This window comes from Oryctolagus cuniculus, chromosome 1, assembly GCF_964237555.1.
Source record: "Oryctolagus cuniculus chromosome 1, mOryCun1.1, whole genome shotgun sequence".
Lineage (NCBI taxonomy): Eukaryota > Metazoa > Chordata > Mammalia > Lagomorpha > Leporidae > Oryctolagus > Oryctolagus cuniculus.
In genome coordinates, this window is record NC_091432.1 from 133375057 (window position 1) to 133447145 (window position 72089).

General features: G+C 44.5%; 1 protein-coding gene, 1 long non-coding RNA gene and 2 pseudogenes across 2 annotated transcripts; 2 read left to right on the top strand and 2 right to left on the bottom strand.

The window, feature by feature from the left end:
• Window positions 1-19776: 19776 nt before the first annotated feature.
• LOC138846651 (uncharacterized) lies at window positions 19777-31279 on the top strand. The gene is made up of 2 exons (XR_011384183.1): window positions 19777-19952; window positions 30903-31279. It is a non-coding gene; the product is annotated as an uncharacterized lncRNA (long non-coding RNA).
• Window positions 31280-38959: 7680 nt separating this feature from the next.
• On the top strand, window positions 38960-52884 carry LOC100344880 (steryl-sulfatase-like; annotated as a pseudogene).
• A 2970-nt stretch (window positions 52885-55854) lies between these two features.
• LOC138842988 (anosmin-1-like) lies at window positions 55855-60965 on the bottom strand. The gene is made up of 8 exons (XM_070065684.1): window positions 60787-60965; window positions 59387-59434; window positions 58677-58739; window positions 58335-58557; window positions 57811-57995; window positions 57564-57693; window positions 57045-57232; window positions 55855-56833 (listed from the first exon to the last, which is right to left on the bottom strand). Exons 1-8 carry the CDS (start codon window positions 60928-60930, stop codon window positions 56693-56695), a joined length of 1122 nt encoding a protein of 373 aa, XP_069921785.1. The 5' UTR covers window positions 60931-60965; the 3' UTR covers window positions 55855-56692.
• A 6122-nt stretch (window positions 60966-67087) lies between these two features.
• On the bottom strand, window positions 67088-69868 carry LOC127487600 (SRSF protein kinase 2 pseudogene; annotated as a pseudogene).
• Between the last annotated feature and the right edge of the window lie 2221 nt (window positions 69869-72089).

Sequence of the window (72089 nt, forward strand, 5' to 3'; positions counted from 1 at the left end):
AGTTAGTTCTAATTTTTCAGCTTCCGCTGTCTCACTGTGTGGAGCAGAGGTTGGGGGTATATAAATGTCAATTAACTTGCTTGCTTTTATTTGCCAGTATGGCAGCTTTTTGTTTGATAAATAGAGGTAGGCCTGCTTGTTCAAACAGTCACTTCTTATGAACTGCTGGTCACACATGGGAAGGCAAATTTCTTCTCCCCTGTGTGGGTTTGCCAGTGTCTGGACAGTTCATCAGAACACACAAAACATCTTTCACAATCTTTCCACCTACATCAAAAAGGCTTTTCTTCTTTATGTGTTCTCATGGGAACCATCATATGAGAATTTATGTAGAGCTTGCTACATCCTGGGAGGCTACATATGGGGCTTCTTTTATGGATGAGTGAATCTGAGTAGTGACTTTGACTACTTAAGGGGAAACACAGGAACAGGGACAGTGGAGGAGATCTTGGTATCATTTGTGCTCGTCATTGGCAGCTTTGGGCTCTGCACAATGCCCTGGGCTACAACAACCACGACAACCTCTTTGAGCACCTGAGAGCTGCATGTAGAGATAGAAATATGGACTTGTTGTGGGGACATGGACTGACTGATGTCGCTCCCTTGCCTGCAAAGGAACGACACTGCTCCCAGCTGATCGGTCTTCAGTGCTTTTATTTAAACAGGATAGAAAAAAGAAACCCTTGAGCAAGGGGAGCTCCAAAAGAAAGGGGAAGCTCCCGTACCATATCACAAACAGCTTATATAGTATAACATTGCAGAAGCATGTAAGCAAGCTTAGTCCATGCTACAATCCATGTGGCGGCGCTCCAATTGAGTGCCTGATCACGCACAGTCCATGTGTTCCTTGTCCAACCATAAAGGTGATCACGCGCCTTCATCCAATCAAGCTCCTGGTCACGTAGCAGGCGACTCGGGTGCTAACAACAAGCTTCCACCTGGTGTTTTCTCAGCCTTGGTCAGTGGGAAAAGTACGGGAAGCCCCAAGGCCATAGTTGTTTTGACTCTAGCCTGGGGTTATGAAACGGTCCCGATATCACAGCTCAACAAAAACCATAAACATCCACACAGCAGTAACTATTGCAAATGGTCAGCAAGCCGAGCCTTAGCATGTGGGCCCATGGCCAGCCATGGGTCCCCACAACTGAGACCTACAGACACCTGTCTCTGAGGTGAGCATAGAAATCTTGTGAAGGGCAGCACCCACTTTCTCATCTACATATGCCATGTTTTGCTCACACCTCAGTCTGTTTGATGACTCAGCTGCAGTCTCAGTATTCAGGTGGACTCTTTGAAAGAGGTTAGCTTGGTGTTGGAGATGCTAGCTTCTTTTTCTGGGGAGGATCTGTGGTTCAAAAGTGGACATCAGCTGTACAATGCAGCACACATGGCTTGAACATTGCAGAATTTGGAGTGAGACACTGGGCCCTTTTCTTCCTCTGAATGGTGCAAAAGTGAGAAGCTTGACCACATCTTGGAATTATTTGTAGTATTTAGTGGATGGCTTGGGTGTGATTAACTTTACATTTCAGAGGGTTCAAAGTCAGAGGGGCTGTAACATGGAGGCAGCAAAGCGTGGGGATGAAAATCAGCTGGGAAGCAGGTTCTCTTCCTCTGATGTATAAAATACTTATATAGGGAACTGTTTTCAAGGTATTTCTTAAAATAGGACTCTCAGTTGCAAGTCATTAAGTGCTCTAAAAGCACTTTCTCTGCAGTTTCATTCCAGCAATACAAACTCTCTTCTGACTTTTCAGAAATTCTTTCCTCCATTGCTTGTTGGAGAGAAGCATCAAAGTTGAACATGGTTGGCTGCCTGGTAACTTCTGGTAAGCTGACTTCCTGTTAGGCTGTGGGCTGCCTAGTTTCATAGGAGCTTCCTGAGTTATTTCTTGCCATCCCCCCTACAGCTACACTGAGTGACATCTTTTCTCTCATTCTGGTAGCTGCTTCACCATCGCTGTGGGTGAAGGCAAAGCCTGTGGCCAGCCAACCAGTGACAAAGGTATGCGAAGCTGGTGGGGCCATGCATGGTCTTCAGCTTCTTGGCAATGGAAATCTGTTATCAGTGGAGCATGTACATAGACTCAAGAGCCACATATCTGGGCTGGCACTGTGGCATAGCAGTTAAAGCCGCTGCCTGTAGTGCCAGCATCACATATGGGTGCTGGTTCGAGACCTGGTTGCTCCACTTCCTACCCAGCTCTTGGCTATGGACTGGGAAAGCAGTGAAAGATGGCCCAAATCCTTGGGTCCATGCACCCACATGGGAGACCTGGAAGAAGCTCCAGGCTCCTGGCATCAGATTGGCCCAGCTCTCGATGTTGTGGCCACTTGGGGAGTGAACCAACGAATGAAAGATCTCTCTCTCTCTCTCTCTCTCTCTCTCTCTCTCTCTGCCTCTGCTTCTCTGTAACTGCCTTTCAAATAAATAAATAAGTCTTAAAAAATAAAGTAGCCACATGTTCCATCAGCCTTGCCCAGGGGAACTTCCACAGTCACCTGATCCAACAATACCCTGGCCCTTGCCCACCGTTCTCCACTTGTCCCCCATCCTGGGCTAGGGAACTGTGGTGTGGGCAGGCCTCTAACAAGGAGGCCCGGCATCAGTGATGACCCGGGGTCTTGCAGACGATCAGCCCCATATGTGGGAGGAACATAGCTAGATCCTATACTTCCACTCACAGTTTAGCTTACAAGATGTATGTAGATATGATTTGCTTTCTAATTAAGATAATGTGAAACAGGCATTTTCGCCTAGTAGTTGAGATCAGTTGTCCATTCCAAAGGGGCCTGCTGTTGGGAGCAAGTTCATGCTTTTGACCATCTCTGCCCAGTGTATATGGTGGCAAGAGTTGTCAGCTTATATTACCTTAACAAATCCCCTACCACTGTAGATACACACCTAGGGCTCACCTCAGCTCTGGTGGAAAACTATCATGAGGTCAGTACCACACCATGCAGGTGCTGGTCTACCACAGATATCATTCAAAAAGATAGTTTGGAGGCAAGAGGCCAGCCTAGGGGAGGCTAATCTGGTGGCCTTGATGGTGTTTGGGTCTCTCACTGCTACCCTGGTCTCAGCCACCATGTTGTTCAGGATTGAGTTGACTGTATGGAAGCAGATGATCATTGGCTGATCAGGGGTTAACACCCTACAGGAAATGCTGGGCTCCTTTATCCCCAGTCCTGCAGAGAGCACAGATCTGTCCTCATAGGCCCTCCACGGTTCTGTGCTGGAGGAGGCATTGCAAAGTTGCCTCCCACAGTGATGAGGTGTATAATTCCTGAGGTGTTCAAAACACTTCAAGGATTTAGGGAGAATCATTAGGAATTTGATAATTTGTGATTGATATAGTTACTGAACTATCATGGTAATCAGTTTAGCATAAAATTTCTGATTTCATCCAGTGCCAGCATCCTTTTTCATTACATTTTATTTTATTTCCAAAAAGATGCAAACATGACATTTTGATATGATGTTTTTCAGCATTAATCCATTCATTCATAAAATTTTTAATTAAAATGTATCAAATTGAGGCATTTAAGAATAAATATTCAGGGCTGGCACTATGGCACAGTAGGTTAATCCTCTCCCTGTGGTGCCAGCATCCCAAATGGGCTCCAGTTCTAGTCCTGGCTGCTCCTCTTCCAATCCAGCTCTCTGCTGTGGCCTGGGAAAGCAGTAGAAGATGGCCCAAGTGCTTGGGCCCCTGAACATGTGAGAGACCAGGAAGAAGCTCCTATCTCCTTGCTTTGGATCAGCAAAGTTTCGGCCATTGCAGCCATGTGGGGAGTTAACCAATGGAAGGAAGACCTTTCTCTCTCTCTTTCACTGTCTGTAACTCTATGTGTCAAATAAATAAAATAAAATCTTTTAAAAAAAAGAATAAACATCCAAAGCTCTATGATTCCAGGAGAAAAAATCAGCATCTGAAATAATTTCGGCCTATCTGTGAATTTTCTTGCATAATATCTCAATAAATTAGATGTTAACATCAAGGAAGCTGGCACTGTGGCATAGCAGGAAAAGCCGCCACCTGCAGGGCTGGCATCCCATATTGGCACTGGTTGGGGACCCAGCTGCTCTACTTCTGATCCAGCTCTCTGCTATGGCCTAGGAAAGCAGTACAAGATGGCCCAAGTCCATAGGCCACTGCACCTGAGTGAGAGACCCGGAAGAATCTCCTGGCCCCTGGCTTTGGATCAGTGCAGCTCTGACCATTGTAGCCATCTGGGGAGTAAACCAACAGATGGAAGATCTCTCTCTCTCTGTCTCTGCCTCTCTGTAACTCTGCCTTTCAAATAATAAATAAATAAACATTTTTATAAAATGAAGAAACTTCTTGCAAAACTGTTCCTTTGCCAGGATGTGTAATTAATTCATTTTATAATTTTAAAAATAAAACATAAATTATATTGCTTAGTAGAAAATGATTTTTCAAGTTATCCATCTTGTAAATAAAGAATTTAATGTGAAAGTCGATGTTATTGGATGAGTGCAGGGCATCCGTCACCTGACTCTTTCTATATCTCAAGTGAGAGACACCAGTTATTGCAAAAGCAAAGAATTACTTATACAGCCAAAATAATCCACTGCACCGTACAATGCCAGCCCTTCACCTAGACAACTTAAATTACAACATTGGTCAGAGGGGTCAGGTCAGAATATTTCCAGGGCTTCCAAGGTGAAATATAACATGTAGCTAGGGGTGAGACCTCCTGTCCTGGTCCTCTGTCTCATGCTGTTTTCTACCTCCATATTCAGTTAGCATAGTATTGCAATAACAAGAACAATCTTGAAATAACTAGAACTAGCACTCAGCAGTCTCAGTCAAAGGCCCAAAATGTTGGGTTTTTTGTTGTTGTTGACTCTTTATTTGCTAGTGTTCTGCTATGTTTGTCCTGCCTCCTGTCCTTTCCCCCTCTAGCCTCTTTACAGCTCCTCAAAGTCTGAGTATTTGCAAAACCACTAAAATCACATTAATGTAAGTTAACATATGATTGCACTACTTGAAAATTATACAAATATACTGGCATAAATTAAATTTCCCTCAGTAAGTTTATGGAAAACATGCATTTTTCCAATAAGTTCCTGAAGACTCATATCCTAAAAAATATTACCTATACTATTAATATTACCAAAGTGTGATTCCTTGTTTCAGTCAAATACAATAAATCTTTATTTCTTTGTTTCATATATGAAATTAAAAATTTTCACAATAACAAAATTGAGCTTTTGGTACCACATTTCTTATTAAGTTATTTTAAATAAATATCTGTATTTCATTTAAAAATTATTTCCTTTGAGGCTGGCCACATGGCACAGTTGTTAAAGCTGCCGTCTGCGCTCTGGCATCCCATATGGGTGCTGGTTTGAGATCCAGCTGATCCACATCTGATCCAGCTTCTTGTTAATGTGCCTAGGAAAGCAAGGAAGGATGGCCCAAGTACTTGGGAGACCTGGAAGGAGCTCCTGGCTCCTGGCTTCAGTCTGGCCCAGCCCTGGTTATTGGGGTCATTTGGGGAGTGATCCAGCAGATGGAAGATCGATCTCTCTCTCTCTCCCTCAATCTGCCCTTCAAATAAATAAAAAGAATCTTTAAAAAATAAAAAAAAATTCCTCTAATTGAGAGGCAGAATAACAGAAAGAAAGTTATGTTTTGAAACTCTAATGACTGGGATAGGTAAAAACTAGGAGCCTGGAATTCCATCTGGGTTTTGGACATGGATGGCAGGGGCCTAGGCATATGAGCCAATATCTGCTGCCTCTTAAGCTGCATCATGAGAAAGCTGGATCAGAAAAAGAGCAGCTGAAACTCAAGACAGCACAACAATGTGGGATTCGGCATTCCCAAGTGGTGGCTTTACCTGCTATTACATGTTTTACCCCTTTATATTCTTTTAGAATCAAAAACATATCTCCCTTCCTTTTAGACTCCATTAAATTTCCTGCTAGTGATAAGTCATGCATGGATGTACAGGTAAATAAATTGATATTGTTCAGAAAGTTAGAAATTATATTGCTTGCTACATAGATTTCATTTGAAAGATATAAATAATATAGTGTGAACTTATTTTGCCTCACAATTTTATTTATGGTAGAAACTAAGGCCTACAAAGGTATCAAAGATGATATTAATGCTAACCAAAATGTGTTATTTCTATCTTAGAATCTAATTATTCCATTCTCCATTTTTTTTTTGGACAGGCAGAGAGAGAGAGAGAGAGAGAGAAAGGTCTTCCTTCTGTTTGTTCACCCCTCAAATGGCCACTACAGCCGGTGCACTGCGCCGATCCGAAGCCAGGAGCCAGGTGCTTCCTCCTGGTCTCCTATGCAGGTGCAGGGCCAAAGGACTTGGGTCATCCTCCACTGCCTTCCCAGGCCACAGCAGAGAGCTGGATTGGAAGAGGAGCAATCGGGACTAGAACCCAGGGTGCTGGTGCTGCAGGTGGAGGATTAGCCTAGTGAGCTGTGGTGCCGTCCCCATTCTCCATTTTTCTGACAAGTCACCATTCATGAATGTAGTGAGTCTCAGCTGGGGCAAGTGTTGCAATACCTCAGGGATACTAAAAATCTGAGGAACACTGATGGCACTAGATTCTCATTATCAGGCAGTGTTTCAGGACATTGCTGCTGTCACCAGTTATGCAAACTGAGTACCTTGAAGCAACACATTGATTTTCTTACAGTTCTGTAGGAGTCCAATAGAGGGATCATGTGTTTAACATCCAGATGTGAGCATGATTACTTTCTTAGAGTTTCTGAGAGTGTCTAGGGAGAGTATCTATTCCCTTGCTTTTCCCAGCTCCCAGAAGATTCCTACAGCATCTTGTTAGAGAGCATTTAAACTATTTTTTAAAGATATTATTTGTTTACTTAAAAGTCAGATTTACAGAGAGGCAGAGGCATAGAGAGGGGGGCCTGCCACCTGCTGGTTCATTCCCCAATTGGCTACAATGGCCAAGTTACACTGATCCAAAGCAAGGAGCCAGGAGCTTCTTCCAGGCTTACCACACAAGTGCAGGGGCCCAAGCATTTGGGACATTTTCTACTGCTTTCCCAGGCCATAACAGAGAGCTGGATTGGAAGTAGAGCAGCCAGGACTCGAACTGGTGCCCATATGGAATGTTGGTACTGCAGGTAGCAGCTTTACCCACTACAGCCCCACCATTTTTGAAGGTAGAAAAATTATAACTTTCACACAGAAGGGAAAGCCATTCCCATAATTGGAATTGGTCCACCTACTTTATCCAGGCTAACCTCCTTACTCCAAGGACTTAATGCAATCACATTTGCACTCTTTTTTTAAATATTTATTTATTTACTTGAAAGTCAGAGTTACACAGAGAGAGGAGAGGCAAAGAGAAAGAGAGAGAGAGAGCAAGAGAGAGAACAAGAGAGGTCTCCTATCCGATGGTTCACTCCCCAGATGACCGCAATGGCCGGAGCTGTGCTGATCCAAAGCCAGGAGCCAGGAGCTTCTTTCAGGTCTCCCATGTGGGTTCAGGGGCCCAAGGGCTTGGGCCATCTTGTACTGCTTTCCCAGGCCATAGCAGAGAGGTGGATCAGAAGTGGAGCAGCCAGGTCTTGAACCGGCACTGATATGGGATGCTGGTGCTGCAGGCCAGAGTGTTAACTCACTGCACCACAGCGCCAGGCCCTGCACTCTGTTTTGCCATATACATTAACAGGTTTGGGGGATTTGGACATCTTTAGTGGGTGAGGACTGTCTGTTACACGTGCCAGGAAGAATTCCACTTATTCAATAGCTCCTCCATTGAGGAACACTGCATTGGAGGCAGAATGTAGTGCCTCCAAACCAAACTGATAATCATCAAGTTCTTTTTTTTTAAATCTGCACTCAATGTCATTTACATAACACTCAGGATTTCTTCACTATCTTTATTCACCTATTTTGTAGTTTCTGCCTGGAGGAAGCTAAAATAGCAACATTAAAAGATGAATCATCATGACATTGGAGATGCTAGGATGTAGATCTAGTGTTCTGAGCATGCACATGATGTTTTCCATTTTCAATCCCTGAAGAGGTCTGCTACTGCTGTAGTCTATCATCCATGATGCCCACTTGAGGTCATATTTATGGGTGCCTCCTACTGATTTTTGTCTTTCCTTTCTCCTACCTATTTTTAAATGTATATACAGAACATAGGCTGGCGCTGTGGCACAGAAGGTTAATCCTCCACTTGTGGTGCTGGCATCCTATGTGGGCACAGGTTCTAGTCCCAATTGCTCCACTTCTGATCCAGCTCTCTGCTATGGCCTTGGAAAGCAGTAGAAGTTGGCCCAAGCACTTGGGCCCCTGCACCTGCGTGAGAGACCCAGAAGAATCTCCTTGCTCCTGGCCTTGGATCGACTCAGCTCCTGCCATTGAGGCCATTTGAGGAGCGAACCAGCAGATGGAAGACCTTTCTCTCTGTCTGTCCCTCTCACTATCTGTAACTCTACCTCTCAAATAAATAAAATCTTTAAAAAGAAGTATATACAGGACAAACTAAAAATAAGAATAGAAAAAAAGAGCAACAACATATGAGACAGCTTGAAGATATAAAAAAAAGTATCTTTTTCATTGCTTACTTTGGTGATGAATTTGCACTTAATTCAGGAAACCTAACATGATTACAATGTTCTCATCAGAGATTTGCTTAGTATCAGTGGCTTTCAGGATATTATCTACATACTGAAATGTAGTTCTTTGTATTTTTTAAGATTTATTTATTTATTTGAAAGAGTTAAACAGAGAGAGAAGGAGAGGGAGAAGGAGAGTGAGAAAGGGAGAGGGAAAGGGAAAAGGAGAGGGAGAGGGAGAGGGAGAGAAATATTCCATCTGCTGGTTCACTCCCCAATTGGCTGCAATGGCCAGAAATGTGCCAATTCGAAGCTGGCAGCCCAGAGCGTCTTCCGGGTCTCCCACATGGGTGCAGGGGCCCGAGGACCTGGGCCATCTTCTACTGCTTTCCCAAGTCATGGCAGAGAGCTGTATCAGAAGTGGAGGGGCTGGGATTAGAACAGGTACCCATATAAGATGCCGGCACTGCAGGCAGTGGCTTTACTCATTATTCCACAACGTCAGCCCCAGTTCTGTGTATTTTACTTCTCTTAAAGCAAAACCTAGGATTTATTTGAAGATAGAAATTGTCAAACCCTTTGGGTAAGACAGTCCAGCAGTACTATTGCTTCTAGTGGGAGTCTAGAGCCTCCCATTCTAAAGCAAATTTCCTTTGGGATTCAGAATGTAACAGGATGAACAAAAGTTTTCTTGTTAAATACAACATTGTATAGAACTCACTATCCTTGGGTAGACTTGCCAAAAAATTGTAGGAATTAGGTACAATAGGATGTATGTCAGGACCATATTGCTGAAAGTCCTAAGATCTTGGATAGATCTTTATTCTTGAATTTCTGGATTATTTTAAAAGGTTTTTATTATTTATCTGAGACAGAAAGTGACAGAGAAACAAAGAGATCTTCCATCCTTTGTTTCACCCCTCCCTCAATTGGCCATGATCATTTGGTGTTGTTCCAGGCCAAACCCAAGAGTAAGGAATTCAATCTTGGTCATTTCACATGGGTGCAAGGATACAAGTACTTGGGCCATCTACCACTGCTTTCCCAGGCACACTAGCAGGAAGCTGGATCAGAGGTAGAGCAGCTGGGACTTGAACTAGCACTCCTAAATGAGGTCTAGTCTTGCAGGTGGCAGTTTAACCCACTGTACTGCAATGCCAGCACAGTTTAATTTTTATTTGTGATAGATCTTCCATCTGCTGATTTACTCTCCAAGTCCATACAATAGTGCAGTCTAGGCTAGAGCAAAGCTAGGAGCTGGGAACTCATCTTAGTCTCCTATATGAGTGAAAAGCACCTGACTACTTGAGCTATTATCTGCTGCCTCCCAGGAATCTGGAATTAGAAACAAAGCTGGAACTTGAACCCAGACACCCAGACACTCCCATATAGGTTGTAGGCACCCCAAGCAGCATATTAACCATTATGCTAAAAGCCTCCCCTATATTTTTATTTACTTTATTTTTAATAATTTATTTTATTAGTTATTTGAAAGGCAGAGTTACAGAGAGGCAGAGAGAGAGAGAGAAGTCTTCCATCTGCTGGTTCACTCCCCAAGTGGCCACAATGGCTGTGGCTGGGCCAATCTGGAGCCAGGAGCTTCTTCCAGGTCCCCACATGGGTACATCCTACTGCTTTCCCAGGTCATAGCAGAGAGCTGGATTGTAAATGGAACAGGTGGGACTCAACTAGCACCCATATGGGATGCCGGCACTGCAGGAGGTGGTTTTACTGGCTACACCACAGCGCTGGGCCGGATCCATCTTTTTTAATTCTACTCTTACTGGAATGTGTGGGGAGCAACTGGGAGCAACTCGGACTAGACTAAGTTACTGGAATTAAGACTTATTCTATGCATCTGCTCTCCCACAATATGGTGCTGGGAGAGGAGGAAACAGCTTCTACACAGCTGCCTCCAGTTCAACCAATAAACTGTAGGACCTGCTCCTGATTGGAGGAGAGCAGCGTACTCAGCGTGTGGGTAGCAGAGTTGGGATTGGTGGAAGAGGACTATAAAGGAGGAGAGAGACAACATGCACCAGGAACATCTATCTGAAGGAACACCTGTGTAGCCCCCGAGAGAGCCGGCCGGCAGTGTGCCGCTCCCCCGCAGAAGTGGGGAAAGTGGCAGGGGGAACCACCCTTCCATGGAAGTGGAAGGGACAGTAGCCAACCCGGGAAGAACCAGCAGCAAACCCGGGGAGGGCCGAGCAGACAAAAGAACAGCGCAGGGTTTAGTGTCGTTCCTCCACGAAGAGGGGAAGTGACAGAATGGAGCTGGCTACTCATCACACTCAGCCCTGTGCTCATACTTCCAAGTTAATTCTGCTCAGGATGCTTGGAGGAATCTCTTCCTGTTCAGGCACCAGTATTTTTGCAATACAGACATGAGCTGAAACCCTTAAGTTTTAGGGACTTGAATCTCAATGCTATCCTAGTCCAGGTTCTTGAGTCCCCTAACTTAGATAATGTCTTTTCCTTAAAGAGAGCAGGAGATTCTGGTGAATGCAGAAGGAATGCCATTCGCGTTTTTACCCTTATTTCCCAGAAGCCTGTTAGTCTCTCATTTTCCTGATAGTCTTTTTATATTATATGTTTTATCACAGAGATCTTCCTTTTGGGTATTTAACACCACTGACATGGCACCAGTATTGAACATAAATTTACCTTTGCTTCCCACTAAATTTACATGGGATCCTCAGAGAGGGTGAGAATCTAGTGGTCTGGAGCCAACTGGAGAGTCCCAAGGCCCTGTCACATGTCTTCATTCAAAAGAAGTTGGCATGAATCAGTCCTACCTGATTCCTCACCTCTCTGGGGACAGCTCAAACATTTCAGTTCCTACTGCCCTTGTTTGCAATAAGCACCTGACTATCAACTTTTTAGTAGCCTTCCTTGTGATCCTTCAGTGGAGGCCATGGTCACTCACCCGTGGCATCTCTTCTGTTTCTGTTATCTCCAATAGAATGGGGGCCACAGATAACAGGGCAGCATTCCTCTGTATCTTTTTGTCTTCTTTTTCTTAAGTCACACCTCAGTTGTTAAACACTAAAGAGCACCTCAACTGAGTAGGGTTATCATCAATCATTGAGGCTTTCTCCAGATGTATGGGATACTCCGAGATACAAAATACATATAAAGAACCACTACATTGTGGTCAATGTTGTGGTGCAATGGATAAAGCCATCACTTACTACACCAGCATTCCATATTGAAATACTCAGTAGTCTTGGCTGGTCTACTTCTCTTCCAGCTCCCTACTAATGTGTCTGAATCAACAGAATCTGCCCCAAGTACTTGGGTCCAGGGCACCCATGTAGGAGACCTAGATCAGCTCCAGGTTCCTGGCTTCAGGCTGCTGTAGCCTTGACTATTGCAGCCATTTGGAGAGTGATCAGCATATGGAAGATCTCTAACTCTGTTACTCTGCCTTTAAAATAAATAAGTCTTTTAAAAAAGCCACTGCACTTTCCTGGACCTCAGATGCCTTCTCTGCATATTGTCTGAGGTGGATCTTCAGCCTCTGCAAAAAGGTGAGGAGATTCTCCAGGGTGCTGCTGGACCTCTCTCAACTGAGGCCAGTTGATGGGAGGGTGGGTGAGCAGCCACATTGCCTTCAGGTAGAGGACCCTAAAGTGTCCCTATTTTTCTTATTCCTTGGGTTTTCTTTGGATACCATTTAGAGTTATGTCCCTGGCATGGCCTCCTTATTGAGTCTCTTAACTCCTAATTCCAGCTGGTATTTACCATCCACTTCATCTTTGGCTTTCAACAGAGCAGCCAATTTCTCTAAGCAAGGAAGAGAGGAGTCATCAGACTAGGAATATGTGCCCAGGTTGGATTGTGTGGAGAGAAAATTCCTTTGTTAGGTTTATAAATTTCTCTGGCTCTGTGCTTCACCCTAGGTTGTGTGCCTTTAAATTAGATACTCAGTTATGGAGAGCAGGACACCACCATTAATAAGTCTGCCTTCCATACCAGGCACCTGCCTCAGCGAGGGCAGTCCAGGATTGTAGCTGGTTCCTAGTCAATTGACTTTTCCTCACACATTCATATTTTGATTTAAAATAATCACCAGTGATTTTTCCCTGGGTCTCTTTATTAGCAAATCTTAAAATATAAGTTATTTCTAAATAAATAATTCTGTCAAATGTTCTTATGGGTTTCTTACTTTAAGCAAAAGAAAACCCATGATTATCTTTGGGATCATCATTTTTTCAAGTGTCTTTGACATCTCAAAGTTCCTGGCTCTTTAAAGTAATCCAACAATTTTTTTTCTTAATGTCTTTGGCAACAACAATGTTGACACAGCAAAACATTCAACCTAGCCATGATCTTCTCCTTAGATTATATGTTATCTTGACATTCTCATGCATGTATTTAGTTGCTTCAATTTCTTTTGTTATCTCTATGAAGGAAATGTCAAAAAAACTCATTTTAAATTTGCACTATAAGATTTAATCTCAACTTGTGTGTATTAGAGGCCACAAAAAGAAATATAATAGCATGTAAAAATCCCAATGAAAAACAGAAATGAAATACAAGTTTAAGGGAAAGAATTTAACCTAGTATTTAAGACATCATTTTGGAAATTTGCATCCCATAACAAAATGCCTCAATTCAAATCTTGTCTCGGATACCAATGTCAGATTCCTGACCATGTGCACCCTTGGAAGCAATAAGAGATGATTCAAGTTCTTTTTTTAGCCAGGCTTAATCCAGCTGTTGTGGTATTCAGGAAGCGAACAAGCAATTGGGAGATTTGTCTCTCTTTCTCTTTTAAAAATATTATATATATATATATCTATGTTTATATATACATATAATTTTATGTCATGAATATTCATTTCTCAATATGCACTTCATGGACTTTTTGAAGAATCCTCATATTAATTGATTTCAAAATTATGTTACACCACAATAAAATGTTCTTTTTGTTAGTTAAAAGGCAGGGAGGAACAGATGTAGGACCAGGTAGAAATTTCCCATTCACTAGTTCAATGTGTAAATAACTAAACATAACCAGGATTGGGCCAGACCAAAGAAGGAGCCTAAAATTCCACCCAGGTCTTCTATAGAGGTAGTAGGAGCTCAAACAATGCATCAACTGTGGCCTTTCAGAGTGCATTACCAAGGACTGGATCAGAAGCAGAATAGCTGGATATGATCTGGCATTCTGATAAGGGTTGCAGGCATCCCACATGATGGCTTAACCTGCTGCATTACATCTGTCCCTTTCTTTCAAGAAACTTGGACATTTTGTCAAAATGTATATAATACTTCACATCATTAGATCAAATATAAAAGTGCTTTACTGTATATTTTCAAGAAGACTCCTAAGTCAAGTGTTCAACCTCAATAATACACTCAAACACATCCACATTGTCAAAATTCACATATACAGTGTTCTGCTAGTAGCTTTTCTTCTAAACACACACCACTGCTTCCTCAGATCCAACAATAAACACCTCTATTCCAATAATCCTTCTACATTTCAATGCCCAGCACACATGTATGACTGTTTTGCAAAACTGTGCCACACAGTAATGAGGTTTATGTTTCCTTATTTCAGACCATGCATTCCTCATAGTCATGTCATTTGTGTACAATATTAGGTTTTGTTTTTTAAAATCTGAAGAGACTGAATATGCATTTACACTGAAATTTTGTGTGACTTTAACATGTTCATTTCCATATCCATGAACCAAAGCAATCACTATATTTTTTAAGATGTATTTGAAAGTCAGAGTTACACAGAGAGAGGAGAGGCAGAGAGAGATAGAGAAGTCTCCCATCTGATGGTTTACTCCTCAGTTGGCCACAAAGGCCAGAGCTGCGCCTATCTGAAGCCAGGAGCCAGGAGTTTCTTCAGGGTCTCCCACATAGGTGCAGGGGCCGAAAGACTTGGGCCATCTTCTACTACTTTTCCAGGCCATACCAGAGAGCTGGATTGGAATTGGAGCAGCTGGGTCTCGAACCAGTGCCCATATGGGGTGCCAGCGCTTCAGGCCAGGGCATTAACCTACTGCACCACAGTGCTGGCCTCCCAAAGCAGATAGTAATTTCAAACCCCATGTAATCTTTAGTCTACTTCAGAGTAATTCAGGAGTAACTAAGGATGAGGTGAATGTTTCAAGCCAGGTAACTGTAGGCAACACATGGCAGGCAAGAAAGGCATATTTTTATACCCTGTATTAGCTCTAAGTGCAGGACAATAAGAGGATTTAACTGATAGCCATGGGCTCTCACTCTATGTCCTTTCACTAAATCATTTTAATTCAAATAATAATATCATTTTGGATACTCAAGCAGAAATGGAGTCCATAATCCAAATTATGATGAAAACTGATGGAGGAAATGAAGCAAAATGTTCACACACAAAGTAAACTACTATTATAAATACCAGGAAGGAAAAACTAGAGTGTAAAAGAAAAATAATAGCATTAATAATAACAAAAAAGAGAAAAAAGGGTCATGTCATCTGTATCTATAGAAAGAGAAAGAGAAAGAAAACAAGGATGACAATGAAGAAGTAAAGAATAAGAAGTGAACTGTAAATTCAGGGCCATGTATGCAACTATGTATGCCAAAATTATGAAAACCTATAAAAGAAAATGAAGAAAATCTAAATAAATGGAATAGATGCTTTCTTAATGACTGACAGACAGTATATTTTTAAGATATCTTTTCTTCCTATTTGGACCAACAGATTCAGTACAATGTAATAAAAATCATATCAGGTTATTCTGGAGAAAATGACAAACATTTGTCCAAACTTTAGAAGTCTAGACAATACTGAGAAGTGTAGAGAAACCATGAGGAATCTACATTTCTTGATTTCATGGCTTTTTGTGAACCTACATGATGCTAGACAAAAATTAGACATGGATAAGTGGAAAGGCATAAATACTTATGCTTAACTGATCTTAGCCAAAGGAACAGAGTCAGTCCCTAGAGAATATTAGAATATGTAGTCTTTCCAATAAATGGAGATGGTGCAAATGGATGACAATGTAAATAAATAAAAGACAAATGTTTTGTGCATAAAATATAAACTCATTCAGCACGATGTAGAGACTCCTATGTAGAGTGGAAAAAATGTTAAATCTAGTATTAAAACACATGAGAAAAATTCTGTTATGTAAAACACTGAATGTATTATCCATAAAAATGTCATGTGATGTCTGTTAAATTAAAAATGCCTTCTCAAAAATGCCATTGAAAATATGGAAGCTAGATCTCACACTAGGACATAATATTTCAAAATATTTGCTTACAGGAATTGAGTGTAAAGTTTATTAAGGGCTTGTAAAACTTAACAATAAGGCAATAAATTCTCCAATTTAAAACACCGAATTAATAAAGAATAATCTTTACATTGAATACACACAGATCCAAAATAGGCACACAGAATATACTGAACATTAGAAAATTATGAGATAAAAGAGTGAATTGAGAATTAAAATGCAAATTAAAACAGCAATGAGACAAACACATGAAACAATTTTAAAATAGTTATAAAGAGCAAATAAATGTGGTAGTGCCAAAAGTTTATGAAGATGGAATATTAAAAAATCACATTCATTATCAGTCAGAACACATAATGGCAATTTACAAGACATCTGGTGATGGATGATACTGTAAAACATCCAACAGTATCACCTTGCAACACAGCAAAGATGTCCTTCTGGGTTTGGCTTTGTGGTGCAGTGGGTTAAGCCACCATAAGTGATGCTGACATCCTGTATGGGCTGAGGCTTTTATTGTGGCTACTCCACTTTTGATCTAGCTCCCTGCTAATTGCCTGGGGAAAGCAATGGAAAATGACCCAAGTACTTGGGCTCCTGTTACTCATACATATGGGAGACCCAGAAGAAGCTTTTGGCTCCTGGCTTCAGCCTGGCCTAGACCTATCTGTTGCAGCCATTTGGTGCGTGAACCAGTGATAGGAGATCTCTGTCTTTCACTGTAATTCTCCTTTCCAATAAATAAATCTTTAAAAGAATGTTGTCCCTGGGGCCAGCACTGTTGCATAGCAGGTTAATTCATTGCATACAGCACTGGCATCTCATATGGATGCTGGTTAAGAGTCCTGGAAGTTACATTTCCAATCCTGGAAGTTCCATTTCCAATACACCGCCTTGCTAATGTACCTGGGAAAACAGCAGAAGATGTTACACATTCTTGGGCCCCTGCATCCATGTGGGAGACCTGGGAGAGAACCTCCTGGCTCCTGGCTTTGGCCTGTCCAAGTCCCAACCATTTGGAGAGTGAACCAGCAGCGGGAAGATATCTCTCTCTTTCCTTCTACATAACTCTCACTTTAAAATACATAAATAAAATCTTTTAAAAAAGATGTCCCTATAAAGTTCCTCAGTTGGTGTGAAAACATACCCATGTACAGTCCAGCAAGAAAATGCATGCGACAATTTTATTTATAATAGCTCTCACTCGTATGAAATCATTATGTACTTCAGTAGATTAACAGATGACCAAACTGTCACAGAAAGTGGGGTACTTGATGTACAACAGTGGATGAGGACATAGAAGGCTCTTGTGGTGTTGTCTGAGATACATAAGAAAAGGCATGGATTGGTGTCAACAAGATAGAGCATTTTCTGAAATATTTAAAGGCAAGATTTTTAAGAGTCCAGTTTCATACCCAGAGTTATAGAACATTCTAAATAATTGAGGAAGAAAAAAATTCTCAACTTCCCAGATTTACCCACAGTGGCAATGAGTAAGAACCAAGTTTGAAATTCTTTTCTGAATCCAGCATTCCACAGATGATAGGGTCATATCAACATGAAATAAAAGGTAGAATAAAATATCACTTTTTATAAAGGCAGATACACATATTTTGAGAAAAATATTTTATTTAACCAAACATGAAAACATAATAGATATGTAACAAGCAGAATATACCACAAAATGCAAAAGTCATTAGCATTCCAAAATAAATCATGTGGGTGAAACACAAGAAAATCACATGATCATCTGGATTAAATATTAAAATGTATTTAATAAAATGAAGCATCCAGAAAAAAAAACTGTTAGCAGAAGAGAAAAAAAGAACAATTCTTAGGGCCACCAATGTGGCACAGCAGATTAAGCAGTTGTCTGCAGTGCTGGCATCCCATATGGATGCGGCTGCTCTGCTTCTGATCCAGCTCCCTGCTAATGCACCTGGGAAAGCAGCAGAGAATGAACCAAGAATTTGGGCCTCTGCACCCACTTGGGAGACCTAGAAACTCTTGGCTACTGGCTTCAACCTGTCCCAGCCCAGGTTGCTATAGCCATTTGGGGGAATGAACCAGCAGATGGAAAATCAACCTCTCTCTCTTTCTATAACTCTTTCGAATAAATAAATAAATAAATGTTAAAAAACAAAAGTAGCTATTCTCTTATTATGGTTAAAATGGTCTACAATAGATCTATAACGAACAGTATAATAAACACAGAACATTAAAACATGCTTTCTTGAGATCCCACACACCTGGACAAGGCTGCCTCCTCTCACTATCTCTCCTTAATATTATTTTGAAGTTGCAATAAAGGAAACTAAACAAGAAACAGATAAATTAGGTACAAGGCTCAGTTTTTAAGTGACCTTTTTTAAGAGTTATTTTATTTGAAAGGCAGAGTTACAGAGAAGCAGAGGCAGAAAGAGAGACACAGAGAGAGATTGTATATCTGCTGCTTCACTCCCAAAATAGTCACAAGGGCTGGAGCTGCACAGATCCAAAGCCAGGAGACAGGAGCTTCTTCAAGGTCTCCCACATGTTGCAGGGGCTCAAGGACTTGGACCATCATCTACTGCTTTCCTAGGTCATAGCAGAGAGCTATATTGGGAGTGGAGCAACTGGGACTCGAACTGGCACCCATATGGGGTGCCAGCACTGCAGGCAGTGGCTTTACCCACTATGCCACAGTGCTGTCCCCCAAGCAACTAAATTTATATACAAGAATGACACTATTGGGGCTGACGCTGAGGCATAGCAAGTAAAGCCACCACCTGCAGTGCAGACACCCTATATGGGCACTGTTTGAGTCCTGGATGCTCCACTTTCAATCCAGCTCTCTGCTATGGCCTGGGAAAGCAGCAGAAGATGGCCCACATCAAAGGGCCCCTGCACCCATGTGGGAGACCTGGAAGAAGCTCCTGGCTCCTGGATTTGGATCAGTGCAGCTCTGGCCGTTGTGGCCAATTGGGGAGTAAACCAGTGGATGGAAGACCTCTCTCTCTCTGTCTCTCCTTCTCTCTGTGTGTAACTCTGCTTTTCAAATAAATAAATCTTTTAAAAATGCCACTATTATACATGGAGTTAATCAGATACAATCAAATTAAAAACAAGCTGATAAGAGAATTAAGCATTGGGGCTGACGCTGTGGTGTAGCGAGTAAAGCCACCGCCTGCAGTGCAGCTATCCCATATGGGCACTCTCCACTTCCAATCCAGCTCTCTGCCATGGCCTGGGAAAGCAGAAGATGGCTTCTGTGTGAGAGACTTGGAAGAAACTCCTGGTTCCTGGCTTTGGATTGGCACAACTCCAGCCATTGTGGCCATCTGGGGAGTGCAGCAGGGGTTGGAGGACGTCTCTCTGTCTCTGCCTGTCTATAGCTCTACCTTTCAAATAATTAAATAAATAATTTTTTATTAAAAAAGAATTAAGCACGATTACTGAATACAACAGCAATACACACATTAAAGGGTGTTACTACGCACCACCAAGAAACAAATAGAAACAATTTTAAGGGATATAGAGTAGGAATGTAAGAGAAACGAGACGAAGAATGATGAATCGAGTATTCAAGTCGGTACTAAAAATCTTAAATAAACTCCCTGAAAAAATATAAAGACCCAGAATCCAGTAAACATTTGGCAAGTATAACTCACCTTAAGAAGTCACAAGAGCCTAGCAGGATCAGAGAAAACGGAGGAAGGAGCTATCTCAAGAGGGGAGCTCGTCAGGGGGTGACAGCGCCACCTACTGTTGGCAGTATCCATCCGAAGAATCCGAGTCAGCGGCAGCTGTGCGCTCAAGCCACACCCCTTAGTTTCCCAAGGCGGCACAATCCCCGTAGAGCGCCTTCCTGCCACAGGCGACTCTGATTGGCTGCGTCTTCTCTTTTGTCGTGCATGCTCACTGGCTGTGTGAATGATCCTTTGCATCAGCCTCGCCTGGAGAGCACTGCGCATGCGTCTTCCTTCTGCCCGCCGCCATTCTCCGCTTCCCGGCTCTGTTTCTGGTGGTGGCTCCAGGTGACTCCAGGTGGCTCCGCTTTGCCTCTCTGTGAGCTTCGATCGTTAGCGTCGTTACCGAGTTCTCAGGACAACCAGATGCCTCACAGCTGGAAAATGGTGAGTGTGGGCCCAGTTCCCTCTGAGCTGGGCCAGCAGATGGGCCCTGGGCATCTCCTCCCATCACTGCAGTCCGTGGCTTTGGCTCAGTCCTCAAGTCCTGCATCTTCCACGAATCTGTGGCGAGGACAGGAGGGTCCTCAGACTCCAGACTTTCCATATGGCCTTTGTGTATGTGGGGGGGGGGGGGACTGTGATCTGCGAGTTCTCTGTGCCAGGAGGGTCCATAGACTCCAGACTTTACACATGGCCTTTGTGCGTGGGGGGCTGTGATCTGGGGGTCCTCTGTGCCAGGAGGGTCCTTAGACTCCAGACTTTACACATGGCCTTTGTGTGGGGGGGGCTGTGATCTGGGGGTCCTCTGTGCCAGGAGAGTCCTTAGACTCCAGACTTTACACATGGCCTTTGTGGGGGGGGGGACTGTGAGTGTGGGGGGGGCTGTGATCTGGGGGTCCTCTGTGCCACCTTTTTGCCCCGGGGTGACCTGATTCTTCTGAGTTGGAAACAGGGTTTCATGTTGGTAACCAGTCTGGTCAGAGCAGTTCTTCCTGGGAACCCGAGTCTCCTTTCTGTTGATAATAACCCAGTATCATAGACTGGGTAAGTTATTAGAAATATTACTTGTCTCATGGGTTTTTCTCCGAAGTTCCACAGCAGCCTCTGGTGATGGTCTTGTGGCAGAGGCCTGGGGTAGCACAGAGACCACGTGGCCAAATAAAGGGCGAGCAGGAGCCGGCGCCACAGCTCAACAGGCTAATCCTCCGCCTTGCGGTGCCAGCACACCGAGTTCTAGTCCCGGTCGGGGCGCCAGATTCTGTCCCAGTTGCCCCTCTTCCAGGCCAGCTCTCTGCTGTGGCCAGGGAGTGCAGTGGAGGATGGCCCAAGTGCTTGGGCCCTGCACCCCATGGGAGACCAGGAGAAGCACCTGGCTCCTGCGCAGTGCGCCGGCCGCAGCGCGCCGGCCATGGTGGCCATTGGAGGGTGAACCAACGGCAAAAGGAAGACCTTTCTCTCTGTCTCTCTCTCTCACTGCCCACTCTGCCTGTCAAAAAAAAAAAAGGGGCAAGCAGGAGAGGCCAATACAAAGTGTCTAACAGAACAGAGCCTCTGGGAGATGACCCCCATTACCCCATTATTCACGTGAGTGGATGTGTCTTAGTCACCACTTAGGAGGTCCCACCTCTTAATTTCTAAAATTGGGATTAAATTTTTCCGTTAGATTGAGGGGGATAAACCGTGTTTATGGGAAGCATTAAGCCTGGCAAAGAAAATTTCTCTAAATGTATAGATCTCCCATATTGCCAAAAGCCAATTGCCCTAAGAAGTTCACGGTACTACCAAGTTTGTTTTTTTTTTTTTTTTTTTTTTTTTTTTTTTTTTTTTTACAGGCAGAGCGGACAGTGAGAGAGAGAGACAGAGAGAAAGGTCTTCCTTTGCCGTTGGTTCACCCTCCAATGGCTGCCGCGGCCGGCGCGCTGCAGCCGGTGCACTGTGCTGATCCAAAGGCAGGCAGGAGCCAGGTGCTTCCCAGGCACATTAGCAGAGAGCTGGATCAGAAGTGAGGCATCCAGGACTTGAACCAAAGGCCAAATGTGATGCCAGCACTGCAGACAGCAGTTTAGCCCTCTATGCCACAGCCCCTCCCCCCTCCATTTTTCTTTTGCCTCAGTTTCATCCATGCATATCACTGTCTGAGGGTGTGATTCTGCCAATTCACTACATGTGACTTGAATAGCATGAAATTTACTTTTTTATATTGGTGACAATACCTTTCTTTTTCTTTTTTCAAGATTTATTTATTTGAAAGGCAGAAAGGGAGAGACAAAGGGAGAGAAATAGATGTTCCATCTGCTGGTTCACTCAAGTGCCTGCAATGGCTGGGGTTGGGTCAGGTCAGAGGCAGGAGCTTCTTCCCAATCTCTCATGTGGGTGCAGGGGCCCAGGCAGTTGGACCATGGTCTGCTTCTTTCTCAGGCACCTTAACAGGGAGCTAATCAGAAGTGGAGCAGCCAGGTCTCGAACTGGTGCCCATAAGGGATGCTGGTGTTACAGACATTTTTTACCAGCTTTGCCACAATGCTGGCCCTGACAGTATTTCCTGGTTCATGTTCCTCACATGCTAGTTTATGGTAAATTATTTAAAATAATAGGAAAATATTGTTAGGTTAGAGATTGTGGTTAAATTCTGATTCTGTAAGAAGTGTTGATAGAGTAGATGGATAAACTGTCTAACTTTTCATGTGTGTTTGCTTATTTGTGTCTTGCCAACACTTGGGGTGACCTGATTTATTTTCTCCATCCACTGTTAACTGATATTTCTATATGATTGCATATTGCTAACTACTAAAAGCCACTGATTAAGCATGGATACTATTGTATTTATTTATACTGATTACCAGTGGTGGATGTATTTCTCCTTGGAGTTCTGTACATTTTTCCTATGTAGTTTGATGCTCTAATTAAGTACTTTGGTAGACTCATTGTAATGTCTTCTTGGAGGACTGGCTGCTGCTTCACTTGTAGGTTTTCTGATTTAAACACTAATTAGTCTGAAATGAATATTGGGTTTCCAGATATCATGGTAAAGGTGTTATAATAGACTGAATGTTTATGTTTAATCAATCTATGCCTTCATGTTGACCTTTTAAATACATACTTATTTTATGTTGACAGAATTGAACATACGGCACATAAAATGATGTTTAAAACTATTCATGCACTGGTAATGAATAAATCTAGTCAGTCACCACATCCATTACATCACATACCTGTTTTTAATGATGAAGACACTTAAAATCTAATCTCTTTGTTATTTGCCATAGTAGAGTATACTGTGATTAAATATTGCCACCATGTTGTACAACAGACTTCTTTATTTCTCCTACGCCAGAGAAATTTGTTGTTCTTTGACCAAAATGGCCTCAAATTTCCTCTGTGTGTCTTTATATTTAAATGGTTTTCCAGGAGACAACAAGAAGTTGGATCTCTATTTTAATTTTCATGTGTCAGTCTCTACCTTTTAAATGATTTATTTAGATAATGCATTTTTAAATACTTTTGATATAGTAGAATTAATACATAATTGAACGATGGAAAGTCAGAGACAGATTATAGAAAGGCTATATAGATTATAGAATCTTTCTATAATCTATATAGATTACCTATATAGATTATATATATTATATTTTATATGTAAATTATATATAATTATATAATCTGTATAGATTACCTATATAGATTATAGAAAGACTATCTCCTTGGTACATTCTCCAAGTAGTCACCATGGCCAGGTGACTAAGAACTCCTTCTGAGTCTCCTATATATGTGATGGGGGCCCAAGTACGTACACCATGTTCCCAGGGAGCTGGATCAGAAGCTGAGCACCAGGGCTCAAACTGGTGTTCAGGTATCAGATACTGGAATCAAAGTTAGTTATCCACAATTCCAGCCTTCTGTTTTTAAATTGTTTTATTCATTTATTTATAAAGGGCAGACACACAGTAAGTGAGAGACAGAGTAATCTACCATCTGTTTTACTCTTCAAATGCCTGCCAAGATCTGGAGACGGCCCTGGCCAGAATGGAGGAACTTAATGTATATTCCAGATCGTGTTAGCAAAGACCTGAGTACTTGAGTCATCTGTTTTCCAGTGTATGCGGTAGTGGAAACCTGGAATTTGGGGTAGAGCCAGGACTCAAGTACAAGCACACCAATGTGAGAGGAGGGCATTCAGAACGGCCTCCTTACCACTATGTGAAATGCCCACAGCTCTTTTATTTTAATTGAGGGTTTTGGAGGAGTCCATTTTCTGTCTTTGGTTAAGATACCAAGGAGGGGCTGGTTCTGTGGTGTAGCAGGTAAAGCCCCTGCCTGCAATGCTGGCATCTCATATGGGCACTGGTTTGAGTCTCCGCTCCTGCATTTCTGATCCAGCTCTCTCCAGTGTTGGCAAGTCACAAATAAAGTAAATTACAGTGGCCTCGGAAAGCAGTAGAAGATGGCCCAAGTCGTTAGTCCCCTTCACCCACATGGGAGACCCAGAAGAAGCTCCTGGCTCCTGGCTTTTTATGGGCCCAGGCTGTTTGGGGAGTGAACCAGTGGATAGAAGACTTCTCTTTCTCTCTCTCTGCCTCTGCCTCTCTGTAACTGTCTGCCTTTCAAATAAAAAAAAATAAAAAAGAGGAATCAAATCCAATCACCTTTAAAAAAAATTGTCCAGGATACAGATTTCTTAAATTGTTTTAGTAATTGCCATAAGAGTTTTCAGTATATATTTTCAATATCCCCAAACTCAATTGAAATAATATAATATCATTTTATTGGTAGTATAGATATCTTATAACAGAATGTTCCCAATTCTTTTCTCCTGTCCTGTATACAATTTCCATCATTCCTGTGAGTTAGCAGAAGTTATATCAACCCAGCCAACTGTTGACATCATCATTTTGAATAAGCATTTTTCTTACAGATCATGTGGAAATAAGGTAAATCTTTTGTTGTATCTTCATTTAATTGTTTTCAAACACTTTTTTTCTTTATGTGATCTGACTTCAAAAAACATGTTGTGCAATGTATGATTAATTCATTTTTTATTGTTTGCTTTTATTTTAGAGGTAGGGACATAGAAAGACAGAACTTACGTGCACTGGTTCACTCTACCAAATACCCACAACTGTGAGGGAGGCATCAGGACTAAAAGTAGGAGCTGTGAACTTAGTCCAGGTTTCCTACATAGGTGATGGGAAGTAGTGGGCCATCACCACTACTAGTGTTTGCATTAAAAGAAAGCTGGAGTCAGGGGAAAGAGCTGGAGATTGAACCCAGCTACTTTAATGTAGGACACAGACTTCTTAATGACCTGGATAAACACTCAACATCAGCCTGATTTTTAAACTGATATATGGTTCCAAGTTTATAAACACCTTGTCTTTAATTTGACAGCAGTATTAACAATAAATAAAGCAGCATAAGGCAGTTTGTGGTGTGGTACACCACATTCCATGTTGGAATGTCTTAGTCAAGTCATGGACATTCCACATTTACAATCCAGTTTTCTAGTAATGCCCCTGAGAGGCAGCAGATGATGTCTCAATTCCTTGGGTACCTTCTGCTTACATGGAGACCCAAAAGGAGTTCCTAGCTTTGGCCTGGCCCAGTCTTCAGCTGTTGTAGGCATTTGAGTTGTGAACCAGAGGATGGAAAATTTCTTTTTGTCTCTATCTCACTCTGCCTTTCAAATGAATAAATAAATCTCAAAAAAACCAGTGTTAACTATCCTTCTATCTAAGTTCAAGGTTAATTTTCCAATGGTGGCACTTACAGAATATCAGATAACCCTGCTGTAAATCAAGTAAGGACTGAGTAGAAAGTACAATGAAAAGACAATCATGACTTGTTGATTCTTTTTTTTGTTGTTTGCTTTTGACAGGCAGAGTTAGACAGTGAGAGAGAGAGACAAAGATAAAGGTCTTCCTTTTCTGTTGGTTCATCCCCCAAATGGCCACTATGGCCAGTGCGCTGAGCCAATCCGAAGCCAGGAGCCAGGTGCTTCCTCCTGGTCCCCCATGCAGGTGCAGGGCCCAAGCACTTGGGCCATCCTCCACTGCCTTCCCGGGTCACAGCAGAGAGCTAGACTGGAAGAGGAGCAACTGGGACTAGAACCAGGGGTGCCAGTGCTGCAGGCGGAGGATTAGCCAAGTGAGCCATGGTGTCAGCTGACTTGTTGATTCTAAGACTATGTGTATTTAAAGAATCCCTAACATCATTGGAGAATTTAGGCTCCTCTTCTCTTGTGCTTTGTAAATGGGATTGTTTTCTTAATTTTTTTCAGAGACCTCATTGCTGCTTTTTTTGTAATTTTATTTAGGCAGTTTTTGTTTATAAACATGTACTCTCTTTTTCATAAATTATTTTTAAAGATTTATTTATTTATTTGAAAGTCAGAATTACACAGAGAGAGCAGGAGAGACAGAGAAAGAGAGAGAGGTCTTCCATCCACTGGTTTACTCCCCAATTGGCTGCAATGACCAGAGGTGTGCTGATCCGAAGCCAGGATCCAGGAGGTTCTTCCAGGTTTCCCATGCTGGTACAAGGGCCCAAGGACTTAGGCTATCTTCTGCTGCTTTCCCAGGCCGTAGCAGAGAGCTGGGTAGGAAGAGGAGAAGCCGGGACTTGAACTGGTGCCCATATGGAATGCTGGCACAGCAGGTGGTGGTGGGTTTACCTGCTATGCCACAGCACCAGCCCCAACATGTATTCCTTATATAATATTATATTTGAGCACATACACACAACAGAATTTGAACAAACCAGAGAACTAGCTTTTATATACCTTTTTCTTTGTGTTTAGGTCTTACCAGCTGCTCTCTTCCAGTGTTTTTTCCCCTTTCTTCCTGTTCTTTTTACAGAATATCATATTGTGAACTACAGGCACCATGTGTTATGAAACACTGGAACTTCTTACTTCTATCTCACTTTGTTTTGGTGATTGCTATTCAAACTCCCTCTACCCAGAGCCCTCACTCTTCCCAGTCTCTAGTAATCATAATTCTGTTTTTTTTTTTTATTTATTTGAAAGGCAGAATTACATAGAGAGAGATAAAGAGAGAGGGAAAGAGAGATCTTCCATCTCTTGGTTCACTCCCTAAAAGTCTATAAATGCCAAGACTGGGCCATATTGAAGTCAGCAGCCAGGAGCTTCAACTGGGTCTCCCACAAAGGTGCAGGGTCCTAAATACGTTGGCCTTCTTCCACTGCCTTCTCAAGCCATTAGCAGGGAGCTGGATTGAAAGAGGAATAGCCAGAGGGCTGGTGCTGTGGTGTACTGGGAAAAGCTTTTGCCTGCAGTGCCAGCATCCCATATGGACACATGTTTGAGTCCCAGAGGCTCCTCTTCTGATCCAGCTCTCTGCTAATGGCCTGAGAAAGCAGTAGAAGATGGCCCAAGTCCTTGGGCCTCTGCATCCACATGGGAGATCCAAAAGAAGATCCTGGCTTCAGATTGACCCAATCCTACCATTGTGGCCATTCTGGAAGTAAACCAGGGGATGGAAGACACCTGTGTGTGTGTGTGTGTGTGTGTCCCTCTGCCTTTCAAATAAATAAATAAATCTTTTTTAAAAAAAAAAAAAAGTAAAGTGGAATATCCAGGATTTGAATTAGTGTCCATGTGGGATGCTGGTGCTACAGGCAATGGCTTAACTCAAGGTGCATATAGTATCAACTACATTATCCTGTATTTTGACCCATTATTGTTTAATGTAGAGAACACTTTTTTTCTGTATCTGGCTTATTTCAGTTGACTTAATGATCTCCAGTTCCATTCATTTTGCAGTAAACAATATTTCATTCTTTTATGACTGAATTATCTTGACTATTGTCAGCAGTGTTTAGTCAATACAGTAGTGCAGGTAATTCTTTGATATGCTGATTTCATTTCCTTTTTACCTGGGAATAGAGTAGTAGATTGATTTTTAGTTTTTTTTTTTTCTTTTATGAAGGACCATACTGTTTTCCATAATTCCTGTACTAATTTCCATTCCCATTAACAATATATAATGATTTTTAAAAATCTACATGATCACTAGACCCCCCCCCCTTTTTTTGTCTTTTTGGAGTAAGATGATATTCCAGTGTGTGTGTGTGTGTGTGTGTGTGTGTGAAGATTTTATTTATTTATTTGAGAGATGGAGTTTTAGAAAGAGAGAGGGAGAAACAGAGAGAAAGGTATTCTGTCCACTGGTTCACTCCCCAAATGGGCACAATGGCTGGAGCTGGGCTGATCTGAAGCCAGGAGCCATGTGCTACTTCCAGGTCTCCCACATGGGTGCAGGGGCCCAAGGTCTTAGGCCATCTCCCACTGCTTTTCCAAGCCATAGTTGAGAGCTGAATTGGAAGAGCAGCAGCCAGGACTAGAACCCATGCCCATCTGAGATGCTGGCACTGCAGATGGAGGCTTGGCCCACTACACCATGGCATCAACCCTCCCCCCTCAGTATGTTTTAATAGGCATTTCCTTTATGACTAGTGATACTGAGCATTTTTCAACATACTTGTTGACCATTTATTTGTATTTCTTCTTCTGAGAAATATCTATTCAAGCTGTTTCCTAACTCTTAACTGCATTTGGATGTTCTTAACTCTCCATATATTTTTCCCAGCAGGTTGTGGTGCAGACTATCCTAAAGTATATACTCAGGCAAATAATTTCATTCTACATTTGCACTTTAAGCTACTCAAAGTAGTCTTAATTCAATTATTTTTAAAGATTTGTTTATTTGAAAGGCAGAGTTACAGAGGGCAGAGATAGAGAGAGAGAGAGATCAAGAGAGAGATTGCGATTGATCTTTCATCCTAGTCCATTACCCAAATGGCTACAATGGCCAGAGCAGAGCTGATCCAAATCCAGGAGCCAGGAGCTTCCTGTGGGTCCCCCACATGGGTCCAGGGGCCCAAGGACTTGGACCACCCTCCTCTGCTTTCCCAGGCACATTACCAGTGAGCTTGATTGGAAGTGGAGCATCGAGGACTTGAACTGGTACCCATATGGGATGCCAGCACTGCAGGTGGTTGCTTTAATCCCTGAGCCACAGAGCTGACTCCTTAATTCAATTATTAAATGTATCAATACTGTCAAGTATAGTCTAAGCTGAAAACTATTCTCTAGACTTTGCCTTACTGAATCTTTACCACATTTTGAACTTACATATTTCAGAAGTAGAAAGATTGCAGCATTAGTAGAAACCTGGACTCAAGGGCCAGACCTGGAAATCAAATCAAGGCACTCTGTAATATGATTAAGTTATCTTGACTGGCATCATAAACAAAAGGCTAAATTCATGTCTGATTTAAACTGCTTTTCTGAACTGCTATACATGATCTTCTCCTGAAAATTGTTTTTTCTTTTTTTGAAAAGAGTTATTTTATTTGGCCGGTGCTGCGGCTCAATAGGCTAATCCTCCGCCTGTGGTGCCAGCACACCAGGTTCTAGCCCTGGTCAGGGCACCAGATTCTGTCCCAGTTGCTCCTCTTCCAGGCCAGCTCTCTGCTGGGCCCGGGAGTGCAGTGGAGGATGGCCCAAGTGCTTGGGCCCTGCATCCGCATGGGAGACCAGGAAAAGCACCTGGCTCCTGCCTTCGGATTAGCATGGTGCGCCAGCCGCAGCGTGCCGGCTGCAGTGGCCACTGGGGGGTAAACCAACGGCAAAGGAAGACCTGTCTCTCTGTCTCTCTCTCTCTCTCACTGTCCACTCTGCCTGTTAAAAAAAAAGATTTATTTTATTTACTTGAAAGAGTTACACAGAGAAGGAGAGTTCTTCCATCTGCTGGTTCACTCCCCAGATGGCCCCAAATGCTGGAGCTGCGCTGATCCGAAGCCAGGAGCCAGGAGGTTCTTCCGGGTCTCCCACATGGGTGCAGGGGCCCAAGGACTTGGGCCATCTTCCACTGCTATCCCAGGCCATAGCAGAGAGCTGGATCAGAGGAGGAGCAGCCAGGACTAGAACTGGCACCCATGTGGGATGCCAGCGCTTCATGCCAGGGTGTTAACCTGCTGCACCACAGCGCTGGCCCCGAAAATTTTTTCTTTGTCATGATACCACTGATGGTTTCTTTTTCTTGAATTCTTCTATTTCTCATCATCACTCATGCAAGTATCCCATGTGATCTCTCATTCATAAATTTCTGTAATTCTCCTTAACGAATCTGACCCTTTGTGCTCTGAAAATCCTGTTTCCCTACATCACGGGCCTCTTCCACAGCCTTCAGACTACAGTCTGTACTTCTTGTTGGATGTTTCTTTGTAGCTATGCAATTTTCAACTCAAGATCAACAAGTCTAAAATTAAAACTACATCATTAATTTCTCCATTTACTTGTTTAAGGGGTTATTATCAGCAAGCCTTGGCCAAATCACAAAATAGAATTTTTTTCCTAGTCTTCTGCAACTTTCTCATGTTTAATTTCATCTGTTGTCAAATATTGCTACTTTTGTTTCTGTTTCTGTTTTTCAATGTTTTATGCAGTGTGTAAAAGAAGAGGTGCTATTCATTAAAAACAAAGTCATTGAGGCTGGTGCTGTGGCATAGTAGGCTAAGCCTCCACCTGTGGCGCCGGCCTCCCATATGAGGGCTGGTTCATGTCCTGGCTGTGCCCTTTCTGATCCAACTCTCTGTGGTTTGGGAAAGCAGTGGAAGATGGACCAAGTGCTTGGACCCCTGCACCCATGTGGGAAACCTGGAAGAAGCTCCTGATCTGAGCTATGGCCACTGTGTCCACCTTTGAGGAGTAAACCAGTGGGTGGAAGGCCTTTCTCTGTCCTGTCTCTGTAATTCTACTTCACCTCTCAAATAAAATAAACTTAAACAAAAAATCATTTTTATATGAGAAATGTCACTCTTGAAAAAACTCTTTAAGAGAGTCTGTTAGATCAGTGATAAGCTTTTATCCCTCCTAAATTGTGACAGGCATAGGAGTATGAGAAAACACTCAGAAATTAAGAGCATATTTGTGAACCAGAGTCAAAGGAAAGCTACATGAAGAAAAAAGTCAGGCAACACAGATTTAATAATTTTTCTTGTGTTGAGTATTTGACACAGTGGCCAAAATGCCTCTTCATGGTTGGACCTTTGTATAAAAGCTGAGCTTGCTGCTTAGGATGCCTGCATTCCATATCAGAATACCTGATTTGGGTTCTCACTACTGTTTCTCATCATCCATCTTTGATGATTCCCTGCCACGCGCATGAGAGGCCAATCAAGGTCAACTCATGTCCCAGGTCTGGCTGAAGTGGGCATTTGGAAATTGAGTCAGAAGATATAAGATCTCTGTGTGTGTTTCTTTGCCTTTCAAATAAAATGAAAATAAATAACAATGTTGACAAATGCGCCTGCTGCCTCTCCTGAATCCCTTTTTGAGTGTGTGTGCTTGAGCCTTAATTCTACTTCTAATTTCAGCTTCCCGTGAGTAATGCTGACCATAGGAGACAGCAGGTGATGACTCAAATACCTGGATCCCTGCTACCCACGTGGGAGATGCATATTCAGTTCCAGGCACCTGGCTTTAGTCTGGTGCAGCCGTTCCCTTTCTGATGCAGGCATTTGGAGAGTGAACAAACTGAGAAATTCTGTGTCTATTCCTCTCGTTCTCATTCTCTGTGCCTTTCAAATAAAAGTAAACAATATTTCTAACTTTAGCTTGTAATAATACCAAAATGTATGTTTCTAGCCCCCCCAATTGTCATATTTTCAAACTCTCTTAACTGTTGTGTTATTTTGTGTACTCACTTCAAAATGAGTAATAAAAAATTGAAAAATAAAAAAATAAAAAATAATGGTTGCTCTATGAGATCGCAGTGGTTTGTTTTATAATCACAGTGTTGGCCTATAACATCAAACTGTTTTCATGACATCAAAATTGATAGACTTCACAAAGGTGGTTTATGACATCACAATGGTAGGTTGATAGCATACCAATGTTTTTATTCACAGTGGTTTTTAGACTTGTACATGTCATTACAAAAATTATGACATCATTATAGTGCTGTATGTTACCACAATTCATTAAGACTAAATATTGACCTATGTCATCACAATGGATTTTATGACATCACAGTTGACATCAAATCCTTTTAATAACACTGAAATTATGATTTCACAAAGGTGGCTTATGACATCACATTGTTTTTTATGAGCCTAGCATGTTTTATCATATAAAATTATGACACAGTGAATGTTTTTATGATATAAAATTATAGCATCACAAAGACTGAATTATGATAAGAATGTTGTAGTTAATCACATCCAATGATTATGACATTGCAGTGCCTTTATGACAATAATTATGACATCACAAGGATGGTTTTTTTTTTCCACAGGTTTATGTCATAGAAATTATTATAACAAAATTGCTGGTTTATAATGTAACAATGATAAGTTCATGACATCTATAAAATATTAATGATACCACAATATTTCATGACCTAAGGTTTATTATGATATCACAATAAAATCTATAACACCATGAAGAAAGTGACATCACATGGTGGATTATGACATCTCAGTTTTTTGTTTTTTTTTTTATTTTTTTTTTGACAGGCTGAGTTAGTGAGAGGGAGAGAGAGAGAGAAAGGTCTTCCTTTCCATTGGTTCACTCCCCAAATGGCTACTATGGCCAGCACCTGCACCAATCCAAAGCAGGAGCCAGGTGCTTCCTCCTGGTCTTCCATGTGGGTGCAGGGCCCAAGCACTTGGGTCATCCTCCACTGCCTTCCCGGGCCACAACAGAGAGCTGGACTGGAAGAGGAGCAACTGGGACAGAACCAGCACCCCAACCAGGACTAGAACCCTGGGGTACCGGCACCACAGGCCGAGGATTAGCCAAGTGAGCCATGGTGCCAGCCTGACATCTGTTTTTTATAACACCACATGGTAGGATTATGCTATCAAAATTTTGGCTTATCTCATCACCATAGATTATGATATCATCTGCATTTCTTTTACATCACAGTTGGTTATAATGTCACAAGTTAGGTTTATTGCTTCACATTGGGCTTTAGGGCATCAAAATTGTTTTTATAACAATTCATCTTAACATATCAATGGAACCTATGACATACCAATCAATTATAAAATCATAAATTTTATGATGCAATAAATTATGAATTCACATTGGTGGTTGATGAAACTATGATTGATTACTGCATCATAATCTTGGGTTTATGACATCACAATGATAGTGACACTAAAATTTATTGTGATATCACAATTTTTTTGTCACCACACTTTATTATACAATGCTGGTTTATGATATCACAATGGTATATAAAATGGGATTACAATGGATTTTATAAAACCACAATGGTATATTTTATCACATCTCAATGGTGATATCAACATTGATTATGATGTCAGTGCTACAATTATGACATCTAATAGTTTTTATTATTTTGCAAATGATTATGACCTCTATAAATCATATAAAATCACAATTTATTATGTGGGAACCTGTTACCTGTATTCAAGGTCAACCTACCTCTCATTCCATACCAGCATGCCACATTTCCATTTCTCCCCTACCCACATGAGCAGCTGATTCTCTTTCACACTGACACATTTATGGCTCCCACACTAAGGAGACTGATTCACACATACTACTCTATTATACTTAGGGACTCTACTTGCCCCATTGCACATATTCCAAGCAACCCATGTCAGGTTTGTACTTCTATCAAGGATAGGATCAAGGGCCCCAGGGTCTTATGTTGTAATGGACACCCACCCAATGGGTGCCTCATTTGCCTGCACAGGCACACATATTGCAATGGCAGACAAGGGCAACAACATGCCAGCAGTGCTCTCAGCCACCTAGGCAAGAATCCCAGCACCCAGTGGAAGCATCAAACCTGTTGACTAACTGCTGTCCAGTCTGGGGTTCTGTGAGATGGCACCAACCTTTGGGAATCTAGGTGTCTAGAAGGGGGACCCCCAACAGAAGAACCATTCCTTAGTTAAGATTTATTCCAGGCTCTAATTGAACTTCTGCAGACCTCAAAACTGTGGCAAGCTTTGGTCAACAGGCATTCCAGTCAGAGATGCAATGCCCTGCTTCATCAACTGCAAGGGGAGGTAGGGTGATCTATTAATATAGGGCACTGGGAAAAAGGAATATATCCAACTGTCCTGTCCATGCCATGCTGAGTTGGGGAAAAGCACTCAAGGCTTGGGCCACAAACAGTTGCCTTCAGAGTCCACAGTGGGTTTGGGTGGCTTTGAACATATGTAGGCATTACCTGGTCCCTGCCACACTGGCTGGCCTCCAGCATTCCAGGCCAGATCCCACAGAGAATGGACCCAGAGCCCAGTGGCTGACCTCAATACCAAAGAATGTTCAGCATTTCCTTCCCATAATCATACTCAACTAGGGGTTCTGTGGCCAGGTTGGCCTAGAACCAGCCTGGGGCCAGGGCTCTGGGTTGTCAGGATCCACAAGGGCACAGTGTTATTTCTTGGTATCCACGTGGCCTGCCTGGAGGGGCATGATCAAGGGGTCAATGCTAGTAGCTCACAAGAAGGGATGCATTACCACCCAGAGTATTGTCTATAAATGGGAGTAGGTGTCGGGCATGTGCTCAGGACTCACAATGCTTCTCATGGAAGGATCCAATGAACTTCTCATCCAGAACACTGTTGAGCCTTCCAGAATGGATTAACACCTTGCACAACCAAAGTGGACAAAATATGATGGGCAAGCATAATAGAGGTACCCCAGTGTGTCAGTGAAAAAAACCTGTCATGAACCAGTTGACCATAACTGCTTGCATCACACTTTGTGTGTTGACATGCATCCCTTTCCAGGAAGATGTCTTCCCATGTCATGTCAATGACATGTTACATGGAAGATTTGGTGGCATTCCAGCATCTGCATCTTCCCCATCCCCTTTTAGGATACACCCTGAGAACATCCTGGGTCCCACCATCAAGCTGCAGGAAGGCATGGTCACCACTGTTCCAGGGACTTTGGCGGGGAGAGGGGCAATGTGTAGGGTATTGGCAAGATGTCTCATTTCATCTGGGCTGGCAGCAAGTTCCCTGAGCCCATTGCCTGCACTTTTGTGTTCTCTTTCTGAGGGGGACAAGGTGAGACAGTGCATGCAGCCCCACCCCGGGGTCGTGCTAAACTTTGCAGGCTCCAATCTCTCATCAGCTCCTGGATTTTTGTCAGGCTGCATTTCATACAGAAGAGTTGAGAGTTGTAATGGTGTAAGCAGATGTGCGTTTGGGCTCAAGAAACTGGCCAAAGTAGTGTCAGAGATCCTGTGAAGGTTGGAAGCTTGTGTGTGAGGGAAAGGGGGGAGAGGTCTGTGTAGGGGAGGGGAACAACTTGGACAGGATTGGAGCCTTAGGTTTCTGAGGCCCAAGGAGTCAAAACTGGATGGAGTGGAGTTTAAGGTGTTGGGCCAGGGGAAGCTACACATGCTAGCCACCAAACAGGATATCTGGGATCTATGGGTACACAATGCAATGCCAAGATCTTCAGAAAGCCTGTGGGAAGACATACTTCCTTGGGGCCAGGAAGTCTTTTGCATAGAAGCCAGGGGAACCTTTTCCTGGGGCTAGTCAGCATGTGGACAATTGTCAGTGCCAATGCAAGCCACAGTTGCCTCTTGCAGGTGGATATCTAATGGGGTGAGACCCTCTGCCTGCAGCATATGTCCAGGTTGAAGTCCTTGGAGTTCTAGGGAAGAATCTCTCTGCACCCACCCCACCCCCAACTCTCACTGCAACCCCAGCCCCTCATCACCCATCTTCCAAGAACTCTGAGCTAAAGGCTACAACTCAGCTCAAAGCTTTTGTAGTCAGTTTTAGACCAACTGTGCTGTCCCATACTGGTGCCACCTAGTAACCACCTGCAAAAATCTGAAACCAGCATAGAGGTGAGACCCCATCCTCTGGGCCTGTGGGGCCAACTAAGCACTCAGTTCCCAGCCTTTTAATGGTAGGTGGTTTTGAGCTGCATGCTTCATACAATAATAGGTCCTGGTTGTTTACTGAGTCTCCCATCTGCTCCCTTCCAAACACTAACATTGACCTTGACCCTGGCACCTAACATGCTGGTCCACTGATTTCAAAAGCCCCCAGACCAAATAACCCATCCCTAGTGAATTAATTCTCCAAACAGGACCCTTGGTTCCCACCATGACAGGATTGTTGTTCTCCAGCTCATGCTCTCTCCAGCAATTCAGGGAGACAGCTTTACAGCTCCCCACCCAGGCTCAGTGGCATGGCTCATCCACACGTGCCACACTGCAAGTTTATTAAGCTCACTCAGTTGAAGTAGGTAAAGCTGCTCAGGCACGTCAGTCACAGTGCCTGACTCATGCATTCTCCACTGTTTAGGCTGACAAAATATCCTATGGCTTGAAGTGGGACTACTAGCCTACAGGCAATCTGGGTGAAGACCAGTCACCTTTTGTCATGTGATCACTTCTTCACAGGTCCTGTGGGACACAGCCAAACTCCTGCAGACTTTGCTATGGCATCCTTTCATTCCATGCACAGTTGTCCCTAGTTGTCTCTCCCACTTACCTTCTTGCCAATTGTCCTTCCATTTCCTATCTTTATTTCTACAATGTTCTGCAACACCAAATTGCTTTGACTTTACTGTCACCATGGAAGTTGTGCAGGTCCCTTGCTCCCACCCCACCCAACTCCCACCCTCACACACACACTGCATGCTGTGCAATAGCCTAGGCTTTTTCCTTCACCATCACTGCAGTGCCTTTTCTTTATTTAACATTTATTTTATGTGTTTGAGAGGCAGAGTTACAGAGAGAGGGAGAGAGACTCCCCATCTGTTGGCCCACTCCCAAATGGCTGAAATGGCTAGACCTGGGCCATTTCAAAGCCAGGAGTTTCTTCTGTGTCTTCTGTGTGGATGCAAGTGCCTAAGAATTTGGGCCATACCACAGTATTTCCTCAGATCATCAGCAGGGAGCTGGATTGGAAGTGGAGCAACTGGGACTCAAACTAATGCCCACATGGTATGCTGGCACCACAGAAAGATGCTTAAACTATTATGCCACAGCACCCACACCTCTATTGATTTTTAATGTGTACAGATGAAGTTAGTAAATAGCATATGCATATTTATATGTGCATATGCTATAGGCTTAAAATGTTTGCCATTCATGAGCCTAATCTGGAAAGCCTGAAAAGCTCTGGCCTTTCAAGAGTACATAGGACAAATTCAATTTGTTTGCCTCTAGCCCCCAAATGTAAAGAAAATAACTTCCTCAGCTCCAATGGCCTTACCTGATTCACCTTATCTCTAGACTTCCTCCACAGTCACACACATGTTAAGACTCTTTTAGAAATGACTTTGGTCTCCATTATTACAGTGTTGATTTTTTTAACATTTATTTTATTTATTTGAATGGTAGAATCATGAAGTGGATAGAAAGGAAATGAGAAAGAGATTTCCATCCACTGATTCTTTCCCAAAATGGTCGCAACAGCAGGGTTTGACCAGGCCAAAGCCAAGATCCTGGAACTCCATTCAGGTCTCTCCATTGGGAGCTATGGCCCAAGGATTAGGCCATATTTCACTGCTTTCTCCAACATTCACAGGAAGATGTATTGAAAGCAAAGCAGCCAGTGCTAACACTGGAACTATGACATGGGATGCCAGCACTGCAGATGGTGGCTTAACCTACTGCACTACACCACTGTCCCACGAAGCCTGTTTTTGTTGTCATCCTAAAACCTGAGCTGCTCCAGAAGACCACTATGGCTCATTTAACACTGCATTTCCCAGGCTGGGACAGCTTTAGGGACACATCTCTAATGGACATTTCTGTTCATTCTACCAGCCATAACTGAGCACATGCAAATGTGCCATACTCTGAGTTGGAGCTATAATTGAGCTAGTGGCTTGCTAGAGGAGACAGACATCACACAAATTACTGCATGAAAGAGTGTATAATTATTACTGTTTGGAAAAGAAGTCCAGGTTTTTTGAAAGAGTAAATCAAGGGGGCCCAGCGTGCTTCCAGGTTGGGAAGATTACATGTGTGATCTGCAAGTCTTTTAAGAAGAAGCAGTACTAATATCAAGCTCTGGGGTCTGTACTGTCTAAGGCAGAGTGAAGACTCAATGCACAAGTCCTGCCCCTCAATATGACGTAGAACAATACTTCAGATGGGGCTGGGGTGAGGCAAGAATGGAGGAAACTGAGGTGGACCATGACTGGATCTGACAACTTTACATGATCATATTAATTATTTGGATTTTGTCTTAAGACTGAAGAATAGAAAGTGTTTGATTAGGAAATTGCTATATTGTTTTAAAATGTTCATATGAGCTCTAGGACTCATCCGGGGTGGGAGGTGAGTGGCAGCCCCTAGAAAGAATAGGGGTTCTTTCTGAGCTGAGAGTGGGGTGGAAGCTCCTGGCTGGCTCCCTTCATCCCATGGAAGAGTTTAGAAGAAACAACAGATGGCACAACTACTTCCTTATCACATATAAACTTTCAAGGTGCATGTGTGTGTGTGTGTGCATGTGTGCATGTGTGCATGTGTGTCTCTTCCTACTCCTTTAACTGGTTCATTCACTCATTTATCAGGTAACTTTTGATGTGGCTTTACTTTGACAGCACTGTTCTATGAATGAGACAGACATAGATTGTGCTTGTGGGAGTTCATGGTCTAAAGGGGATAATTATTAAATAAGAACAGAATTCATTATTGTAATTGATCACAGAAGCATCTGGATCTCCTAACTGGATACCATGTGAAACCCTTTATAAAAATCTCCATGAGTCAGTTCTGGCTGTTATAACAAAATACCATAGACTGGGTGGCTTAAGAAATAGACAATTATCTCACAGCTGTGGAGACTGGGAAGTACAAGGTCATGATGTTGGCAGATTCTGTTCCTGATAAATTATTGCTCCCTGGCTTGCAGACAACTGCTTTCCATGTCCTCATGGGGTACAGAATAAACCATTGTCTCCATTGGCCTCTCACAAAACCATTAATTTCATCATGGAGCCTCCATGATTTCATCTAAAACTAATTATCTCCCCCGCAAAGGCCTCGATACCAAACAGCATCCCTGTTTAGGTTAGAAGTTTAACATGAATTTTGGTGGTAGGCAAAGTTGTATTTCACGGTAGTAGTACCTCATTTTATGTTCTTAACCACTGCATTATATTACTTTTGAATAATTCAAATAATACATAATTAAAAATCTAAAGAATGCTAAAAAGTATACAGAAACAACTAAAGCCCCCTCCCAAACTAGAAATCATCTAACTTCTGTCAAATTTTCAAGAGTTAAAATTCATAAAACTAAGATTTTAGAATCTTAAATTGTATCAAAATATATTTGAAAAAATACATGTTTTCTCATATGACAAACCAGCATATACTCTCAATGGATCAAAATATGGATGTAGAAATCATATCAGATAATTTCATTTTCAATGCCTAGTTGTAATCTCCTGCCATAACAGCATGACAGCAGGAAATATATGTTTGGGGCAACTGGGCAGAAAATTTCAAATCAGGTAATATAGCTTTTTTGGGTAATTCTGGGAAAACAGCTTCCTACTGCACAATGGGCTGGATTTCAGGCACAACTTGTCAGTACAGAACTGCAGAAGCTGTCAAATTTTGGGGCAGCTAATATATCTCTAATCTGTACAGGAAATAAGCTAAAGAGGGGGAAACATCAAAGATGAAAGCTTGAGTCCCTACAAGTCCATGATCAAGGGGTGGATGGGCATGGATCAGGTGAACTACATGAGGCTCAATGGAGTGAACTTATTGGGATGGAGGAGAACAGCTAGATTACAAGATATTTAGTTTAGGGATTATCTGAAGTCTAACCCAACAAAGACATTGTTAACATATTGTTAACACTAAAGGCATCTAAATGAGATCATGGAAGTTTTTATATTAGCAGTAAGCAGACTTATTTTATAACTTACTAAAATACTTTGGAAATCAACACTAAATAAGCCCAGATTTGTTCAGACAAGATGGCTTATAAGAACAAATGTAAACACAGGAGGCAAAGAAAGCTGTCTATTCCCTTTGGTTATGCTGGAGTAGCACTGACCAGCCTTCCCACTTAAAGCATATATAATCCTGGATTAATGGTATTAAATTGCCCTTTAAGGTATTAGATTTGTAACCTAGAAGAAACACACAAGTTCCTAGAAAAACTATGTGTTTCAACTCACACCAGAAAAAGTATGCATTCTGAATAGGCCTATATCTTAAAGGAAATGAATAAAGTGGTGTGTGTTTTGCATTGGTTAAAATGCCTACATCCTATATTGGAGGGGCTGGAATTCAATATATTGCTCCACTCCCAGTCATGGCTTCCTGACCTTTCCAAGTGTAGGTAGTAAACTGACAAAGGAGTGAATACAAAATAATGGATCAGAAATAATCTTGCTACAAACATTGACCGTATAATTCAATGAAAATCTATCCAAAAAAATAATTATGTAGAAAAATTTAGGTGTGATGTTGAGGTTTGATACAACACTGAAGGCATAATATATGAAATAAATTATTACTAACTGGACATTATGAAAATGAGAAACATCTCTTCTGACAGACAATGTCAAGGAAAAAGGGTCAAAACTGAAAGAAAATACTCACAAAAGTCATTTATGATAAAGAATATATGCATTATCCAAAATAAAAAAGCAACTTTTACAATCAATGAAGTGAAAATGTGCTGGTGCCATGGCTCACTAGGCTAATCCTCTGCCTGCGGCACCAGCACCCCAGGTTCTAGTCCCGGTTGCTCCTCTTCTAGTCCAGCTCTCTGCTGAGGCCCGGGAGGGCAGCAGAGGATGGCCCAAGTACTTGGGTCCCTGCACCCACATGGGAGACCGGGAGGAAGTACCCAGCTCCTGGCTTTAGATGGGTGCAGCACGCCATCCATAGTGGCCATTAGGGGAGTGAACCAATGGAAGAAAGACCTTCCTCTCTGTCTCTCTCTCACTGTCTATAACTCTCTCTCTGTTTCTCTCACTACTCTGCTTGGCAAAAATAAAAATAAAAAAAGAAATGAAAATGAAAATGAAGGCAGATTTAAATGTGCCCCCAAAAAGGAATTATGTGCACACTGAGTAGACCTGAGATGAGTAGGAGTACCCTGGAGTACTGTAGCTGAGAACTGGTCAGGACATGCATGGAAAATGACCACTGGATCCAGGCAGAGGAGTTGGCAGTGGAAAGAGTTCTAAAATTTTTGAATGGGGGGCATATTTATTTTCTCTTCACCCCTCAACCAGGTTATGCATCAGCTAGATGGGACAGCTCCATTTTACCAGAATAAGGCTGTAGCAGCCCAAGCATATCTGGTGAATTTTGTCAGAATGTGAAATCCATAATCCACACTGACTTTGAGTGCAGGAACACTAGCTGGCAGAGGGCAATGTGCCCACTTAACTCTGGGAACAGAGGCCATGTTGCTTCACTCCTGGATCAGGGACCTAGATCAGGTATGGGGTGGCTCTCTGGATGGGGAGGCTTGCAGGGCAGAGTGGATTCCATGAAGCCTGTGACTGCAGGAATACTGCACCCTGTGACTGTGGGAATGCTGTGACTGTGCAATAGGTGGGGGGATCAATAAGTTAACAGGGTGTGGCTGGGTCTTTGGGCAATTACCAAGTCCAATTTCAGAAGTTTAGAATTCACACAGTGCTGGGAATGGACAATGAAGATGGCTCAACGTTCACACTACAGAATGCACAGATTATGTAGTTCATGTGCCTTAGCGATGGGGGTGCAGGCACAAAGGGGTCACCTTGGCAAAGAGAAGGGCACAGGCATGATCACACAAGCCAGGGTAATGATCTCTTCAACCTCACTCGTTACAGAGAGCTATCACTGAATTCTGCCCCAACCACAAATGTTGGCCAGAGCTCCTGCTCCACCTAGTACACACTTCTAGATATCTCCCAAAGTTGCTGACATCCCACTATGCCTAGAGGAACATTTCCAAAAACAAAGAATTCACAGGAAATATCAACAACTGCTTATCCAGATTCATAAAAATTAGAATAGAAATATAAGAAACGTAAATAAGGAATACAATCTGGTTCCAAAAAGGAACATCATAAGACTTCAGTATTAGACTGTGAACATGAGGAAACTGATGAAATGCATGGAAATGGAGTCAAAAGATTGAAAGATAATTCAAAAACAGAGGAGAAATTACATCAGCTAAATCTGTGAATTATATGGATGAGGAATTCTGCTAATAAGATGTTAAAAATCTAACTGAAATATTAGAAATGAAGAATTCAACATGTCAAAGAGAAAACACAGGGAAAGCCTGAACAACAGACTCAGGCTGAAGAAGAGCTGAGCTGGAAGACAACATTTCTGAAATCTCTCAGACAATAAAGCACAAGAAAAAACTGGGGGAAAAAAGTGTTTGTGATTTATGGGGCACCATCAAGCAACAAAGTACACATTTCTTGGCCATTCCTGAAGGAGTGGACAGGCAGAATGACTCAGAAAACATATTTAGTGAAATAAAAGCAGAACATTTCAAAATTTCTGTAATTTGCACAATGACATGGACAACCAAGAACAGGAAGCACAGAATCCCATACATCCAGATCAGAGTAGATCTTCAACACTACACATTATATTCAAACTTTCAAAATTAAAACACAAAGAAACTGAATTGTCCTAACATGTGCTAGAGAACTGCCAGATTATCTTAATTTTTATAAACATTTATTTTATTTATTTTAAAGAGTTACAGAGAGAGGTAGAGATAGAGAAAGATGTCTTCTATCTGCTGGTTTAATGCCCAGATGGCTGCAACAGCCAGAGCTGCATCAATCCAAATCCAGGAGCCAGGAGCCTCCTCCAGGTCTCCCATGTGGGTGCAGGGGCCCAAGGACATGGGACATCTTCTACTGCTTTCCCAGGCCACAGCATAGAGCTGGACTGGAAGAAGAGCAAGCCGGGACCAGAACTGGCGCCCATACTGGATTCCAGCGCTTCAGGGCAGGGCTTTAACCCACTGCACCACAGTACCAGCAGATTATCTTTAAAGGATCTTTATTTAGATTGACAGTAGATTTCTCATCAATAATTGTACAGGTGAGAAGAGAATGGAGTGATAGTTCAAGTCTAAAAAAATAAGAAACTGTCAACCCAAAATGCTATACACAGAAAAGTTCTCATTTATAAATGAAGATGAAATAAAGACCTTCCAGAACAAACAAATTGAATTTGTCATGGTTGATCCAGACTTACAAATCATAGTTAAGGTTGTCTTACACACAGAAATAGATAAAGATAGTTTCTTGGAAGAATTTGAAGGTAGAAAAATCTAATAATAGTATAAAGGAGATCCAAAGTAGATAACATGAATATGTACAGAAAAATGACAAGACCAAATCACCACTTATCAATAATAACCTTGAATGTAAATGGACTGAATGCTCCATTTTAAATATAAAGACAGGGTGCTTGGATTAAAAAGCCAGATCCATTTATATGCTGCCTACAAGAAACATACCTCACAAACATACACATACTAAAAGTGAAAGGATGAGAAATGATGCTCCATGCAACTGTAAATCAAGAATGAGCAGGAGTAACTCTTTTAATATGAGACAAAATAGAATTTGAAACTAGAACTGTTAAAAGAGGGAAAGCAGCCATTATGTCATAATAGAAAGATCAACTCAACAGGAAGATGTGACTATACTAAGTGAATATCCACTCAATGCTAGAGCACCCAGTTACTTACAACAATGTTAATGGATTTAAGGGAAATAGAGGCTCCACGGTGATAATAATGGAGGGCTCCAACACCTGAGTTTCATCGTGCATAGATCAACAAAGTGAAAAATCAAAAAGCAAAGAGATCATCTACACTATAGACAAAATGGATCTGATATCTAGGATGTTTCATCCAACCGCCACAGAATACACAGTTTTCGTCTGTAAATTGAACATTCTATAGGATAAACTCTATACTAATAAATAACGCAAATCTCAATTTTTTTTGACAGGCAGAGTGGACAGTGAGAGAGAGAGACAAAGAGAAAGGTATTCCTTTTGTTGGTTCACCCTCCAATGGCAGGAGCCAGGTGCTTCTCCTGGTCTCCCATGGGGTACAGGGCCCAAGCACTTGGGCCATCCTCCACTGCACTCCCTGGCTACAGCAGAGAGCTGGCCTGGAAGAGGGGCAACCGAAACAGAATCCAGTACCCCGACCGGGACTAGAACCCGGTATGCCGGCACAGCAAAGCAGAGGATTAGCCTGTTAAGCCACGGCTCCAGCTGCAAATCTCAATTTTTTAAAATGAAGTCACATCATGTATAATTTCTTATCACAATAGAATGAAGCTGGAAAATACTAAAATAAGACACTCTAGAAAGTATAAAAACACTGGCCGGTGCCGCAGCTCAATAGGCTAATCCTCCACCTGTGGCACTGGCACCCTGGGTTCTAGTCCCGGTCAGGGCACCGGATTGTGTCCTGGTTACCCCTCTTCCAGGCCAGCTCTCTGCTGTGGCCCGGGAGTGCAGTGGAGGATGGCCCAAGTCCTTGGGCCCTGCACCCACATGGGAGACCAGGAGAAGCACCTGGCTCCTGGCTTCAGATCAGTGTGGTGTGCTGGCTGCAGTGCACCGGCTGTAGCGGCCATTGGAGGGTGAACCAACAGTAAAGGAAGACCTTTCTCTCTGTCTCTCTCTCTCTCACTGTCCACTCTGCCTGTCAAAAAATATGAAAAAAAAAGAAAGTATAAAAACACATGAAGGCTGAACAGAAAGCTCCTGAATAAATAAAGGGTCATAGAAAAAAAAAAAAAACAAAGAGAGAAATTTTAAAATTCCTTGAAATGAATGTCAATAAAATAGCATAGCAAATATTTGTGATACAGCAAAAACAGTATTAAGGGAAAAGATTATAGCAATTACTATCCACATCAAGAATTTGGAAATACATCAAGTATTAACCTAAGAACAAATCTCATGGACATGGAAAAATAAGCACAAATCAGAAGAAAATAATAAAATTAGAGAAAATTTTTTAAAAAGTGAAAACCAAAAATGATGCAGAAGATCAGTGAAACAAAGAGTCTGTCCTCTGGAAAAAAATAAGCAAAATCAATAAAGCACTGGCCCAACTAATGAAAAATGGCAGAAGACCCAAATTAATAATAATAGAAATGTAAAAGAGTTCTTTTAACTGATGGTGCTGAAACAAAAAGAATCATTAAAATCATTACAAATAGCTACATGGCAGCAAATTGGAACACTTAGAAGAAATGGATAGATTTCTGGGTACATACAATCTACCAAAATTAAGGCATGAAGACACAGAAATTTTGAATAGACAAATGACCAAGATGGAGGCCGCATCAGTAATAAAGACCCTCCCAACAATGAAAAGCCCAGGACTGGATGGCTTCAGTGCTGAATTCTACCAAACTTTTAAAAAGCTAATTTAAATTCATCTTAAATTATTTAAAACAGTTTAAAAGGGAAGGAAACCTGCCAAACTACTATCAGGCCAGCATCATCATAATTCCAAAACTGGAAAAAGATACAATAAAAAGAGAACAATAAACTGATATGCCTGATGAACACTGGCACAAAGTTCCTCAACAAGATCCTAGCTAAAAAATCCAACAAGTCAAAAAGATCATCCACCCAGAGCAAGTGGAATTTATCCCAGAGAAACAAGTATATAACAATGGTTCATGACACAGAAATCAATAAGCATGATGCATCTCATTATCAAATTGATGAATAAGAACTGCAGGGTTATCTCAACACAGAGAAAAGCATTTGATAAAATACATCTTCCTTTCATGATAAAAAACCTTAAGCAAAATGAGTACAGAAGGAACAAAACAGCCTGCATCACATTGAACGGGAAATAATTGGAAGCATTTCCATTAATATCCAGAACCAGAAAAGTATGCCTATATCCACCAGTGCTATCCAATATAGTTTTGGATTTGGCTACATTGGAAAACAAAAACAAATAAAAGGGATACCATCTAATTATCCCCGTTTTGTTGTTGGGAAAACAAAAGAATCCACTAAGACAATTTTGTAACTCAGAGTGTGGTAAAGTTGCAAATTATAAAATCAATACTCAAAAATCAATAATATTTGTATAAACAAACAATGCCATTGCTGAGAAAGAACTTCTAAGATCAGTCCAACTCACAATAGAGATAAAAATTAAAATAGCTTGGTATAAATTTAACCAAGATGTGAAAGATCTCTACAATGAAAATTACAAAACATTAAGGAAAGAAATAAAAGACACAAAAAAATGAAAAGAATTTCTATGTGGATTGTAAGAATTCATATCATCAAAATGCCCATAATACCCAAAGCATTTTACAGATTTAATGTAATCCCAATTAACATACCAAGGGCATTCTTCATATATCTAGTTCAAAAATCCTAAAACTGATAGGGAAATATAAGAGGCTCCAAATAGCTAAAACAGGCCGGAGCCGTGGCTCAATTGGCTAATCCTCCACCTGTGGCACTGGCACCCTGGGTTCTAGTCCTGGTCCGGGCACCGGATTCTGTCCCGGTTGCCCCTCTTCCAGGCCAGCTCTCGGCTGTGGCCTGGGAGTGCAGTGGAGGATGGCCCAAGTGCTTGGCCCTGCACCCCATGGGAGACCAGGAGAAGCACCTGGCTCCTGCCTTTGGATCAGCGCGGTGCCCCGGCCGCCGAGCACCGGCCACGGTGGCCATTGGAGGGTGAACCAACGGCAAAAGGAAGACCTTTCTCTGTCTCTCTCTCACACTGTCCATTCTGCCTGTCAAAAAAAAAAAAAAAAAAAAAAAGCTAAAACAATCTTAAACACTAAACAAAGCCAGAGGCAAAATATCAGACTTCAAGACATATAGGATGGTTTTAATGAGAACAGCCAGAGTGGTAGAAAATTTTTATTACTCATACATGTGAAGAAAGATTAACATCCATGATAAATAAGAAGCACAGGAAACTCAACAACAACAAAATAAACAACACAGGTAAGAAATGGGTGAGGGACATGAAAAGACATTTTTCAACAGATGAAATTCAAAAGGCCAACAGACTCATGAAATGTTCAGGATAGTTATGCAAATAAGACACAATTATGTATCATATCAACCTGATTAGAATGTCTATCTTCCACACAATCAAAAATTCTGGTGAGGATATGGGAATAAGTGGACTCTAATACCCTGTTGGTGGGCATGTAAACCATTATAGACGATATGAAGATTTCTAAGAAATCTACAGATGTACCATATAACACAGCCATCCCACTCCTGGGAATTTACCCAAACTAAATGACATTGGTATAAGAAAGGGCTTTCTGTACCCGATTTTTATAGCACTCTATTCACAATATCTAATATATGGAATCAATCTTCATGTTCATTAATGGATGACTGGATGAAGGTGGAATAGGGAATGATGTACCACACTTGATTAGGGATTAATAGTTAAAAAATAAAAGGGTAGGCAGTGCACTGTAAGGGCAGAATTAGAAACTGCAGGACTGGTACTGGCATCCCGTATAGGGAGCAAATGAATTCCTGGGTGCTCCACTTCTAATCCAGATTCCTGCTATTGACCCTAATAAAGTAGCAGCGAATGGCCCAAGTCATTGGTTCATTGCAACAATGTGGGAGACCTGGAAGAAGCTTCTGGCTCCTGGCCAGAAAGAGAGAGAGAGAGATGTACATTAAATATTGTCCTAAGTCTATAAGAAAAAGTGAAAAACTTGGTGGAGTAATAATAGAGAAATTAGCAAACATAAAGGTATTTGATGAAAAATAGTTCATTACAGCAAAGTTTAACATATTTTTTAGGGCCTGATGCTGTGGTGTAGTAGGCTAAGCCCTGCCTGTGGTATTGGCATTCCAGATGTGTGCTGGTTCATGTCCTGGCTGCTCCTCTTCCAATCCAGCCTTCTGCTATGGCCTGGGGATGCAGTAGAGAGAATGGGCCAAGTACTTAGGCCCCAAACCTGCTTGGGAGTCCCAGAAAATCTCTGCCCTTGGCTTTGGATTTGCCCTGCTCCAGCTGTAACAGCGATTTGGGAAGTGAACTAGTGGATTGAAAAACTTTATCTCTGTCTCTCCCTCTATCTGTATGTAACTAAAGCTACCTCTAAAATGAATGAAAATCTTTTAAAAATATTCTTAACTGGAGTCCCTTAAATCATGATGTTTCCATTTTACATGGAATGGTACAGGAATTATAGCAGTGTCTAAAATGCATGATAGAAAATTTCATACACAAGTGGTAAAGATCTGGAAAAGGTAAAATGTGCTAATTGGAAAGGAAGAATGAATACAACTGATCCAAGACTCTGAAGTATATACATGAAGTATTCCAGATCTTACAGAACTTTGAGCAATCTGATGAACTAGCAATGAAAATGTAAACCAAGATTGGCATGGGATCATAGTATCACCCCCGTCTTACTAGGATGTTAGTGATACACAGGTTATACATCTGTTATAAAAACATGTGTGTGATTACTGACAAAAATAAAAATGGACATACACATTATGAAATAAGATATGATTACTGTGAGAAGTAATAAGTCATTTGCAAGGGGAAATAATTGTTTGAAAAACAAAGTTTTTTTTATCAATAACAGAAGTTATTGATAAATAGTTCACAATTTCATTAATATTAAAAATATGAAAAAATCTCAGAAATTTAAATAATACAAAGATCATGTTATGTTCTATAATATATGTATGAAAGGACAGATTTACATATTTTGGATTATAGTGTGGAAGTTTTAAAAATCAAAGGCAAAATTGAGAGTTTCATAAATACGCAAAAAGTATAAAACATGTTACCTGCTAAATGAAATAACATGACTGTGAGAAACTGTGTACATGACAGTTTTCAGAAAACCTACAGATTTTGTGCTGATGCCTTCAAAAAAAGCTAACCAGGCTAAACACATAGTGTTGTGCTGGCTCAGACTAAGATATTAAAAATATACACTGGTGGGGCTGATTCTGTGGCATAGTGGTTAAAACTGCTGCCTACAGTGCTGCATTCCGTATGGGCGCTGGTTCATGTCCCAGCTGCTCCACTTCTATTTTTTTTATTTATTATTATTTATTTATTTATTTGACAGGCAGAGTGGGCAGTGAGAGAGAGAGACAGAGAGAAAGGTCTTCCTTTTCCACTGGTTCACCCCACAATAGCTGCTGCAATCAGCACACAGCGCTGATCTGAAGCCAGGAGCCAGGTGCTTCCTCCTGGTCTCCCATGTGGGTGCAGGGCCCAAAGACTTGGGCCATCCTCCACTGCACTCCAGGGCCACAGCAGAGAGCTGGACTGGAAGAGGAGCAACCAGGACAGAATCCAGTGCCCTGACCAGGACTAGAACCCAAGTGTGCTGGCACCACAGGTGGAGGATTAGCCTATTGAGCCATGGTACCAGCCCCAGCTGCTCCACTTCTGATCCAGCTCTCTGCTATGGCCTGGGAAAGCAACAGAAGTTGGCTCAAGTCCTTGGGTCCCTGCACCCATGTGGGAGACCAAGAAGAAGCTCCTGGCTCTTGGCTCCAGCAGTCACAGCCAATTGGAGACAATCAGTTGATGGAGGACCTCTCTCTCTCTCCTTCTCCCTCTCTGCCTCTCTTCTCTCTGTATAATTCTGATCTTCAAATAAATATGTGTGTGTATACACACACACACACACACACACACACACACTGGTAATAGATATAATTGAAAAAGTCAAGCAATTGTGAAAAGTCTATTATCACTGTAAGAAAAAATGAATGACTTGGGAGGAAAAATAAAAATAAGTTAATATAGACCAAATGACAGCACAGACCATTTCAACTGAATTGAAAAAATAATGTTAAAAAATCCAATATAGTTATAGCAAACATAGTACCATCTATCACAGAAGTAAAATTAGCAGCCCAAGAAGCAGAAGATTCTGGCCAGGGCCAGTGCAGAAGGTTCTAGAACCCAGGAAATGGGCATTCGAGTCTGACCATGTCTGACCACTGTGGATAACAGGACCGCCGGTGAAGACGTGTCTGGATCGGGTTATCAATTAGCTATGGCTGATTGGTCAGTGATTGTTTTTTGGTCCGTGATTAGTTCGTTATGGATCAGTGATTGGTTTTTTGTCCGTGATTGGTTAGTTATGGATCAGTGATGGGTTGGTGATCACTGAGTTATTGATCAGCCATTGCTTAGTTATTGGTTATTGGTCAGTTATTGGTTGGTTATTGATCAGCTATTCCTTATTGGTCAGCGATTGGTTTTTGATTAGCAGTTATCGGTTAGTTATTGATTAGTTATTGGTAAATTATTGTTTATTGATTAGCTATTGATTGCTTATTGATTAGTTATTAGCAAGTTATTGATCATTGTTTAGCTGTTGGTTAGCTATTGATTATTGGTTAGTTCTTATTGCTTAGTTCTTATTGCTTACTTATTGGGTATTGGCTAGTTGTTGATTAGTTATCGATTATTATTTAGTTGTTGATTAGCTATCGGTTATTGGTTAGCTCTTAGTTATCGCTGTTGGGCATTGACTGTTCATCAGTTATCAATTATAGATTAGTTATTATTGATTAGCTATTGGTTGGTGGCTGGTGCTTATCAGTCACTCATTGATCAGTTATTGGTTTCTGATATTGGTCTCTCACAGAAAAATGAATAAAATTTAAGCCTCAATTTCAGAGATCAATGAAAAATAAACTTAAAAATTAATCAATAACCAGTAATTAATCACCAATAATCAGCCAATGACCAATAACCGACAACCAATCAATAATCTATAACCAATCGATAGTCCATAGTTTATCAATAACCAATAATTGGTCATTAAACAATAAGCACTCAATAAGTAGTCCATAGCTACTCAGTGACCCGCCCATCACTGATGCAAGCCAGAAAGCCAATCAACTCAAAGCCCTGTCTCCTCCTGACAATCATTGGAATGGAGAGCCCGCCACTCAAGGCTGAGAGCCACGCCCTGTTTTATTGTAGTGAAAGTCATGGCGGAGAGCTTTGAAGAAGACAAGAGGGTGAGCCTTGAAACAGAGAGGGGCAGGGAGCCTTGACACCGCTGTCTCTCTGTGCTCCTCCTCCTCCTCTTCCTGGGTCCCAGCCAAGGCCACACCAACACTGCCACCACGGCCCCCAACAGCGTCCTGCTTCTGGCCAATGACCTCGGCATTGGTGACCTCGGCAGCTATGGCAACAGGACACTCAGGTCGGACATCCGGGTCTCTCGGGCAGCCATCTTGTGACACTGTCATCTGGGTCTCTCAGGCGGCCATCTTCTAGCCTCCAGGGCTCATCCAGGTCTCTTGGGTAGCCATTTTGTAGCCTCAGGGGCTCATCTGGGTCTCTCAGGTGGCCAGCTTGTACCTCCATGGCGGCCAGCTTGTAGCACAGTCATCCGGGTCCCTTAGCCATCTTGAAGCCTCCACAGCTCATCTGGGTCTCTTCCGCCCTCTAGAACCCTGAACATTGACCAGCTGGCACGTGATGGCGTGAAAACTGACCCAGCATTTGGCTGCAGCTCCACTGTGCACACCAGGCTCGCAGCCTGACTGGACACTACCCGGTGCGCTCAGGTCTGTGGTTCATGGGGGTGGGGCTGGGAAAATGTGGGGCTTGCCCTGGGGTGGGGGAAGGGCCGGGGAGGGTTGACCTTGTCCTCTGAGGTGGGGGCGTGGCAGGGGTATAGGAGGTGGGGCTTCATCTCTTCCCCACCCCCCAGGCATGGCTGCGCAGTCGCGGGTGGGTGTCTTCCTGTTCCCGGCTTCATCTGGGGGTCTCCCAGCCACCGAGGTCACGTTCGCTAGGCTGGCCAAAGCCCGCGGCTACACCACAGCGATTGTCGGTACAGAAGGTTCTGGAATGCCCAGGGCGGGGGCAGGACTTCCAGGGTGGGCAGAACTTCCGAAGTGGGACTTCTGGAGTGGGCGGGACTTCTGGTGTAGGCGGGAATTCCGTTTATAAAAAAGGTAGGCAAAATGCGGTCAAGTAGCAGCAACATGCAAGGATGGACCCCATCCAGGGGAAGGCAGCAGAAGGCATTCCGGTCACGTGACTGGAAGTTGGCCATCGGGGGTGGGCTTAGGCTGTCAATCACCGGCCCTCACCCCTGTCAAATGCAGACAGGGAAGGCAGGAGAAGGCACTTCCAGTCACGTGACAGGAAGTTGAGCCTCAGGGTGGGACCAGGCTGTCTGTCACCAATGAACTTCCGGTCCCAGGGAAGTGGCACCTGGGCCTGAGCTGCCGGCACCCGCGCGACTTCTGCCACCACCTGCAGGTCCACGGCTTCGACCAGTTCTTCGGGCTCCCAACCACCAACCTGCGGGACTGCAAGCTGGGGGCTGGCACAGTGTTTGAGGGCGCCGTGTGCTGGATCGTGGTGGTCCCCATGCAGGCCCTGGGTGCCGCTGCTCTGACCCTGGCCGCCCTGCGCTGCCTCGGCTTGGCCCGCTGCCGCCTGCTGCCTTCCTGGGCCTCCTGCTGCCCGTGGTCATCTTGCTGGGTGGCCATTTCCTGTTCCGACGCTACTTCTGGCCACTCCACTGCTTCCTCATGTGCAACTTCGAAGTGGCCCAGCAGCCTCTGGACTATGGGAACCTCACGCAGAGGCTCACGGAGGAGGCCACGGGGTTCATACGGTGGTGAGTCCGCGGTGGCCATTTTGAGTGGATCTGCATGCTGTATGCCCACTTCCGGTGACCATTTTGGATCAGCTCTGAGCTTCTTTACCCAATTCCGGTGGCCATTTTGAATTAGCTCAGAGTGCTTTTCAGCTCACTTTCAGAGGCCATTTTGGGTCGGGTCTGAGGGCTTTTACACCCACTTCAGGTGGCCATTTTGGGTAGGGTCTGAGCGTTTTATGCCTACTTCCAGTGCCCACTTTGGATCGGCTCTAAACGCTTTTTCATCTACTTCCAGTGGCCATTCCAGATTGGCTGTGAATGTTTTATACCCATTTCCTGCAGCCATTTTAGATATACTCTGAACCCCTCTTGCCTATTTCCGGTGTCTATTTTGCATTGCCTTCTATGAACCAAAAAATTACCTGTTCAAGTATTTTGCCCTTTTTTTTTTTTTTTTTTTTGCCCACCTCCCTCCAGGAACTCCCAGAAGCCCTTTCTGCTGCTGCTGTCCTATATCCATGTGCACACAGCCCTGTTCGCCTCCCCAGAGTTTGCCCACAGAAGCTGGCATGGGGCTTATGGCGACACAGTGGAGGAGTTAGACTGGAGCGTGGGTATGCGCATGTGTCTCTGGCGCTGAATCTCATATTGCAACGTGAATTTGGCGCCACAGGGGGCCAAATCTCAAATTGCAATGTGAATTTGTCCCTGTAGGCCATCTTGGTCCCCGAGCTGGTTGGCACCGGATAATTTGTTTTTTTTTCTGGTCCAGGCAGGATCCTGCAGGTCCTGGACAAGCTGGGCCTGGCTGGCTGCACCCTCGTCTACTTCTCATCTGACCAGGGCGCCCACGTGGAGGAGGTGATGGCCACAGGCGAGGTCCACAGGGGCAGTAATGGCATCTACAGGGGTCAGCAGGGGTACAGACCAGTCTCAGGGTCACAGTGTCACAATAAGAGTCCCCCAAGGCCCAGGGGGAGGCATCAGGTGCATCCTGGAGGGGACCGTGTCACAATAAAAGCCCCCATGGTCAAAATGGAGACATCTGGGGCATCCTGGAGGGGACGCTGTCATAATAAGTGTCTCTGCCAGAGCAGGCCCCGTTATAATAAAAGTCCCTCACGGTCAAAATGGAGGCATCTGGTTTGTCCTGGAGAGGACCGTGTCATAATAACAGTCCCTCCTAGAGCAGATCCTGTGATAAAATTCCCCCATGGTCCAGCTCAAACCTATGATGTCATGAAAAGGACACTATTATAATAAGAGTCCCCGGTGGTTGAAGTACAGGCATCTGGGTAGTCATGCCACAATAAAAGTTTCCCCTAGAGCTGATCCTATCACAATAAAAGTCCCTCCTGGTCAATATTGAACCTAAGATGTTATGGAGAGGGCCGTGTCATAATAAAAGTCCCCAGGGTCGAGCTGCAGGCTTCTGGGTCATCATGGAGGGGTCTGTGTCATAATAAGAGTACCTCCTAGAGCAAACTGTCAATATAAAAGTCCCCCATGGTCCAGATAGCATCTATGAGGTCAGAGAGGGAACTCTGTCATAATAAGAGTCCGTCATGTTCAACATAGAATCATTGAACCTATAGGATGGAACCAGACCATGTCATAATGAGACCCCATGGATAAGGCTGATCCAGCAGCTGCCTTCTCCCCCATCTGTCCCCTGCAGGTGGCAAAGCCAACAACTGGGAGGGCGGCATCTGGGTGCTGGGCATTCTGTGCTGGCCTGGGGTCATCCCTGCCGGATGCGAGGTGGATGCGGCCACAAGCAACATGGACATCTTCCCCACCGTGGCTGAGCTCACAGGGGCGCTGCTGCCCCACAACAGGTGATTGCCAGATGCAGGCTCTGCCCCAGGGTGATTGACAGATGGGACATGGGACCCCCAAAGTCAATCTCACACAAGCCTTCCTCTCAGGGTGATTGACAGATGCAAGCCCTGCCCCCAGGGTGGTTGACATATGGGACCTGGGATTCAAGGAAGACTCCCCCAGGGACCCCAAAGTCAGTCACGCACAAGCCCCCACTCCCCCAGGGTGATTGATGGGTGGGACCTGATGCTCCTCCTCTGGGGGCAGAGCCAGCGGTTGGCCCATGAGTTCCTGTTCCACTACTGCAACGCCTACCTGCAGGCCGTGCGCTGGCTGCCATACAACAGTGAGTGTGCATCCCAGGGCATGCTGGGAAGGGCGGTCATGGACCCTGGGGCATGCTGGATAGAGGTAGATGTCAGCCCCGTGATTTATTGATTGACAGGTCATCCCCATGATTGACAGGTCATCCATAGTTGATTGACAGGTCCTCCATGACTGATAGTCCTGGCCCAGCCCTTCCCTGTGACTGACAGACCTGGCCCCACCCGCAACCCTGACAGCCCAGCCCCATCCCTCCCCATGACTGACAGCCTGGATCCGCCCCCAGGCTCAGCCGTGTTCAAGGCCTTCTTCACGCCCAAGTTCCGCCCAGCTGGTGCCAACAGCTGCTTCCCCACCCACGTGTGCCTGTGCCAGGGTCCCACCCACATGACGAGCTATGACCCACCCCTGCTCTTCAACCTGGCCCGTGACCCTGGCGAGGCTGCGCCCCTCACACCACACACCGAGCCGCACCACCAGGCAATCCTAGGGGCCATCCTAGAGGTGGTGGCAGAGCACCGGGGCTCTGTGTCCAATGTCCCCAACCAGCTGGCCCCACATGGTCTGGAAGCCATGGCTGAAGCTCTGGGCGGCTGGGGCCTCAGGGCCGTAGCCATGCACCTGCTGGGCAGCTGGGGCCACTCCCAACATGGCTGTTGGCCATCTTTGTCACACACACAAATCTGGCTCCATCCGTGGCTGTTGGCCATCTTTATCTTGGACATGGTCCTGGGGCCACGTGTGGCTCGGTCGGCCATCTTTATCCTGGACATGAACCTGTGGCTCCATCCATGGATCAGTCGGCCATCTTTGACACAGACATGAACCTGGGCTCAGGGTCCACAATGACTCCCATAAAGTGTTCATCACAAACGAAGCAACAGGTGTTCCTTATAGATGCAGATGAACCAACTGGGAACCTGTCCGTCTGCCTCAGAGCCTGCCCCCGACTGTACCAGGAACCTGTCACTCACCCTCAGAGCCCGCCCCTGACTGGACTGGGAAACCGTCAATCCAGCCCTGGTTGTGCAGAATGGAGCAGGGATCAGGGGTGGCCCTCAGAGGATCTTCAGGGGCCCAGGTGGAGACCCCAGGTCTCTTGGAGCAGCTGTCAGTCACAGAGAAGCCATGCTGTCAGTCACTGCACAGCAGAGTCAGTCCCTGGCACTGAGCACTTTCTGCTGAGTCACCACAAGAGCTGATAGCTGCATGACTTGGCAGGTGTAAAACCATGACTCAGCAGGTGTAGAAACATGACAGCATGTATGGAAAGCATGACTCAGCAGGCATGGAAGGGTGATTCAGCAAGTATATGACTCAGCAGATATGGAAACATGACTCAGCATGACAGCAGATATAGAAATCATGACTTGGCAGGTATGAAACCATGACTTAGCAGGTATAGAAACATGACTTGGCAAGTATGGAGCAGCAGCTCAGAACCAGTAACCCCAGTCTAGGGGCCCAAGGGTGAACTCCAGGAAACTGAAGGTTCCACCCACCCCCGGATTTGATGGATGGGGCAGCCCGGACCCTCAGGACAACATGGCCACCGCACAGAAAGACCCCCAAAACCCCTGACCACGTTTATTTCAGTCAATAAATAACCGGGTGACAGGAAAGCCATCTTGCAATTTTCCACATGGCCCAACTGGGAGGGATGAGAATTAAATAAAAAAAGTCACATGGTCATGCAGCCGCCTGTCCATCAAAGGTTGTGACCCCGGACCTGCATGTGGCTGCCGTGTGGGTGCACACGTATGTAGCCAGGCTCGCACATGCATGTTCATGGGTGTGGCAGTCATGCGTGTGTGAGTTGGAACTGTGTACCAATTGACAGGAGCCTCGACCGCAAAGGCTTCTGGGAAGTCTATTAGGCACACAGATGACACATGACTGATAGGAGCACTTGCTGCAAAGGCTTCTAGGAAGTCCTCTTGGCGTTTCCATGATGACGTATGATTGACAGGAGCCCCAACTGCAAAGGCTTCTGGGAAGTCCGTTCAAAATGCTGATGATCCATGATTGACAGGAGCGCTCACTGCAAAGGCTCCTGGGAAGTCCAAGTGATGCTGACTCTGTCAATGCCTTGCACTGGAGCTGGGGCCCTATGGGAACAATACATCTGTGAAGGTAATAGACACATGTCAATCAGAGTGACATTCACATCTGACGACAGCTCTAAAAGAGTCAGGAGGTGTCACAGGGACTTCCAGTGTGCGGAAGTGAGTGGGTGGGACTTCCAGTGTCCGGACCGTCACTGACCGTGAGCGGGAGTGGGCGGGACTACTGCAGAAAACGTCACTCACCGTAAGCAGAAGTACGTGGACAGGATTTCTGGTGTCCAGAAATGCCACTCACCGTGAGCGGGAGTGGGCAGGACTTCCGGTGTCCGGAAAGGTCACTCACCACCGGCGGCCGTGAAGTGCAGGGCAGCTTTGGGGCCCCGCAGCCGCGTCGGCCCCCAGTGGCTCACAGCCTGCAGCTGCACGGTGTAGACGCTACTGGGGCGCAGGCGCTGCAGGGTCACTGAACTCTGGCGCTGCGGAATGGGGGGGAGGTCCCTCAGATCCCAGGGGTCCCTCAGATTACATGAATCCCTCAGTGGGATCCGTCCGAATACTGGGATTCCTTAGAGATTCCTTAGATTACCTGGGATCCCAGTGATCTCTGAGATCCCTGAGATCACTGGGATCCCTCGGGTTACCGGGACCCCTGCGAGGGGGCCGCAGCCCCGCCCCCACCACGCTCACCCTGTCCACCGTCTTCCTCCGCCACTGCCCCTCGGTCGCGTGGCCCCAGGAGACCCTGTAGTGGTGCACAGGGACGTCGGGGTCCTCGGGGGGCTCCCAGATCACGGTGGCGGCCACGGTCCCGTCGGCATCGCGCACGGTGGAGTTCAGCACACGCAGGTCGGCCGGGGCCGGTGGGGCCGACGGAGCTGCAACCCAGTGGAGAGGGGCCTGTGAGGCATGACAAAGCCACCCGGGGGCTGGTCTGAGCGTGGGCATGGGCCATGGAGCCATGGCCACAGGGACCGGATGTGGGGGAGCCACGGCCACAGGAGCCTCCGGTGGACCGGGTTTGGGGGCCCATGGCCCCCATGGGAGCCAGGGTCATGGAGCGGGCCACGGACAACAGGAGCTTCATGGACCAGGTGTGGGGAGCCACAGGGGCCAAGGCCACGGAGCCACGGCTGGGGAAGCCACAGCCACGGAGCCCCCGATCGACCAGGCACGGAGGAGCCTGGAGGGGTGGGGCCCTTCACTGACCTCTGGATGACTGGAAGTGCCTGCCAGGAGTGGTGAAGCCCCGGGTACCGTGCACGTTGACGGCGGCCACTCGGAACTGGTACCAGCGGCCGGGCCGGACATCGGGCAGCCAGACTCGCTGGTCTGTGGTCTGGAACAGAGGATACAGAAAATGGCCCAGATGTGAACCGGAAATTAAAAATGATGGATGGGGACCCAAGATGGCCACCAGGCCCCTCCCACCAATCTAAATATTTCAATAACTGACCTGGGCCACTGTCTCCCATGCAGTGGCCCCACGCTCACTGGGCGCCATCCCATAATTCCACCGGCGCTGCACCACGTACACCACGGGCTCCAGGGAAACGTTGAACCTGGACGACCACCGGACCTCCAGGGGCCCTGACCCCAGCTCCCTGAGCCGTAGCTGCCTCCGGGGTTTTAGGGGGACCCCTAGGGTGGAGGAGCCCGGGTCAGGGAGACCCCAGGGGACCCCTGGGAGTCACAGAGACCCCCAAGGACCCCTGAGACCCCTGGAGCTCACAGAGACCCCTGAGAACTCCTGGGACCCTCGGAGACCCCTAGGGATCCCTTAGAACCCCTGGGACCCTTGCAGACCCCCAGAGACCCCTGGGAGTCAGAGAGACCCTCAGAGAACCCCAGGGACCCCCAGAGACCCCCTGGGACCATCACAGACCCCTGGGAGTCACAGAGACCCCTGGAGACCCCTGAGACCCCTGGAGCTCACAGCAACCCCGCCCCGCCCCCACCGTGATTGACAGCCCTGCTGACCTCGGAAGGCCCCCCGGGGCGCCTGGCAGGTGCGCCCACAGCCGTTGGGGCAGCACTTCCGGCCCCCGGGGCACTCGGCATCGGCCTCACAGCTGACCACGCAGGCCGCGGCAAAGCCGCTGGCTTGGGTAGGGGCCGGACACGTCCCCTGCTTGGCCGCCAGCGCCGAGCGGACGAAGGTGCAGCTGCTCAGGCACTCGTGGCTCCACACAGGGAACAGCGGCTGGGGGGAGGGGAGAAAGACGGCGGGCCTTGAAACCGGCAGAGCTGGCCATGAGAGGCTTTGAAACCCGCAGTCAGCCGCTGGGGGGGGGGGGGGGGGGTAGAAACCGACATACTCACCTCACAGAAACTCTGACATGGCTGTGTCTCCAGTTCCCCTGGGTGCTTGCAGGGCTCCAGACACTGTTGGGAGAGAAGAAGGAGGTTAATCAGATGGCAACAGGAGTCCATCTGGGGCTCAGCAGGTGCACCAGGAGTACCATCCGGCGCTCAGCAGGTGTACAGTGTCCCCAGAACTCCATCCGGGTCTCCAGCAGGTGCACGGGGTCCATAGCCTGCACCAGGAGCTCATCCGGGTCTCCAGCAGGTGCACGGGGCCATGAGCCTACACCAGGAGCTCCATCCGGGTCTCCAGCAGGTGCACAGATCCCCAAGAGCTCCATCCGGGTCTCCAGCAGGTTCACGGGACCCTGTCCCTGCAGCAGGAGCTCCATCCCAGTCTCCAGCAGGTGCACGGAGCCCCCAGGAGCTCCGTCAGGTCTCTAGCAGGTACACAGGGCCCTGAGCCTGCGCCAGGAACTCCATCTGGGTCTCCCAGGAGCCCCATCCTGGTCTCCAGCAGGTCCACGGGGTCCCCGGGGACTCCATTTGCGTCTTCAGCAGGTGCACGGGGTCCCCGAGTCAATGACAAGAGCCTGGGCTGATCCCTGACATTGTACATAGGAATGTCTATCAATAACCTGGGCAACTGTGCACCTGCTCCCTGTGGAGTTCCCGTGTCCAACACGTGTGTTTCATACATGGATTGCATCCACGTCTAGGAATCCTACCGTCGAACACTGCTTGTCATTCTGGCACCAAACCAGGGAACCGTTGTTCTGCGGGAGGGAAGAAAAAAAAAAAAAAACAGGCACACATTCACACCCCCCATCCCCAGGCACAGCACCCCACAGTGATTTTTTTCCAAGTTTCAGGACCCCATTAAGTATTAACCAATAGACACACACATTCACATCCCCCAGGCACAGCACCCTACAGTGATTTTTTTCCTTTATTTTCTACCCGCCCCCCCATCTCCTTAGGACCCTAGGGGGGTTCTCAAGTCTCCTCTAGTCAGAGCCTCCCCATGCCCCTTGTCCCCAGCCCCCACAGAAAGGTCTGGAACCCTGGAGACTCTGGGGGCCCTGCGTGGGGGGCAGCGATGGCCGAGGCCCAGGCACTTTTTCAAAGCTGCTGCTGCCCAGGGGTCTCAGGGGTCGCTGGGGGGTCTCTGTGGAGCCTTGGGGGTCTGGAGGAGCCCAGCAATAGCCTTTAGGGCAGATTTTCACCTCCAGTACACCTCTAAGGGGATACCAAGGGCCAATGTCAGGGCACTTTTGCAACGACGCAGGTTTACTGGAGTCTTGGGGATCCGTGGGGGTCCCTGAGGACCTAGAGGGTTCCAGGCGCAGGGGGAGCCCCGCAATCACTTCCTGGCCTGATTTCCATGTCGGGATCCCCCCCTTGGTGAAAGCCAGTCTTCTCTAGGGGGACACCAAGGCCGACGCCCGGGCACCTTTGCAACACCGCCGGTTTACTGAGACCCATGGGGATCTCCGGGGATCCGTGGAGGTCTCGGAGGCCTCTGGGCGTCTGGGGGCACCAGGGGAACCCAAGACCGAGTCCTGGCCCGATTTCTGCCTCTGGAATCCCCTGGTTGGGGGCCAGGGCTCCTCTGAGGGGGACACCGATGGCCGATGCCAGGACACTTTTGCAACGCCGCTGGTTTAAGGAAACCCGCGGGGGTCCCTGAGGGTTTCTGGGTTCCGTGGGGGGTCTGGGGCGCTGGAGGAGTCCCGCGATCGCGTCCCGGGAGGATTTTCGCGTTGGGAATCCCCTGGTTGGGGGCTGAGACTCCTCTGAGTTGACACAGATGGCCGACGGCCGACACCCGGGCACTTTTGCAACGCCGCTGGTTGAAGAAGACCCACGGGGGTCCCTGGGGGTCTGGGGGCGCTGGAGGAGCCCCGAGATCGAGTCCCTGGCGCATTTTCGCGTCTGGAAGCCTCCAGGTTGGGGGCCGGGGCTCCTCTAAGGGGACACCGACGGCCCACGGCCGGGCACGTTTGGAACGCCGCTGGTTGAGAGACCCGCGGGGGTCCCTGGGGGTCTGGGGGCGCCGGGGGAGCCCCGCGATCGCGTTCCGGGCGGATTTCCGCGTCGCGCACCCCCCTGGCGGGGCCCCGCGTACCTGCAACAGCCGCAGACTCAGGCACCGGGCCGCGCAGCGCGAGCCCTGGACGCCCCCGGCCCGCAGCGACCCCGCGCCTACCGCCCCGGGACCCGCGCCGGCGGCCAGCACCGCATACATCGCCAGCACCGCGCTGGCAGCCATGATGGGCACGGTGGTCCGTCTGCGCTGGGGGCGGGCCCGCGCCAGGGTTCCGGGACATTGGCTGGAGGGGCTGTCAATCTAATTCCTGGGCGGGACCAGCGTAAGCTCCGCAGCATTGACTGGAGATACTTGAATGACATCAGGGGCGGGAAAAGAATACAGGGGCCAAGGCATTGGCCAGAGGGGCTTGAGTGACAGCCGAAGGCGGGACAAACGCGCAGGGGCATTGTCTGGAGAAGCTTGATTGACAGGCAGGGGCTGGCGCAGGGAGTGTGAGTGACAGACGGCTGTGCCATTGGCTGGAGGGACTTGAGTGACAGGGAAGAGGTGGGGACAGTGCGCAGGCCCCGGGGGTATCGGTCGGAGGGGCTGGATGGGTCAGGGGGCGGGCGCAGCGGCTGGGAATGACTGACGGCTACACTATCGCCTGGAGGGGCTTGAGTGACAGTTCTGGAGGCGGGCGCTGGGAGTGTGAGTGACAGGCAGCTGTGCCATTGGCTGCAGAGATTTGAGTGACAGGTTCAGGGGCGGGGCCGGCGCCCAGAGGAGGCCGCGCCATTGGATGCAGGGACTAAATTAATTTAAATTCTTCCCAAGCTATTCAAAACAATTGAAAGGGTGGCAATCCTCCCAAACTGCTTCTACAAAGCCTGCATTATCCTAATACTTAACCTGGAAACTATATGCAACAAAGAGAACTATAGAACAATTTCTCTCATGAACGTAGACACAAAACTCCTCAACAAAATATTAGCTAGTCGAACCCAGCAACACATCACAAAGATAATGCACCCTGACCCCATGGGATTTGTCCCCGGAAGGCAGCGATAGTTCAATATTCACAAATCAATCAATGTGATAAACCACATTCACAAATAATAAGAATAAAAATCATATGATAATATCAATAGTTTCAGAGAAAGCGTTTGATAAAATACAACATCTTTTATGATTGAAAACCTCAAGAACAATGGGTATAGAAGGAACCTTTTTCAGCACAATCAAGGCAACATAAGACAAACCCATGGCAAGCATCCTATTGAATGGAGAAAAACTGTCAACATCCCACCCCCCAGAACTGACACCAGAAAAGGATGTCGACTCTTTTTTTTTTTTTTTTTTTTTTTTTTTGCAGGCAGAGTAAGTGAGAGAGACAGAGAGACAGAGAGAAAGGTCTTCCTTTCCTTGGTTCACCCCCCAGTGGCCACTGTGGCCAGTGCACCACGCTGATCTGAAGCCAGGAGCAGGTGCTTCTCCTGGTCTCCCATGCAGGTGCAGGGCCCAAGCACTTGGGCCATCCTCCACTGCACTCCCGGGTCACAGTAGAGAGCTGGACTGGAAGAAGAGCAACCAGGACAGAATCTGGTGCCCCAACCGGGACTAGAACCCAGGGAGCCAGAGCTGCACGTGGGGGATTAGCCTAGTGAGCCACTGCGCCGGCCTGGCCTTCACTATTGTTATTTAATATAGTTCTGGAGGTTTTAATTAGAGCCATCAGACAAGAAAAAAAATCAAAAGGGTAGAAATTAGAAAAGAGGAACTCAAGTTATTCTTATTTTATTCTTATTTGCAGATGACATGATCCTATACTTAGAAGATCCAAAAATCTTCACTCAGACTATTGGAACTCATAAAAGAGTTGGTAAAGCGGTGCTATATGAAATCAACACAGAAAAATCAAGAGCCTTTGTATGCACAGACAATGCCATGGCTGAAAAAGAACTTATGAGATCAGTGCCATTCACAGTAGCTCCATAAAGAATCAAATTTATCAAATATCTTGGAATAAACTTAACCAAGGAATTCAAAGATTACTATGATGAAAATTATAAAACACTAAAGAAAGAAATAGAAGAAGACATTAAAAATGGAAAAATCTCCCATATTCATGGATTGGAAGAATCAACATCACCAAAATATCCATACTTACAAAATCAATTTAGAGATTCAATAAGATATCAATCAAAATTTCAATGACATTCTTTTCAGATCCAGAAAAAAAATGATGCTAGAATTCATATGGAAACACAAGAGAACCTGGATAGCTAAAGCAATCTTGTACAACAAAAACAAAGCTAGAGACCTCACAATTCTAGATTTCAAAACAAACTACAGGATAATCAATATAGCCTGGTACTGGGAGAAAAACAGAAGTATAGATTAATGGGACAGAATAGAAACTCCCAAATTCAATCCATGTGTCTACAGAAAGCTGTGATGTTATTAGGTTTAATAAAATAGCAAAATCAATCCATGTACAGGGACAGTCTCTTTAACAAATGATGCTGGAAAAACTGGACCTCCAAGTGCAGAAGTAGGAAATTGGACTCCTAATTTATGCCCTACACAAAAATCCACTCAAAATGGATAAAGGAATTAAATCTATGACCCAATAGCATCAAATTATTATTGAGCAGTGAGGAAACTCTGCAAATCATTGGCATAGGCAAAGACTTCTTGGATAGACCCCAGACGCACAGGCAATCAAAACCAAAATCAACAAATAGGATTAATCTAGCTGAAAAGCTTCTGCTCTGCAAAGGAGCACTCAGCAAAATGAAGAGGCAGTTGACAGAATGGGAGAAAATATTTGCAAACTGTGCAACTGATAAAGGGTAACATCCAGATTATATAAAGAGCTCAAGGAATTCAACAACAACACAATAAACAATCCAATAAAGAAATGGGCAAGGAACATACACAGGTGTTTTTCAAGAGAGGAAATTTATATGGGAAAGAGACACTTGGGAAAATGCTCAGGTTCACAACCATCAGGGAAATGCAAATCAAAAGCACAATGAAGTTGGTCTCACTCCAGTTAGAATGCCTCTCATACAGAAAACAATAATCAACAAATGCTGGCAAGGATGTGGCAAAAAAAGGTACTCTGATCCACTGCTCATGGGAATGTAAACTGGTGCAACCACTGTGGAAGACAGTATGGAGATAACTCAGAAACCTGAGTATAGACCTTCCGTATTATCCTGCCATTTCATGCCTGAAATTTAACCAAATCAAAAGATTAGTACATGAAAGAGATACCTGTACCCCCAAGTTCATTGCAGACCAATTTACAATAGCTAAGATGTGGAATCAACCCAGCTGTCCATATACATATATTGTATATATGCACTATGGAGTACTACTGAGCTGTAAAAGCAAACAAAAAAATGAAATCCTTTATTTTGCAACAAGATGATCACCACTTATACCATTATACTTAGTGAAATGTGCAAGTCCCCCCAAAAAAGAAATTCCATATGTTTTCCCTGATCTGATGCAACTAACAGAATACCTGAAATGTAATGTATTCAAGCAGGATAGTCATTTGGAGAATGGGTGATTGTTTATAGCCCTGGTTTCTTCCATTTATGAACAATCTTCAGTTTTGCTTTATTTTGTTTTGTTTTCTTTATCTTTACACTATTTGCTGAAATACTCTACTTAGAGTAAGGCTAACTATAAGATCACTAGGTGAATTGATAATAGGTCATCATAAAAAGGCCATAGTCAAGGTGGAAATTCTCTCCTCCCTTCAGAGAAAGGTACCTCCTTCTTTGATGGCCCATTCTTTCCACTGGGATCTCACAGAGATCTTTAATTTAGGTGTTTTTTTTGTTGTTGTTGTTGTTGTTGTTTTGCCTGAGTGTCTTGGCTTTTCATGCCTAAAATACTCTCATGGGCTCTTCAGCCAGATACGAATGCATCAAGGCCCGATTCTGAGGCCAGAGTGCTGTTTAGGACATCTGCCATTCTATGAGTCTGCTGTGTATCCCGCTTCCCATGTTGGATCGTTCTCTCCCTTTTTTATTCTATCAGTTAGTATTAGCAGACACTAGTCTTGTTTGTGTGACCCTTTGACTCTTAGGCCTATCATTATGATCAATTGTGAACTGAAATTGATCACTTGGACTAGTGAGGTGGCATTGGTACATGCCACCTTGATGGGATTGAATTGGAATCCCCTGTCATATTTCTAACTCCACCACTTGAGACAAGTCAGATTGAGCATGTCCCAAATTGTAGATCCCCACTCTCTCTTTTTCCCACTCTTATATTTAACAGAGATCACTTTTCAGTTAAATTTCAATACTTAAGAATAATTGTGTGTTAATTACATGGCTCAACCAATGGTATTAAGTAGAACAAACAAAAATACTAAAAGGGATATAGTATTAAGTTGTAGATCAACAGTGATGATAAGGGCTGATCAAGTCATTGTTTCTCATAGTGTCCATTTCACTTTATCAGGTTTCCTTTTTGATGCTCAGTTAGTTGTCACCAATCAGGGCAAACATATGATATTTGTCCCTTTGGGACTGGCTTAATTCACTCAGCATGATGTTTTCCAGGTTCCTCCATTTTGTTTCAAATGACCAGATTTCATTGTTTTTGATGGCTGTATAGTATTCAATAGAGTACATGTCCCATTTCTTTATCCAGTCTACTGCTGATGGGCATTTGGGTTGGTTCCAGGTCTTAGCTATTGTGAATTGAGCTGCAATAAACATTAAGGTGCAGACAGCTTGTTTGTTTGCTCATTTAATTTCCTTTGGGTAAATTCCAAGGAGTGGGATGGCTGGGTTGTATGGTAGGGTTATATTCAGGTTTCTGAGGAATCTCCAGACTGACTTCCATAGTGGCTTAACCAGTTTGTATTCCCACCAACAGTGGGTTAGTATCCCTTTTTCACCACAGAGGTAGTTTTATAATATCACAAAGATCATTGTGACAACACAAAAGTTATTCATGACATCACAATTTATTACTATACCACAGTGGTAGGTTTATGACACCACAATTATTTTAACAGCTTTGCGATAGATTATGACCTCACAATAGTAGTCTTCTAGTCATTGTTTTTGTGATCACAATGATGGTGTATGGCATCACAATTGATTTTGACTCCATTATGCTTGTTTATAATGTTGTAGTGTTTTTTTAAAGATTTATTTTATTTATTTGACAGAGAGTTACAGAGAGAGGTAGAGAGAGAGGTCTTCCATCTGCTGGTTCACTCTCCAGATAGCCGCAATGGCCAGAGCTGAGCTGATCTGAAGCCAGGAGCAGGGAGTTCCTTCCTATCTCCCATGTGCTTGCAGGGGCCCAAGGACTTGGGCCATCTTCCACTGCTATCCAAGGCCATAGCAGAGAGCTGGATTGCAAGAGGAGCAGGTAGGACTAGAAACGGCACCCATATGGGATGCTGTGTGCTTCAGGTCAGGGCTTTAACTCACTGCACCACAGCACCGGCCCCTATAATGTTTTTTATAATTTCATAAATGATCGTGACATCACAATGATAGTTTTATGGCACAATCATGATTTATAACATCTCAGCTGATTTTTCAACCTCACAATTGATTAATAAATAAGAATGGTGACTTGATTTTATGTCATAATACTGGTTTATAAAATCATGATGGGGGCTGGCTCCACTGCTCAATAGGCTAATCCTCTGCCTATGGCGCTGGCACACCAGGTTCTAGTCCTGGTCAGGGCACTGGATTCTGTCCCGGTTGCCCCTCTTCCAGGCCAGCTCTCTGCTGTGGCCAGGGAGTGCAGTGGAGGATGGTCCAAGTCCAAGGTAAAAGGACTGTTATGGAATGAAAGTCTGCACAATTCCTTGGAGCAGTTAAAATCTGCTATATGCAACTCAGGCTATAAAGCACTCAAGACTTGGTAGCTTTTCTGCATTTGAGTCCCCATCCCATTTCTAATGAAAATTAACATTTACAGAGTGCATTTACATACACTATAATACAGGAGTGATGTCCCTTTGCCAGAAGGTAAAATTGTACATTCCTTTGCTATTTTTTGGTTCCAACTTGATAATATCTTATGATTTAAGTTATAGAGTACTCAGCTAAAATATTTCTTCATAAATAGTTACAAAACCTGCCAAAACACAAATGGGAAAATATTTTAATTCAAATAAATGACACCTGAATGTCACACAACACAGGAAACAATGCTTAGAGACCAGAAGAGAGTGGGCAGTGAACTACTTAGCTGAAGACAAAAGACTACCCTTCCCCAGGACCACAGTACACAAAAAGAAAAATCTCAAACAACAGTACCTCAAAGCAAAATAAAGGTCTGAGGATGAAGCCAGCTCACTTGCAATCCTGTTAAAGAATGAGAGTCATCATTTAGATCCAATGTACTGGAAAGCATTTGCTAGCACAGAATGCTATATTCGTATAATTTGCTAAGAATTCAACCACAGATGCCAAAGGCATTCATCAGCAGAGGCTTGCTTTTCTGGAACCATTTCTAACATCGGGATCAGGAAATCTGTGAACTGTGCAGCATCTTCATGGTGCCAGCCATACCCTTCCACAAGTACATCAAACAGGCTCCAGGGCTTCAGCCTGGTGAAGTGCCACAGTTCTCCATGCATACTGTACTCCAAATGTCAGCAAGTGTACTGTAACCTGTGCCTATCAAAACCTCTATGGACCTATACTACCATGTCTAGATGTCTTCTACGAAGTGTTTATACACCCAACAAGCATTTCCTAGATTAACAGCTTTCCAAGGATCCAGCTTTCCAAGGATCCAGAGGTTCACCAACAAGTCAGCTGCCTGAGTTTTTGGTTTTGGCAAATCCCCAGTACTGGAGGCTGAAACAGTCCTGTTTCTGTCATGGGATGGACTGCTTTCCTCTTGCTTGGCCAGTGGTGATACCTCTGTCAGGACAGAGCCACAGACCTCAGGTTCTTAGTACCTTGAGAACAGCGAAGTAGAAAACTCAGGAAGCTGTGACTCGGGAATTTTATATCATCCATTTGGCAATTCACCATTGAACTGTTTGTGAGAGCTGCTATATGTGCATATGTGTAATCGTTTTTTGCATTTGGCTTATCAGGGTTATACTCCTTGAGATTTGGGCAGTCATCTTCATCACCTTCCTCCTCCTCCAGCTGCTGCTCCAGTGAGAGGGTCCATACAGTTGGTTTCCAGGGACTCTATCCATGTGGGATCTAGGTTTGCAAGTTCCTGTTCGACATCTTCATCTTTCTCAATGTTTCCTTTTTTGGTGTCTTCTTTCTTGCTTTGGTCCTCAGCTTTACCACTGTCCTTCGCAGTCTCCTCCTCAGCAGCCTCCTCCAATTCTGCCACTTTTAGTTGCACTTCTGGGTAGTATTCACTATCTTGCTCATTGGAAGATACAGCTGAGGTGATGTTTTCTTCTATTATTTTCCTTTCAGCTCCGCGCTCCAATTCTTCTATCTCCTTCAGGCGTTTCTCCAATAATTCTGCCTGCCTCTCCTGCTTCTTTTTAAGCTTTTTCTTTTTGTTTAGTTATTTTTCCTATAGGTTTTTGCTGTGGAGACGTACTTACTGTAGACCCTGAAGGAGGAGGAGTATCTGCTTTCCACCATTCAGTGGACTCAGCAGCCATTATTCTCACATAGGAATCATCCACACACATCAGTATGTTTTTCGGCTTTATGTCAGTGTGAATGATCTTGCATTTACTGTGCAGATAAACTAACCCTTGAAGGACCTGTCAAATGATACTCTTCACACAGCACACTGGGAGGCCTTGATAGTTGGACTTGGTGATCTACTCAAGGAGATGGTGGCCAAGCACTTCAAATACTATGCAGATATGCATTCCATTCATTCCTGAAATCTTTAAGTCGTTGATGAGCTGGGCCACCATGTCTGTGGGTCACTGAAAATACTTTCTCAAACACATTTGAACAATTTTATTTCACTCAAAGCTGTTTCTGTATAATGCTGGGCACCTTTTACAACTTTCATAACAATAGATCTTTTCCCCTGCGTCTCCCAACACAACCACACAGTAGAGAAGTGCCTCCATCCAGGCTTCCTAATAACATGAGAGCAGCCATTGAAGAGGTCTCCAATTTTCACTGAATGATAGGCACCTTTTCATCAGTCCTTGGGGTCCTCTTGCTTCTCATCCTCTGATCCCAGGATCTCTTCCTCTGGCTCTGGGGGTGTGGGGTCTGGCAGATGTGGGGAAGGTGGTGGCGATGGCAGCCAAGCTAAGAGTAGAGTATGTCACTCTCCCTCTTCGTGGAGGAACGACACAAGACCCTGCACTGTTCTTTTCGTCTGCTCGGCCCTCCCCGGGTTTGCTGCTGGTTCTTCCCGGGTTGGCTACTATCCCTTCCACCTCCGTGGAAGGGCAGTTCCCCCTGGCCACATTCCCCACTTCCGCAGGGGAGCGGCACACCGCCGGCCGGCTCTTCTCGGGGGCTGCACAGGTGTTCCCTTAGATGTTCCCCTTAGATGTTCCTGGTGCATGCCGTCTCTCTCCTCCTTTATAGTCCTCCGCCAATCCCAACTCGGCTGCCCACACGCCGAGTACGCTGCTCTCCTCCAATCAGGAGCAAGTCCTACAGTTTATTGGTTGAACTGGAGGCAGCTGTGCAGAAGCTGTTTACTTCTCTCCCAGCGCCATATTGTGGGAGAGCAGATGCATAGAATAAGTCTTAATTCCAGTAACTCAGTCTAGTCCGGATTGCTCCCCACAAGAGTACTCATTTCTGCATGTCTCCCAGGTACAGAGCTTGTGCACATGAAGAATTTCCAATGAACTTTTCAATGCCTTTCTTCACCCTCTTGCCAGCATCCTTTAGCATGATCTTTAGGAAAGAACCTCAGTTGAAGACAGTGAGTTCTGTAAGCACAATGCCTGGAAGATGGAGGGAACACTAGCTTCATTGGAAGAAGCGTTTCTCATTCTGACTTCAGGAAACCATGTTTCCATTTAAGTATGTCTCTCCTTTTTAGGCTAAAATGTTAGTCCAGAACTCTGAAGAGACCAGGAAAGTATTGAAAACAAATATCAGGTTACAGCTTTCTCTCCCAGCCAGAAAATAAAGCAAAGAGAGTAAAGATGCTTGGCTTTGTCAATTTATGGATACCTTGCCAGTAAAATAGGGCAAAAAGAAGTGAATTCACAGAGTTTAGGCCATTTTATTTATTTTTATTTGATTTCTTCTTCATTACTATTTCTTTTATTATTTTTAAAATTTTATTTAAGCTACAGAAATTTGATGTATTTCATATATACAGATTTAGGAACATAGTGATAGTTCCTTCATTCCCACCCATGCTCCAACTGTTCTTCCTCCTACCTCTAACATTCCCAATCTTAATTTTTACAAAGATCTACTTTCCTTTTTTTTAACAGGCAGAGTGGACAGTGAGAGAGAGAGAGACAGAGAGAAAGGTCTTCCATTGCCATTGGTTCACCCTCCAATGGCCACCACGGCCGGTGCGCTGCAGCCAGCGCACCACGCTGATCCGAAGGCAGGAGCCAGGTGCTTCTCCTGGTCTCCCATGGGGTGCAGGGCCCAAGCGCTTGGGCCATCCTCCACTGCACTCCCGGGCCACAGCAGAGAGCTGGCCTGGAAGAGGGGCAACCGGGACAGAATCCGGTGCCCCGACCGGGACTAGAACCCGGTGTGCCGGCGCTGCAAGGTGGAGGATTAGCCTGTTGAGCCGCGGCGCCAGCCTACTTTCAATTTACTTAATTACCATAAGGTTAACCCTACTCTAAGTAAAAGAGTTTAACAAATAGTATGAAGAAAAAAACACTTCCTCAACAGAAGAGACCAGGACTGTAAACAATCATCAAATCTGAAAATGTCAGTTTCGGTTCTATACATTACCATTTAGGTAATCTATTAGCTACCCTTGATCATGGAATATATGATATCTTTCTTTTGGGGGCTGGCTTATTTCACTAAGTATAATGGTTTCTAGTTGCATCCATTTTATTGCAAAGACAGGATTTCATTTGTTTGCAGCTGAGTAGTACTCCATTAGTGTATATATACCACAATTTTTTATCCAGTCTTCAGTTGATGGACATATGTTAGCTATTATGAATTGAGCTGCAATGAACTTGGGGGTATAATTAGCTCTTTCAAATGATGATTTCTTTCTTTTGCTTTGGATAATTCTCAGGAGTGGGATGGACAGAGCAAATGGTAGGTCTATGTTCAGATTTCTATAATATCTCCATATGGTCTTCTACAGTGGCTGCATCAATTTACATTAACACCAGCAGTGAATTAGGATACCTTTTCTTCACATCCACAGAAGCATTTGATGTTACTGATTTCTGTAAAGGAGTCATTCTAATTGGGGTGAGTTGAAACTGCATTGTCATTTTGATTTGCATTTCCATAATGGCTAGTGATCCTGAACATTTTTTCAAGTATCTGTTGGCCATTTGGTATTCGCTCTTGAAAAATACCTGTTCAAGTCCTTTGCCCATTTCTTAACTGGATTCTTTGTTTTGTTTTTGTAGAATTTCTTGAGCTACTTATAGATTCTGGATATTAACCCTTTATCAGATACATAGTTTACTAATATTTCTCCCATTCTGTCAGTTGTCTCTTCACTTTGCTGCTTCTTTTGCAGTGCAGAAGCATCTCAGCTTGATGCAATCCCATTTCTCAATTTCAAGTTTGCTTGCCTATGCTTCTGGGATCTTTTCCAAGAAGTCTTTGCCTATAAAAATGTTGAGCAGAATTTTTCCAATATTCTCTAGTGATTTGATGGTATTGGGTCATAGATTCAGATGTTTGATCCATTTTCAGTGGATTTTTTTTTGACAGGCAGAGTGGACAGTGAGAGAGACAGAGAGAAAGGTCTTCCTTTGCCATTGGTTCACCCCACAATGGCTGCTACAACTGGTATGCTGTGGCCAGTGCACCGCGCTGATCCAAAGCCAGGAGCCAGGTGCTTCTCCTGGTCTCCCATGGGGTGCAGGGCCCAAGCACTTGGGCCATCCTCCACTGCCTTCCCAGGCCACAGCAGAGAGCTAGACTGGAAGAGGGGCAACCGGGACAGAATCTCGTGCCCCAACCGGGACTAGAACCTGGTGTGCTGGCACCACAGGTGGAGGATTAGCCTATTGAGCCACAGCACTGGATTTCAGTGGATTTTTATGTAAGGTGTCAGGTAAGGATTGTATTTCTTATTTCTGCATGTGGTAATCCAGTTTTCCTGGCCTCATTTGTTGAATAGACTGCGCCTGCTCCAGGGATTGATTTTAGGTCCATTGTCAAATTTAAGTTGGTTGTAGATGCATGGACCAGTTTCTGGAGTTTCTATTCTGTTCCATTGGTCTACACATCTATGTTTATGCCAGAACCAGGTTGTTT

Excerpts from the sequence above, each read along its gene's own strand:
- LOC138842988 (XM_070065684.1), bottom strand. The coding sequence starts at position 60,930 with ATGGCTGCCAGCGCGGTGCTGGCGATGTATGCGGTGCTGGCCGCCGGC. Across the intron at positions 58,740-59,386 it reads ATGACAAGCAGTGTTCGACG|TGTCTGGAGCCCTGCAAGCA; the intron begins GTAGGATTCCTA and ends CTCTCCCAACAG. Across the intron at positions 57,694-57,810 it reads CATGGGAGACAGTGGCCCAG|ACCACAGACCAGCGAGTCTG; the intron begins GTCAGTTATTGA and ends CCTCTGTTCCAG.